The 72,089-nt window shown below is 43.5% G+C and overlaps 1 protein-coding gene across 1 annotated transcript; it reads left to right on the top strand.

Annotated features, from left to right (window-relative positions):
• The first annotated feature begins 12,117 nt into the window (after positions 1-12,117).
• On the top strand, positions 12,118-68,958 carry LOC144595596 (T-cell surface protein tactile). Its single transcript, XM_078403162.1, has 10 exons — positions 12,118-12,184; positions 27,355-27,705; positions 41,471-41,535; positions 43,175-43,262; positions 46,650-46,826; positions 51,211-51,273; positions 55,086-55,148; positions 61,980-62,360; positions 66,590-66,701; positions 68,847-68,958. Exons 1-10 carry the CDS (start codon positions 12,118-12,120, stop codon positions 68,929-68,931), a joined length of 1,452 nt encoding a protein of 483 aa, XP_078259288.1. The 3' UTR covers positions 68,932-68,958.
• Positions 68,959-72,089: the final 3,131 nt, after the last annotated feature.

Below are 72,089 nucleotides of genomic sequence, written 5' to 3'. Positions count from 1 at the left end.
CCCCTAGAGCTCTATCTAACTCTCTCTTAAATCCATCCAGTGAATTGGCCTCCACTGCCCTCTGTGGCAGAGAATTCCACAAATTCACAACTCACTGGGTGAAAATGTTTCTTCTCACCTCAGTTTTAAATGGCCTCCCCTTTATTCTAAGACTAAAGGCCCCTGGTTCTGGACTCGCCCAACATTTCGCACTGTATGTTCTGCTTCTTTATTGATCTTTCTCCGAAACTTCTGTTCACAGCTTGTCCAATGAATATTGATCAGCCACTGTGAGAAGTGACTTGAGGAGAGTTGGAGCAAGGGAGGAGAGTGAGAGTGGAAGCAGAGAGGGGCAGCGTGTGGGGAGAGGGAGTGGGGGCGTGGGGCGAGTGTAAGGGCTGGTGTGTGGAAAGAGTGAGAGTGGGGGGGGGGGTTGGTGTTGTTTCCCAGAGGACACTGATTTTTGGGGCAAGCGGGGCTGCGAGAGTTAATGTAATGCATCAGAGTTAAGTGTGTTGGGTTGGGGGGAGAGGAAGTTATGTGTTCGCCTGCTGCTTTATTCCCTGGAGCAAACTGGACATGGGTGATCTTATGGAGGTATATAAAATAATGAAGGGCATATATAAGGTAATGAGTCTAAAGCCAAGGTTGAGAAATCAAAAATTGGAGGGCAAGGTGACAGGAAAATAAATTTAAAGGGGATATGAGGGGCAAATTTTCACACAGAATGTGGTGTGTCTGTGGGGAGTGTGAATGATTGCGAGTGTATGTCTGTGTGAGTTAAACTGAATTTGGTGATAGTTATGGAGTCACAGAGCTGTACAGCATGGACCCAGTCCCTTCAGCCCACCTAGTCCACGCTGACCAGGCCACCACATTGAGCAAGTCATGTTTATGTGCTTTTGACCCATCGACCCTCAGAACGTTTCCGGTCCATAGATCTGTCCAAATGCTTTGAAAATTGAAATGTCTTTGGAAATTAGTAACTGATTTGTGGTGCGTAGCCTAACAAATGAGCACTCAAAAACGATTACAGATGGGACCTATCCATGTTCTCCGGAGATGCTGCCTGACCCGCTGAATTACTCCAGCACTTTGTCTTTTTTCACTCGTCAATCGCCTTCCTCATCTCTTCAAAAATTTCGTTCATGTACGAAAGACTCAATTTACCGCGTACAAAACCATGCTGGTTGTCCCCAATTAACCCATTCTCTCCCAAATGGCAGTAAATCCTATCCTGAAGTATCCTCTCCAACACCTTCCTTCCACTGACATGATTCTCACCAGTTTATAATTCCCAGGCTTCTTCCTAGTTCCCTTCTTAAACCAAGGAACAACATTAGCTGCTCTCTGCTCCTCTGGCACCTCACCTCTGACATCCTTCCTAAATCAAGGTGACCAAAACTGAGTACAATTCACTAAATGTGGCCTCACCAATGTCTTGTACAACTGCAACATGACCTCCCAACTTTTATACTCAATGACCGATGAGGACCAATATGTTGAGAGCCTTCTTAACCACCCGATCTATCTGTGAAACCACTTTCAAGGAACTATGCACCTGCACTCCTAGATCCCTCTGTTCCACAACACTCCCCTGAGCCCTACCATTCCCTGTGTAGGCCCTGCCCATGTTACACTTCCCAAAATGCAACACCTCACATTTTTTCTGTGTTAAATTCCATGAACCATTTCTCAGCCCACCTGCCCAACCGATCTAAATCCTGCTGTAATCTTTGACAACTATCTTCACTATCTGCAATACCACCCACTTTGTGTCATCTGCAAACTTGCTGATCAAGCCATGTATGTTCTCATCCTAATCATTGATATAGATGACAAACAGCAATGGGTCCAGCACCAAACCCTGAGGCACACCACTCGTCACAGACCTCCAGTCTGAGAAACCAAAAGACATGATCTCCCATATACAAAACCATGCTATTTGGTATCAGATAGACACAAAATGCTGGAGTAACTCAGCGGGACAGGCAGCATCTCCGGAGAGGAGGAATGGGTGATGTTTCAGCTCGAGACCCATCTTCAGAAAGTCTGAAGAAGGGTTTGGACCCGAATCGTCACCCATTCCTATTCCTCAGAGATGCTGCCTGTCCCGCTGAGTTACTCCAGCATTTTTTTGTCTATCTTTGGTTTAAACTAGCATCTGCACTTACATCCTACACCATTTGATATCAGCCTGCATCTATCGAAATGCATATATATCTCATCCCTCCGAACACTCTCCAATAACTTGCCTACCACATATGTTAGGCTCACTGGTGTATTGTTCCCAGGCTTCCCTTTGAATAGCGAGATAACATTAACGCTGCCCTCCAGTAGTAGGCACCTCACCCATGCCTAAAGATGATTCGTATATCTCAGCCAGGGTGCCTGCAATTTCCTCTCCAGCTTCTCACCAGAAGGACCTCGACACAAAAAGTTGCCCTTTCCTTCTCTCCTGAGATGCTGCCTGTCCCGCTGAGTTACTCCAGCTTTTTGTGTCTATCTTGGATGCATCTGATCAGGCCCGGGAGATTTGTCTACCTTCATGTGCCTTGGGACATTCAGCACCTCCTCGATTGTAATAAGGACTGTCCTCAAGACATCTCCAATAACTGTCCCAAGTTCCCCAGTTTTCATGAGAAATACTCATTGAGGACCAGTCCATCACCTACAGCTCCACACGTCCGCTTTGGTTTCAATAGACAATAGTCAATAGGTGCAGGAGTAGGCCATTCAGCCCATCGAGCCAGCACCGCCATTCAATGCAATCATGGCTGATCACTCTCAATCAGCGTTCCTGCCTTCTCCCCATACCCCCTCACTCCGCTATCCTTAAGAGCTCTATCCAGCTCTCTCTTGAAAGCATCCAACGAACTGGCCTCCACTGCCTTCTGAGGCAGAGAATTCCACACCTTCACCACTCTCTGACTGAAAAAGTTCTTCCTCATCTCCGTTCTAAATGGCCTACCCCTTATTCTTAAACTGTGGCCCCTTGTTCTGGACTCCCCCAACATTGGGAACATGTTTCCTGCCTCTAATGTGTCCAATCCCCTAATTATCTTATATGTTTCAATAAGATCCCCCCTCATCCTTCTAAATTCCAGTGTATACAAGCCTAATTGCTCCTCAAATTTGGAGACCAAAACCGCACACAGTACTCCAGGTGTGGTCTCACCAGGGCCCGGTACAACTGTAGAAGGACCTCTTTGCTCCTATACTCAACTCCTCTTGTTATGAAGGCCAACATTCCATTGGCTTTCTTCACTGCCTGCTGTACCTGCATGCTTCCTTTCAGTGACTGATGCACTAGGACACCCAGATCTCGTTGAACATCCCCTCTTCCTAACTTGACACCATTCAGATAATAATCTGCCTTTCTATTCTTACTTCCAAAGTGAATAACCTCACACTTATCTACATTAAACTGCATCTGCCATGTATCCGCCCACTCACACAACCTGTCCAAGTCACCCTGCAGCCTTATTGCATCTTCCACACAATTCCCACTACCCCCCAGCTTAGTATCATCTGCAAATTTGCTAATGGTACTTTTAATCCCTTCATCTAAGTCATTAATGTATATCGTAAATAGCTGGGGTTCCAGCACCGAACCTTGCGGTACCCCACTGGTCACTGCCTGCCATTCCGAAAGGGACCCATTTATCCCCACTCTTTGCTTTCTGTCTGTCAACCAATTTTCTATCCATGTCAGTACCCTACCCCAATACCATGTGCTCTAATTTTGCCCACTAATCTCCTATGTGGGACCTTGTCGAAGGCTTTCTGAAAGTCGAGGTACACCACATCCACTGACTCTCCCCTGTCAATTTTCCTAGTTACATCCTCAAAAAATTCCAGTAGATTTGTCAAGCATGATTTTCCCTTCGTAAATCCATGCTGACTCGGAATGATCCTGTTACTGCTATCCAAATGCTCAGCAATTTCGTCTTTTATAATTGACTCCAGCATCTTCCCCACCACTGATGTCAGACTAACTGGTCTATAATTACCCGTTTTCTCTCTCCCTCCTTTCTTAAAAAGTGGGATAACATTTGCTATCCTCCAATCCACAGGAACTGATCCTGAATCTATAGAACATTGAAAAATGATCTCCAATGCTTCCACTATTTCTAGAGCCACCTCCTTAAGTACCCTGGGATGCAGACCATCAGGCCCTGGGGATTTATCAGCCTTCAGTCCCATCAGTCTACCCAAAACCTAATGTGGTTTCTGAGTGGCCTTATTATCTACCGCGTTACCATCTTTTCTCAATCCAATCTCTTTGGATTTTCCTTAATATTTTCTGCCAGAGCAATCTCCTTCCCTCTTGATGCCCTCCTGATTTCCTTCTCATGTGTGCTCCTCAATTTCTGAAACTCCTCCAGAGGTACTTGATCGCAGCTGCCTACACCTGTCCCATGCCTCATTCTTTTCCTGAGCAGAGCCTCAATTTCTCTCTTCACCAAGCTTCCTTACTCCCACCTGCCTTGCCCTTCACTCCAACAGGAACATGCATGCTCTGGACTTTTGTCATCGCCCATTTAAAAGCATCCCACTTTCTTGACAGTCCTTTGCATGCAAACAGCCTGCAGCAATCAACTTCGGCAAGTTCAATAACATCAAAGTTGGCCTTGCCCCAACTCAGAATTTTAACTCGTGCCTTGCCCTGTGTTTATCCTTAACTATTTTATAGCAAATAGAACAATGGCCTTAAGAACAGCTTCGTCCCAACTGTTATCAACACTTAACTCCATCTCGTTTGGTTATCCTGCTATTGTACATTAATATTTGTTGTACTATCTCACACTGCACCACAGTCTTGCACCATTCTATTCTTTTGCACTTGTCATTGTATTTATTGTTGTATTTATCAAAACTGTTTGTATACTGTTTTCTCGTTGAGCTTCATGTTGCAGAGATAGAGTCACACAGCATGGAAGCAAGCCCTTTGACTCAACTCATCCATGCCAACTCGGATGCCCCATCTAAGATGGTACCATTTGTAGGCGTTTGACTCAGACTCGGCTAAACCTTTCCTATACATGTACCTGTCCTAATGTTTTTTGGATTGGCACAACAGTAGAGTTGCTGCCTTGCAGCATCAAAGACCTGGGTTCGATCCCAACTATGGTTGCCATCTGTATGGAATTTGTACGTTTTCCCTGTGACCACATGGGTTTTCTCTGGGTGCTCCAGTTTCCTCCCATATTCCAACGGTGTGCAGGTTTGTAAGTTAATTGGCTTCCGTGAATTATCTCCAGTGTGTAGCATAGATATGGGTAATCGCTGGCCGGCAAGGAATCGGTGGGCTGAAGGGCCTGTTTCCACCTGTATCTCTAAACTCTAACCTCTAAATGATACTTTACCTGTCTCACCTATTTCCTCTGGCAGATCATTCCATCTACCCACCACCCTTTGTATGAAAAGGTTGCCCCACTAGTTATCCTCTCATCTTAAACCTATGCCCTCTAGTCCTTGATCTGCTACCCTGGGAAAAAGACACTGTGCATTCACCCTACCTGGTCCCATCGTGATGGGCACAGTGGAAGAGCTGGTAGAGATGCAGCCTCATATTGCCTGTTGGTTTCTGCAGGGCGTTCCAGTATCCTCCCACATCCCAAAGGTATACAGGTTTGTAGATTAATTGACCTCTGTAAATTGCTCCTCGTGTGCAGGGAGTGGATGCAAAAAGGGATGACATGGAACTCGCGTGATCAAGTGATCGATGGTCAGCGTGGACTCAATGGGCCAAAGTTTCCATTCTGTGTCCCAAGACAAACCTAAACCTTCTCCAGCAGCATGTTCCATATACCCATCATGCACTGAGTGAAAAAGTTGCCCCTCAAGTCCCTATAAAATATTGCTCTTTTCACCTTAAATCTTCATTTATGATTCTATTACCCTGCGTAAAAGACTCTGTGCATTCACCCTATCTATACCCCTCGTGATTTTATATATGTTTAGTTTAGTTTAGTTTCGATACAGTGCAGAAACAGGCCCTTCGGCCCACCGAGTCCGCACCGACCAGCGATTCCCACACATTAACACTATCCACACGAGGGCCAATTTACATTTATACCAAGCCAATTAACCGACAAAACTACATCTTAGGAGTGTGCGAGGAAACCGACGATCTCAGAGAAAGCCCACGCAGGTCACGGGGAGAACATACAAACTCTGTACAGACAGCACCCGTAGTCAGGATCGAACCTGGGCCTCTGGTGCTGTAAGCGCTGTAATGCCACAACTGTACTGCTGTGCCACCGTGCTGCCCTTATGTCTGTTACTCATGTTTATCATGACCATTACCGCCCTCACACCCTGATATCTATAAGGTCAGCCTTGTGCATTCCAGTTTGATTGATGGATCTCATAGATACACTTTGTTATGTATCTTCAAAATCCTCAATAATTGGTTAGGCAGGTTCTCTGCCTAACAAAGCCGTGCTCTGATTAATCTCTGCCTCTCCAATTGTATATTAATCCTATCACCTGTTATTCCTATAAATATTTCCCCAGTAATTTCCCTACCAATGGCAAAGTCCTGTAATTTTGGGTGTATGACTGCTACTCTAAAGGTACAACATTTACAGCCTTCCATGGATCTGGCACCTCACCAGTGGCCAGTAAAGATTGAAAAATTATTGTCAGCTTCCCAGCAATTTCCTCTCTTGTCTGTCATATCAAGCTGGTATCTCAATTGATCCTGTGGATTTAAGCACCTTTAATCCCATTGAAACATCCTTACACCTTACTAGAGACAACTTGTTCTAGAATTTCACTCTGCCTCTCATCGAAGTCGTCAACTACATTGTATATTATAAATACATACACTGTATTGCCTCCCGTTAATACAGTTGAGAATATTCATTTACGATTTACAAAGACTGGAGCGGCTAGGCTTGTATACACTGGAATTTAGAAGGATGAGAGGGGATCTTATCGAAACATATAAGATTATTAAGGGGTTGGACACGTTAGAGGCAGGAAACATGTTCCCAATGTTGGGGGAGTCCAGAACCAGGGGCCACAGTTTAAGAATAAGGGGTAGGCCATTTAGAACTGAGATGAAGAAAAACCTTTTCAGTCTGAGAGTTGTAAATCTGTGGAATTCACTGCCTCAGAAGGCAGTGGAGGCCAAGTCTCTGAATGCATTCAAGAGAGAGCTAGATAGAGCTCTTAAGGATAGCGTAGTCAGGGGGTATGGGGAGAAGGCAGAAACGGGGTACTGATTGAGAATGATCAGCCATGATCACCTTGAATGGTGATGCTGGCTCGAAGGGCCGAATGGCCTACTCCTGCACCTATTGTCTATTGTCTATTGTCTATCTTATTAATATCCCCTGTCTTCTTGCACAAATTGCCGTTTTGATCCCAAACACGCCTTTCCCTGGTTACTATCTTGCCCTTAATATAATTCCAAAATAATTTGGGATTTATTTTCATCTTGTGCACCATGTCCCCACTTTGCCCTGGTAATTTATTTTTTAAAGTACTCCCTAAACTTTCTTCAGGAAGGAACTGCAGATGCTGGTTTACACCAAAGGTTGACACAAAATGCTGGAGTAACTCAGTGGGACGGGCAGCATCTCTGGAGAGAAAGAACGGGTGAGGGTTTGGGTCAAGACCCTTCTTCAGACTGAGACTGAGGCGGGTGGGGGAGTGAGAGAGGGGTAGGTGGGAGGGGGAGCGAGGTGAAGGGCAGAAAAGAGGGAACTGGAAAGTGGGAGAATGTTAGGCAAGAGAGAGGCCAGAAGTGAGAAAGGGAGTTGAGGAGAAGGGGAGGAAGGAGGTGAGTGTAGGAAGTTGGGCGAGGGTGGAGAGTGAGGTGGGAGTTCAGAGTAATTGGATTTGTTTTCTAATTGTCCTCTTAAATCCCTTTTACATTGAGCCAATACAGTGAATCCTTTACTCTGGAAAAAAGACTGTGACTGTTCATCTTATCCATCCTATAAATGATCTTGTGCACCTTAACAACATGTACACCTAAACTTCCTACACTCCAAAGAAAAAAGTCCCAGCCGATCCAACCTCTTACTAGTCCAGGTAACATTTCAACTTTAGATAGTTCCTCTGTCCCTCTCTTCCCCTCCTCCTCCCCAGATCTCCCTCTACCTTCCTGTCTCCACCTATATCCTTCCTTTGTCCCGCCCCCCTGACATCAGTCTCAAGAAGGGTCTCGACCCGAAACGTCACCCATTCCTTCTCTCCTGAGATGTTGCCTGACCTGCTGAGTTACTCCAGCATTTTGTGAATAAATACCTTCGATTTGTACCAGCATCTGCAGTTATTTTCTTATATAACATCCTGATAAATCTCTTCTGCACCCCTTCTATCTTGATGATATCCTTCTTGTAGCTGGGAGAGCAGAACGGCACTCTGTACTCCAAGTGTGGACTCACCGAAGGCGTGTACAGCTGCAGTATGATGGCACCAATGTTTGTACTCAATACCCTTCCCAATGAAGGCAAGTGTGCTCAATGCACTCACCACTCTGTACACATGCCTCACCTCTCTCAGGGAACCATACACTCCCAGATCTCTCTGTTGCTATTGAGGGCGTGCAGCGTAGGTTTACTAGGTTAATTCCCGGAATGGCGGGACTATCATATGTTGAAAGACTGGAGCGACTAGGCTTGTATACACTGGAATTTAGAAGGATGAGAGGGGATCTTATCGAAACGTATAAGATTATTAAGGGGTTGGACATGTTAGAGGCAGGAAACATGTTCCCAATGTTGGGGGAGTCCAGAACGAGGGGCCACAGTTCAAGAATAAGGGTAGGCCATTTAGAACTGAGATGAGGAAAAACTTTTTCAGTCAGAGAGTTGTGAATCTGTGGAATTCTCTGCCTCAGAAGGCAGTGGAGGCCAATTCTCTGAATGCATTCAAGAGAGAGCTAGATAGAGCTCTTAAGGATAGCAGAGTCAGGGGGTATGGGGAGAAGGCAGGAATGGGGTACTGATTGGGAATGATCAGCCATGATCACATTGAATGGCGGTGCTGGCTCGAAGGGCCGAATGGCCTCCTCCTGCACCTATTGTCTATTGTTGTACAACACTTTCCAGGGTCCCACCATTTACTCTGAAAGTCCTAGTTTCAAAAGTCCCACATATTAAAGTGAAATACCTCCTGCTTTTCTGAGTTAAATTTCATTTGCTTTTCCTTGGCCCGCTTTCCCAAATGATCCAGATCCTGATTCTTATACCCAGGACACAAGGGAACATGGAATAAAGAAGAGTACAGCGCAGGAGCTGCACAGTGGCACAGCGGTAGAGTTGCTGCCTTACAGCGAATGCAGTGCCAGGAGACCCTGGTTCGATCCCAACTACGGGTGCTGTACTGTGCGGAGTTTGTACGTTCTCCCCGTGACCTGCGTGGGTTTTCTCCGAGATCGTCAGTTTCCTCCCACACTCCAAAAACGTACTGGTGTGTAGGGTAATTGGCTGGGCAAATGTAAAAATTGTCCCTAGTGGGTGTAGGATAGTGTTAGTGTGCGGGGATCGCTGGTCGGAGCGGACCTGGTGGGCCGAAGGGCCTGTTTCTGTGCTGTATCTCTAAATTGAACTAAAGGAGCAGGTTCTTCAGCCTACAACGTCTGTGCTGAACAAGATGGCTTGGAAAACTACTTTCATCTGCCTGCACAGGATCCATATCCTTATACACCCTGCACATCCATGTACCGATATGAAAGTTTCTTAAACACGACTATCGTATCTGCCTTCCCCATTACTCCTGACAGCGTGTTCCAGGCACCCACCATCTTCGTGTAAAATACTTGCACGCACATCTCCTTTAAACTTTGCTGGTCTTACTTTGAAGCTTTGCTCTCTAATATTTGACATTTCCATCCTGGGAAGTAGCTTCAGTCAATGCCTCTGCTAATTGTCTTATGTACTTCCATCAAGTCTTCCCGCAACCTCCAGTGCTCCAGTCAAAACAATCCAATTCTGTCCGAGCTCTCCTTGTAGCTAATGCCCCCTAATCCAGGCATCCCTCTGGTAAACCTCCTCTGCACCCTTCGAAAGGTTCCACATCCTTCCTGCAATGGGGCGACCAAAACTGCAGACAAAGCACCAATATTCAGGAAGTATCCCAACTAGGAAAACCAACATATGCCTTCTTTACCACTCTATCTACCTGCGTTGCTATTTTTAGGGATTTATGGACTTGGACCTCAAGATCACCCTGTTACTCAATGCTGTTAAGGGTCATACCATTAATCATGTATTTCCCACTTTCATTTGACCTTCAAAGTGCAACTCTTCAAATCTCTCTCGGATTAAACTCCATCTCCCATTTCTTCACCCATTTCTGTAGCTGGTCGATTTCCAGCAGTACATCATGACAGCCTTTCTCACAGTCCGCTGCTCCAGCTGTCTTGGTGTCATCGGCAAACTACTAGCCAAACCGTCTATGTTACGTCCAAGTCATTCACATATATCACAAACAGCAGAGGTCCCACCACAGATCCCTGTGGAACTCCACTAGTCGAAAATTGTCCTTCCACCACAACCCTCTATCTTCCATTAAATTGATTGGAAATGCTTTCCCAATTTACACGTTTTTGTTTTTGTTTTTGGATTTGTTAATATTTTATTTCGAACGTGTAAAACAAAAAAAGACAAAAACAAAACAAAATAACAATAAAATGAAATGAATGATAAACCTCTATATAACTCAATGAATAAATTCTCATAAACAACACAAATTAAATCTTACATGTTCGTAAAGGAATAGGAGGAAGTATACACTTATTTATTCCTACCCCTTTACTACTTATCTCTTAATTCACAAACTTTATCTTATCTACATATATACACACACATACACAAACATATACATACATACATACATATATCCATAAATATGCTACATACATACATTCAGAAATACACATATATGCACACACGCAAACATACATATGTGCAGTTTTTTAACAATTATCCAAATTCTATGTACAACGTGAATATCACACTGGGTCAATTAACTGAAACTTAATCGTCATCACAACCCATCCTCGTTCTTCTACTTCCGGAAAAAAAAATTTTTGTACAACTTCTTGAACTGAGTAATGTTTGTGGTTTGCTTGAGTTCCACATCCACATCATTCCACAATTTCACATACTCTTCATAGTTATACGAACATAAAGTTTCTTTAAATAAACTTTCCTCTCAAATTATAAGCACCCTCCCTGTCAAAGAACATTTTTTTGTATATTGCCTGATAGTAAATTATTTCTTGCTTTATACATTATTTGTGCTGTGTTAAATTCTACTAGATCCATAAACTTCAAGGCATTTGAGTTGGTGTGTTTGCAAAATCCTACATTATTAACTATCCTTATGGGCCTTTCTTGAAGTGTGATAATGGATGTAGGGTGGTTTTGTAAGTGTCACCCCAAACCTCCACACAGTGATTTAAATCTGGCAATGCAAGTGAACAATAAACAATGTACAGCGCTTTGTGATTAAGAATTGCAGTTCTTTCCAGGACTGCAATGCCCCTTGCCAGTTTTGCTCACATGTTTTATATGAGGTTTCCAGCAGATTTTGTGGTTTAATATCACACCTAGAAAATTATTTTCATATACTCTTTCTATATCAACACCATCTATCCTCACTTGTACCTGAGTGTTTATTTTACAATTTCTAAACAACATAATCTTTGTTTTGTTCAAATTTAATGATAACGTTCATAAGATATTGGAGCAGAATTAGACCATTCGGCCCATCAAATCTACTCCGCCATTCAATCATGGCTGATTATCTCTCCCTCTCAACCCCATCCTCCCCATAAGCCTTCTCCCCATAAGCCCTGACACCCGTACTGATCAAGAATCTGCCAATCTCCGCCTTAACAATATCCATTGACTTGGCCTCCACAGCCTTCTGTGGCAATGAATTCCACAAGTCTTTACTTAGGACCATGTTTTCATGGAAAGTTACTCCTTCATAAATTAAGGGGATCTGGATACTTGCTGAATAATTCCGTTGAACAGCTGTGACTGCACAATGAAACAAAACAAAACTAAAGCTCGTGTTAACCACATGGTTCATTTCCTGTATTGTTTCCTGTGCTGTTCTGTCAGTCTAGAGTAATGAGCTAAAGTTGAGAATCTCAGTTGAGAGACTATGGCTAAACTGACAAAACGGAATCATCCACCATTCTGTTTTTTTGCCTTCATAAACCTTGTCCAAGGTAGGTGCTTTTTCTCAATTAAAAACCTCTCTGCCACTAAAGGAGGCTTGAGGATCTTTTGTGTATATATTCTCTTAATCTTGTTGATGCTAAAGTTACATCGGACTTTGAAAAGTTATATCCACATTAACAAGAGAACATTTTCAGGACAAATATTCTGTACCTGGTATGCTTTATACTTCCTAGTTGGAAGCTACAATTCCTGCTTTGTCGTGCAGCGCTGTCAAATCTATTTTATGAAATACCATAGATGGCATGAGGAGGGATGACAGAATTAAGCAGAGGCATGATTCACGACACGATACGATAAAACTATATTTATCCCAGGAGGGAAATTGGTCGTCTTCATCTTAGGGAAATTCATCTTAATTCTTTGACAATTATATTGAATCCAATCACGAATTTTGTGTCAAATAAGCAGTTTCAAGGTATGACTAAGAAAAGTGTAGGAAGGAACTGCAGATACTAGTTTACACCGAAGGTAGACACAAAATGCTGGAGTAACTCAACGGGACAGGCAGCATCTCTGGATAGAAGGAATGGGTGACGTTTCGGGTTGAGACCCTTCTTCTAAACTCCAGCATTTTGTATCTATCTTTTAATGATTAAGAAAATGTCTTTACTTGTGTGTATAATTACCATTACCTATTATGTTTATTTGTGCAATGTGAATTAATTAAAGCAAAAAAATAATTTCTATTAGTGTTGGCAGCACACTCTCAGTACGTTATTCTGGAATCTTTGCGTGTATGATACTGTAATACCCAAGTACATGAAGACTTATGGGCATGCATAGTGACCATGGAAAACATCTGATCTTTTCATCATTTGTACAAATTTGTCCTATGTTTGTACAAAGCATCCAAAATGTTGCACAAAACTTTAGAACTCATTGACTTTCAAATTAATCCTTCTTTCAATTTACTATATATTACACAAAATGAGGTCTTTTTTGCATTAGTGAGACCAAGTAACATTGGTTGACTGTTTTGTGAAATGTCTCTGTTCAGTAGATAAGTGAGTTTCTGAGAGTCACACAGCATGGAAACAGGCTTTTCCCCCCAACTCGTCCGTGACAACTAAGATGCCCCATCTAAGCACGTCCCACTTGCCCGCATTTTGCCCGTATTCCTCTAAACGTTTCCTAAACATATACCTGACTAAATGTCTTTTAACTACCTTCCCTGGCAGCTCGTTCAACACGTCCACCACCCTCCCTCCGTGTGATAAGGTTGTCCCTCAGTTTCCTAATGAAAATCTTTCCGCTCTCACCTCAAAACTTAAGGTGCCCTCGAATTCTTGATTCCCTGACCCTGGGAAAAAAAGTGCATCTGTTCTATTTATTCCGCTCATGATTTTGTACACCTCTCTAAGATCTCCCCTCAGCATCCGATAACAAGGAATATAGTCCGAACCTGCCTTCCCTGTAGCTCATGCCCTCGATTCCTGGCAATATCCTCAAAATCTCTGCACTCTTTCTAGCTTAATGGCTTCTTTTCTTCAGCAGAGTGATATTGTGCCTTTCTGTTTATTCCTCCACCCCATCCCAAGATGACATGAAGATGATCCTCAGATGATCCCATCCATCCTCAATTTCCCTCAGTTTTCCAATGACTCAAATAAGTTCAATCTGGAACCTCTCCCATGCCAGGCGAGAGCCATTGAATGGGAGATTATTGATTGACCAATGCTTGTTTTTCCACCTCTGCAGTTGTTCTATGAAACACATGGCCAAAGGTATTATGTGCAATAAAATTAAGGTCCAATAAACAATAATATATTATCATAATCCTATCTCGACAACAGAATAATACAGACCACGTCTTGCACAAGCATTTGTTTATTTTAATTATGTTTTGTACTAATGGCTTATTTTTCAGTCTACTTTCATTTTACTGTCTTGCAGAACTTAACATATAATTATGTTTTTGTGTTTTTGTCTTTGATTATGTGCCTGTGATGCTGTTGCAAACAAGATTTTCATTGTACCTATTCTTCGCAGGACAATAAATTTTACTTGACATTCCTGTGGGTTTAATGTGAAGAGAATTTATGAGTGATGAGCTTTAGTTTGAACTGTTATTGTAGGGAGAAACCCAACGTGGGGGGCACGGCACGGTGGCGCAGCGGTAGCGTTGCTGCCTCACAGCGCCAGAGACCCCGGTTCCATCCTGACTACCGGTGCTCTCTGTGCAGAGTTTGTACGTTCTCCCCGTGACCTGCGTGGGTTTTCCCCGGGTGCTCCAGTTTCCTCCCACACTCCAAAAATGTATAGGTTTATAGGTTAATTGGCTTTGGTGAAATATTGTAAATTATTCCTGGTGTGTGTAGGGTAGCGTTAGTATATGGGGACTGCAGGTCGGTGCGGACTTGGTGGACCGAAGGGCCTGTTTGCATGCTGTATCTCTAAACTAAACTAAACTAAACTAAACTGTTGGAATTCCAGGCCAACAGTTTGTGGGATAGGTTGCAGGACGTTGCAGGCCAAGTCAGTTTGATGGAGGCTCTGATCGGCTGCTGAGTGGGATTGGATTGTGTTCAGGTGGTGAGAATCAATATCATGGTCAGTTTGGAATACAGGAGAAATCAATTGAAAAGCAAGATAGACACAAAATGCTGGAGTAACTCAGCGGGACAGGTAGCATCTCTGGAGAGAAAGAATTGGTGACGTTTTGGGTCGAGACTCTTCTTCAGATATGAGGTCTCGACCCGAAACGTCACCCATTCCTTCTCTCCAGAGATGCTGCCTGTCCCATTGAGTTACTCCAGCATTTTGTTTCTTTCAACCAGCATCTGCAGTTCCTTCCTACTCAATTGAAAAGGATATATTTTTTCAATCTTAAAATTCACGTTTGCTTCCGAGTGTTTGCTTCCAAGTGCCAGACTCTATGAGTTGGGCTTTACTGTTTATTTGGATCTCCTCAGGAAAGGATGCAGAGAAGATTTACGAGGATGTTGCCAGGACTCGGGGGCCTGAGATATAGGGATATGGCTTGGACAAGAGGATGAGGGATGATCTTATAGAGGTGTACAAAATCATGAGAGGTATAGATCGGGTAGGTGCACAGAGTATCTTGCCCAGAATAGAGGAATCGAGAACCAGAAGACATAGGTTTAAGGGGGGGAAAATTTAATCGGAAAGTGAGGGGTAACTTTTTCCCACAAAGGCTGTAGGTGAATGGAACGAGCTGCCAGAGGAGGTAGTTGAGGCAGGTACTATGCTAGCTTTTATTCCAAGAGGGCTAGAATACAGAAAGAGGGATGGTGAGGCTCAATAAGGTGCTGGTCAGGCCGCATTTAGAGTATTGTGAGCAATTATGGGCACCGCATCTGAGGAAGGAGGTTTACAAGAATGATCCCAGGAATGAGTGGGTTAACGTACCATGAGCATTTGACGTCACTGGGCCTGTACTTGGTGGAGTTTAGAAGGATGAGGGGGGATCTCATTGAAACTGAATAGTGAAAGGCTTGAATAGAGTGGATGTGGGGAGGATGTTTCCACTAGTGGGAGAGTCGAGGACTACTCATAGCCTCAGAATTAAAGGACGTTCCTTTAGGATGTAGATGAGGAGGAATTTCTTTAGTCAGAGGGGGGTGAATCTGTGGAGTTTTTTCCCCTAAAAATATCCATTGACTTGGCCTCCACAGTCTCTGTGGCAGAGATAGATTCTTGATAAATAATTGTTTTACTCTTCATCTGCCTAATCTGCTTCATATTTCTCACATTTATAATTATTATTTTAGATTTTCAATAGTCAGGGCGTCAGGGGTTATGGAGAGAAGGCAGGAGAGTGGGTTATGAGGGAGCGATAGATCAGCCATGATTGAATGGTGGAGTAGACTTGATGGGCCGAATGGCCTAATTCTGCTCCTATCACTTACGACCTTAATATTATCGCAACGTTTAAGAAACATCTAGACCGGTACATGGATAGGGCAGGTTTAGAGGGATATGGGCAAAATGTAGGCAGGTGGGACTAATGTAGATGGGACTAATGTAGATGGGACATGTTGGCCAGTGTGGGCAGGTTGAGTCGAAGGGCCTGTTTCCATGCTGTATGTTTCCATGATTCTATGGCTCTATGACCCCTTCACCACAGAACTCATACTCTTAGGAAAAACCTGCTGCTCTTTGAAAGAATGTCCATTGGCCATCCATGCGTGCTCAAAATTTCTGAAAATAACTCCAAACTTGAATAGCATGCATGTTCATGCTTTGGTGTACAATGCATATGATCAATTAGGAAGCCATTTTGAAACCTTTGGTTTATGTAGTATGTGTTTAATGATGAGATTGGTAATAAAATACATTTCAATACAAGTGTCCTTTTATTGGACACTTTTCTGCCTTAATAGAGACCAAATTAAAATTAGCACTTTCAGATCATAATCGTTACATGTATTTTTGTGAGAGACATTGTGGTATTCTCATTTACAATTCCTCCAGACATCATTTTTTATTGGTACTATTACTATAATCAAGCTCGTGTCCACATTGTTTTTCCTATTTCTCAACCAAACTTTGCCTTTTTCTTCCCATTTTTCTTTTTCCTTTACATGCTGCAACTCTTAGCTATTCATCTTCTGATGTATCATTGATCAGAGGTGTTAAAATTGTTTTACTCTTCATCTGCCTAATCTGCTTCATATTTCTCGCATTTATAGTTATTATTTTAGATTTTCAATCGACAATGGACAATAGGTGCAGGAGTAGGCCATTCGGCCCTTCGAGCCAGCACCACCATTCACTGTGATCATTCTGACGATGCCAGCTGGCTTGTAGCATTTCCTAATCTATGTATCTCCCTCTCCCCTAACATCAGTCTGAAGAAGAGTCTCGAGAACCAGGGGACACAGTCTAAGAATAAAGGGGAGGCCATTTAAAACAGAGGTGAGAAGAAACAGAGATGAGAATAAAGAGAGTTATGAATTTGTGGAATTCTCTGCCACAGAAGGCAGTGGAGGCCAATTCACTGGATGAATTTAAAAGAAAGTTAGATAGAGCTCTAGGGGCTAGTGGAATCAAGGGATATGGGTTGAAGGCAGGCACAGGTTACTAATTGTGGATGATCAGCCATGATCACAATGAATGGTGGTGCTGGCTCGAAGGGCCAAATGGCCTCCTCCTGCACCTATTTTCTATGTTTCTATGTTTCTATGAGAAATTTCCATTTTTATTTCAGATTTCCAGTATTTATAGGGTTTTTTGTTTTGTTTTTAGGATAGTCATAGAATTCATTTATTCTAATCTTAACTGGGATCCAGTCATAGTAAGAAGTATAAAGAGCACAGAATTCTGAAACTGTATTCAATAAAACGTTTTTTTTACTTTGTATACTAGCCAAGCAAACACAGGAGTATCTGAAATGCCAGAGCATTCTTTGGTTGGAGGATGTTGAAACTGTGGAATTCATTACTGCAGACAGCTCTGGAGGCCAAGTCAATGAATATTTTTAAGGCATCTATATATATATATATCCATCTCTCCCTCTCTCTCTCTCTCTCTCTCTCTCTCTCTCTCTCTCTCTCTCTCTCTCTCTCTCTCTCTCTCTCTCTCTCTCGCTCTCTTTTTTAATTTTTTTAAATTTTTTATTCTCTCTCTCTCTCTCTCTCTCTCTCTCTCTCTCTCTCTCTCTCTCTCTCTCTCTCTCTCTCTCTCTCTCTCTCTCTCTCTCTCTCTCTCTCTATATATATATATATATATATAAGCCAAAACATTATGACCACTGACAGGTGAAGTGAATAACATTGGTTATCTTGTTACAATGGCACCTGTCGAGGGATGGGATATATTAGGCAGAATGTGAACAGTCAGTTCTTGAAGTTGATGTGTTGTGAAGTTATGAATTTATGAACACATTGAACACATGCTGTTCCGCTGATTGTCACTGCCGCACCAACATTACATAATAGATGAACAAACACAATGCATACTAACTTAAATGAAGGAGAATTGCAGTATTAATGAAAAGTGGTTCTGTTTGGCTTCACAAGAGTTGTTTAAAATCTAAATTTAGTTGTAGGAAATACAGTTGGGCAGCTGGGGGTGCACACATTTGTGTTAGTAATCATTATTCAGTTAAGCTTAGCTTAGTTATGGAAAAGATCAAAAATGAAATTGGTTGTGTATTGCTGCAAAGGCAATCCTGCTAAACGGAGCCGACACAAAAAGCTGGAGTAACTCAGCGAGTCAGGCAGCATCTCTGGAAAAAAGGAATAGGTGACGTTTCGGGACGAGACCCTTCTTCAGATTGAGAGTCAGAGGAAAGGGAAATGAGAGATATAGACGATGATATAGAGTGATATAAACCTGTGCCAGAGTCCAGAACAAGGGGCCACAGTTTAAGAATAAGGGGTAGGCCATTTAGAACTGAGACGAGGAAAAACTTTTTCAGTCAGAGAGTGGTGAATCTGTGGAATTCTCTGCCTCAGAAGGCAGTGGAGGCCAATTCTCTGAATGCATTCAAGAGAGAGCTGGATAGAGCTCTTAAGGATAGCGGAGTCAGGGGTATGGGGAGAAGGCAGGAACGGGGTACAGATTGAGAATGATCAGCCATGATCACATCGAATGGCGGTGCTGGCTCGAAGGGCCGAATGGCCTCCTCCTGCACCTATTGTCTATTGTCTATTGTGCCCTCTGGTTCTTGATTCCCCTACTTTGGGCAAGAGACTCTTTGTGTTTACCGATCTATTCTTTCAGGGAGGTGGTCTTGGAGGGGAGGAAGCTCCTCAAACTATGGAGCATCTTGGACAATACGCCTCACCCCCTCCATGATATACTGGGCAACCTGAAGAGTACCTTCAGCAACAGACTGGTTCCAATAAGATGTAGTACAGAACGCCAAAGGAGATCCTTTTTCCCATGTGGCCATCATATATATACAGCCGGAAACAGGCCCTTTCGGCCCACCAAGTCCGTGCTGCCCAGCGATCCCCGTACATTAACACTATCCTACACCCACTAGGGACAATTTTTTTTTTTACATTTACCCAGCCAATTAACCTACATACCTGTACGTCTTTGGAGTACATCAAACTGTACAACTCCTCCCCCTTCTGTCGTGGGGTAGACTGAGACTGACTCCCCACCCCAATCTTTGCACATCCCCAATCCTTTCTACTCGTCACTTTAATTTCATATATCTTGTTGTGTTTTATGACTGTTGGCAGACCAATTTCCCTCCTGGGATAAATAAACAAATGAATGAAAGATGAGCAAAAAAGTAGCGATGATCAAAGAAACGGTGTATTGTTGGCTGTTGGCTCGGCGATAATGAGTTATACAGGCAATGAAACTCCCCAGGACGACAGTGAAACTAGTACAACAACTAGAGTGGGGGTGGGACAGAGAGGAGGGAATGCAAGGGCTACTTGAAGTTAGAGAAACCAATATTCATAGCGCTGATCTAGACAGGAGTGAATGTGAACTGGAAACAGTGATGTGAAGAAAATCAAACTGGGCTATGCAAGACATTGAAGAAGGAGATTCAAGGGTCTTAAGATAATTGTGTTCTCACTGAGAGCAAGCATGGGACTAACAGATCTCGAGTCTTCTCGATGACACCATGCATAGACTGTCAGATAAGGCAAAAAGTCTGGCATCAAGCGTTTAAGCCGACAGAGAGCTAGGAACATAAGAAGTCATAGAAACATAGCAACATAGAAAATAGGCGCAGGAGGAGGCCATTTAGCCCTTCGAGCCAGCACCACCATTCATTGTGATCATGGCTGATCGTCCACAATCAGTAACCCATGCCTGCCTGCTCCCCATATCCCTTGATTCCGCTCGCCCCTACAGCTCCATCTAACTCTCTTTTAAATTCATCCAGTGAATTGGCCTCTAATGTATTCTTGGCAGAGAATTCCACTGAGTCACAACTCTCTGGGTGAAAAAGTATTTTTCTCACCTCAGTTTCAAATGGCCTCCCCTGTATTCTTAGACTGTGGCCCCTGGTTCTGGACTCCCCCAACATTGGGAACAATTTTCCTGCATCTAGCTTGTCCAGTCCTTTTATAATTTTATACCTTTCTATAAGTCCTTTTAATCCTTTGGGAGCCCAACTCTCTCCTCCTTTTGTTTGTATTTTAATACATTGCATTACGATTTCTCTTAATTATTTAATTATGTATGTCTATAAGTTAATAATTTAATTATTTCTATTTAATTATTTCTTCACCCAGAGAGTTGTGAATCTGTGGAATTCTCTACCACAGAAGGCAGTGGAGGCCAATTCACTGGATGTATTCAAGAGGGAGTTAGATATAGCTCTTAGGGCAAACAGAATCACGGGATATGGGGAGAAAGCAGGAACTGATTCTGGATGATCAGCCATGATCACATTGAATGGCGGAACTGACTTGAAGGGCCGAATGGCCTACTCCTGCACCTATTTTGTATGTTTCTATGTTTCTGCTGTTCATTCTGAACTGTAAAATTGATACTAAATTATCACAGCAAATATTCAATGGTGTGTTTCCCTTTTCCCTGACTTGTCTGAAGAAGGGTCTCGACCCGAAACGTCACCCATTCCTTCCCTCCAGAGATGCTGCCTGTCCCACTGAGTTACTCCAGCATTTTGTGTCCATCTTCACTGCTGTAAACCAGGAACTCCTCAAACAAAGACAAGCTGTGTAAAATATTATATTATGTTGTTTCACTAACAACTAAGCATGTTGAATTTACATGTTAACCTGTTCCTGAGCATTGGATGCATTACATGCGTCACAGACCATCTCATTTTTGCCAATTAACTGCTGCACTCATACTGTGATCACTATCTGATCCAGGATGTGGTAAAAAATGTTGATGCCCTGAAAATTTGCATTAGCCACTTGAAATGTTTAACAGGAAACAGCGGTCTCCAGTTCAATAAGTTTAAGCTGCCAAAAAGGTCAATTGTGTCTTTTACAATTTAGATCGTTTTGCAATTTAGATCTGCAATTCTATGTCTGTAAATTATTCAGCGTGTGCTTTGAGTTAAAAAACAGATAATTAAAGTAAAGAATTCCACGCATATACTTGCAGATATTTCTGCATTATTCACACAAAAACTTTAAATGCAGAGAATGTTTTTTTTCTTATCATCTAGTTTGGTTCACCTAGTTTAGTTTATTGTCACGTGAAAAACTTTTGTTGCATGCTAACCAGTCAGCAGAAAGGCAACACATGATTACAATCGAGCCATTTGGTATAACATTTGGTGATATGGTAATCATTTGGTATAACAACAATATAATCCTACTTTTTTGGTCCTTGTGTTAACGATTGCAACACGCAAACTCAGAAATGGCAATCCATCACCTTGTGTTGAAGCAGCTAGAACCTGCCATCTGTATGTAGCATGCTCATTTTGACCCAATTTGTACTAGTGTACACCAGTCTTAAGCATTTTACCTACTAACATTTCAGTTTATCCATAACTGCCAATTAACTGATATGCATGAAGTTAATTTCAAGAATTTTTGGTATGCTCGCTATCTGATTTCAGCTGGTCAGCCTTCTGAAATGGCTAAGCAATCCGCTCCTTACTAGCAAGTTGATTTCACAGTTCACAGCATATCATGCATAAAACCCTTCAAATTCTCTACACGTTTCCTGTTCCGAATTTATTGATATTTAGAGATACCACATGAAATCAGGTCCTTCGGCCCACCAAGTCCACACTGTCCACACTCATGAGTTTCATGTTATCCCACTTTCTCATCCACTGCCTGAACATCAGGGGCAACTTTACAGCAGCCAATTAAACTACAACCCCACACTTTTTTTGTGGTGTGGGAGGAAACAGTAGCATGTGGAGGAGAACATGCAAACTCCGTACAGACAGCACCCGAGGTCAGGTTCGAACCCAGGTCTCTGGTGCTGTGACACCACTCCTGAGAATTCCTGACTTAAGTTCCTTGATCAATCTCTTTTTCATATTTTGTAAACCAACTGTGCTAAATTGTGTTTGACAACATTCCCGCATTATCAAAATCCCTTGGGATTTCTTACTATTGAAATATACTATTTAAATGTCCAATTGTATTCTTGCCTCGTGAATAAAATAGTCCAGAGTGTAAATCTACACTTCTTGATGAACCAATTCTTCCATGTACACCAATACATAGCTTCCTATTTGAGAAAGACACAAGATGCTGGAGTAACTCAGCGGGTCAGGCAGCATCTCTGGAGAGAAGGAATGGGTGACGTTTCTGGTCGATACTCTTCTTCAGACTGATGCCAGGGGAGAGGAAGGCACATTGATAAGGAAGTGTAAGGTGTGCAAACAGGAAAAAAGGGAATGGAGATCAAAGAAAATGTAGAATACATCATTGTTAGCTGGGAGACGGCAACAACAAAGCAAACAGAGATAAAATGTAGTCGGAAACAGTAAGACTGGCCAGAGAACTTGGCAATCGGGAGGGGATGGAGAGAGAGGGAAAGCAAGGGTTACTTGAAATTAGAGAAATCAATGTTCATACTGCTGGTGTGTAAGCTGCCCAAACGAAATATGAGGTGCTGTTCCTCCAATTTGCGCAGGGCCTCACTCTGACAATGGAGGAGGCCCAGGACAGAAAGGTCACTGTGGGAATGGGAGGGGGAAGTTAAAGTTTTTAGCAACCGGTTTGAGAATATTGAGAATATTCATATTTGAGAATATTGTACAGCCGAAACACAGACATAGAAAATAGGTGCAGGAGTAGGCCATTTGAACCTTCGAGCCAACACCGTCATTCAAAATGATCATGGCTAATTATCTTAAATCAGTACCCCGTTCCTGCTTTCTCCCCATGTCCCTGGATTCCATTAGCCCTGAGAGTCAAATCTAACTCTCTCTTGAAAACCTCCAGTGAATTGGCCTCCACTACCTTCTGTGGCAGAGAATTCCACAGATTCCACAGAACTATCTGGGTGAAAATGTTTTTCCTCATCTCAGTACTACCCTTTATTCTTAAACTGTGACCCCTGGCTCTGGACTTCCCCAACACTGAGAACATTTTTGCTGCATCTAACCTGTCCAATCCCTTAACAATTTTATATGTTTCTACAAGATCCCCTCTCATCCTTCTAAAGAGACAACCTGGATCCTGGTATCAGAGAGACAACACACCATCCTGCAATCCTTTTTGCACCACGGTCTGTTTTTCTTACTGTAGACTCTGGGGCTTGCCTGCCTTCACTCTGCCCTGCTGTGCTTCAGAGCCAGACCTGGTACCACAGTAGGTGCACAAAGTTGCTGGAATAACTCAAAAGGTCAGGCAGCATCTCTGGAGGACATGCATAGGTGAGGTTTTGGGTTAAGACCCTTCTTTGGACTGACTGCTGGGGGTGGGGGAGAAGAAAGCTGGAAAAAGGGAGAGGCTGGAAAAGTGTGCCAGCTAATAGATCGACCCAGGTGAAGGGGACTTTTTGACCTGCAGATGGTTGGAATAAAGCTAGAGATGAGAACAATTGGTGTGACACAGGTCTGAAGAGTTCCTGATTGTGAAGCCGGGGAGAGGTAATGTAACACGGTGGAGGAGGGAGGGGTAGGAGAGGAGAAATAGATGGGAGTCTGTTTATACCATCCTACACACACTGCCGACAATGTAAACTTATACCAAGCCAATTAACCTACAAACCTGTTCGTCTTTGGAGTGTGGGAGGATACCCAAGATCTGGGAGAAAACCCGCGTGGTCATCGGGAGAACGTACAAACTATGTACAGACAGCACCCGTAGCCAGGATCGAACCCGGTTTCTGGCGCTGTAAGCGTGGTAGGGCAGCAACTCTACCACTGTGCCACCTCGAGGCTTCCTTGTCGAAGCCTCTCAAGTCAAATCCTCAACACATCCTCAAAACAAAACACTCACACCTCCAAACAAAGCCTCCCCCAAAATGGCCGCTCCCAACAGGCCTCTCCTTCACAATGATAGTCATAGAGCCATACAGCATGGAGCCAGGCCATTTGGCCTAGCTCAGGCATGCTAGCTATGATGTCCCATCCATCTATTCCAATTTGCCCACGTTTGGCCCATATCCCTTGAAAAGTCTCCTATCCATGCATGTGACCATGTGCCTTTTGCATGCTGTTATCGCATAGCCTCAACTACCTCCTCTGGTAGCTTGTTCCATACACCTACCACCTTCGTTGTAGGAAGCAGCGGGTGGTGGTGAAAGATTGTTTTCCAGACTGGGTGTCGAAGACTAATGATGTGCCTCAGGAATCAGTGCAGGCCCCATTGCTGTTTGACATCTATATCTATATAGTCCATCTATTCAATGATTAGTAAGCCATGATTAGTACATTTACAGATTTGATTAAAATAGGTAGTTATCACGAATTATTGTGGAATATTGGTCAGTTGGGCAAGTGGACTGAGGAATGGCAATGGAATCTATTTTGGATAAGTGTAAGTATGAACTGTTGCATTTTGGCATGTCAAACCAGGGCAGGACCTTTCCAGAGAACAATAGGACACTGAGAGTGTTGTACAACAGAGGGATCCAGCAATATAAGGACATTGTTTCCTGAAAGTGGCAGTGCAAGTTGATAGTGTGGTGAAGAAGGCTTTGGGCACATTTGCCTTCATCAGTCGGGGTATTGAGTATAGACGTTGGTATGTTAATGTTAATGTTCAAAAGTCTCGGCCGCGGGACTTTTCATCGCTGGTGCGGCTTGGCCGCTGGACTTAACATCGCCCGGTGCAGCTTGGCCGCGGGGCCTTCCATCGCCCGATGCGGCTCGGCCGCTGGGCTTAACAGTGCCCGGTGCGGCTTGGCCGCGGGGCCTTCCATCGCCCGGTGCGGCTCGGCCGCGGGACCTAACATCGCCCGGCGCGGCTCGGCCGCGGGGACTCCCATCCCCTTGCGGGGACTGTGCGGGTCGGTCGGGGACGAGCTGTCTGTCCGTGGGCGTGGGGAAGAGAGTGGAAGTTTTGTTGCCTCCATCACAGTGAGGGGGTGTTTGGAGTCACTGTGATGGACGTTTGTGTTGGGGTCATGTGTCTTGTGTTCTTTTTTTTGTGTGACTGCTATGTAGTTTCGTTCGGTACCTTGGTACCAAATGACAAATAAAGCTCTGTTGAACTGTTGAAGTTGCTGCATTTGGCCAATTGTGTTCAGCTTTGACCAACCTGTTATAGGAAAGATGCCAATAGCCTGGAAACATTGCAAACATTTATGAGGATGTTAAATGGACTCAAGGACCTGAGCTATAGGACAGGATTGGATGTTATGCCTTGGAGTGCAGGAAGCTGCTGATCTTATGGTGATGTGTAAAGGGGGAACAGATAGGGTGAATGCCGAGATTATTTTTCCCAGGGTTGGAGAATCAATAACTAGGGGGCGCCACACAATGGCTGCCTCACCAACGGTCTGTCTTCGTCTTTTTCCTTCTTTGTGTTTTTAGTTTGTTGTAAAGTGTATGTTTCAGCTTATCTTTAGTTTTTGTATTTGTGGAGGGTGGGGGAAACTTTTTAAATCTCTTTCCTCAACGGAGTTGCGACTTTTTCCGTGTCGTATCTCCGTCCGCACTGCGGCCTTACATCGTGGAGTTGGCGGTCCCTTGTTTGGGACTTCGAGAGCTCCAAACCGTGGAGCCTGCAGACTTTAACATCTCGGAGCGGGCGATCCCTTTGCCAGGGGTCGGCCTATGTTGCTCCAATCTGCGGGAGCTGCGGACTTTAACATCGTGGAGCTCACGGCCTCTGGTTAGGGACTGATTTCGGGGACTCCAAGGAGCAGGAGTTTCGACCGTTCCGATGTGGGAGCTTAGACCGCCCCGACGTGGGAGATCGATCGCCAACTGCGGATGGTTCGATTCCCCCGACCGTGGGAGGAAAGGAGGAAAGAAGATAAGACTTTATTGCCTTCCATCACAGTGGGGAGTGTAGAGGAGCCGCTGTGGTGGATGTTTATGTCAATTTTTTATGATTATGATTATGATTATGATTAAAGGCCTTAGGTTTAATGTGAGAGGGTAAGGCTTAACAGGAACCTGAGTTGAGTTGATTTTAGTTTATTGTTACATGTATCGAGGTACAGTGAAAAGCTTTTGTTGTGTGCTAACCAATGGGCAGAAAGACAACACATGATTACAATTGAGCCATTCACAGTGTACAGATACGTGATACAGGGAATAACATGAATAACATTTAGTGCAGGATAAAGCCAGTAAAGTCCGATCATAGATAGTCCGAGGGTCTTCAATGAGGTAGATAGTACTTCAGAACTGCTCTCTAGTTGCAGTAGGATGGTTCAGTTGCCTGATAACAGCTGGGCAGAAATTGTCCCTGAATCTGGAGGTGTGCGTTTTGACACTGAGGGACAAGTTTTACATACTGAGGGTGAGAGTAAATGCAATGAGCTGCCAGAGGACATAGTTGAGCCAGGTACAATAACAATATTTAAAAGACATTTGGACAGGTATATGAATAGGAAAGGTTTGGTGGGTTGTGGCCAAATGAGGACAAATGGGATAAGATTAGATGGGGCATCTTGGTCAGCATAGACGTGTTGGGCCAAAGGGCCTGTTTCCATGTTGTGTGATTTTATGAATATAAAACAAAATGTAGGCAAGTCAAAAAATCATTCCTGCCTGTTTTGTTTCTCACAAACTACATTAGTCAACATTTGTTTTAATGTACAGCTCCACCAAAACACTGTTGCTGATTTTTTTTTCTTCTCAATTTAGAGGAATGATTTTTTGAGACAAATGGTAGATAGCTAAAATGTGTAGCAAGGAACTGCAGGTGCTGGTTTAAACCGAAAAAAGACACAAAATGCTGGAGTAACTCAGAGGGACAAGCAGCATCTCTAGACAGAAGGGATGGGTGACGTCTTCGCTAGATAGTTAAAGACATATTCTATGTTTCCAAAGAGTATGTCAAATTTCAAACACTGCAGTTAAATTTCTGCCATTTACTCAAAAAGTGATTGCAAACTGGGTTATTAAGCAACCTTTTTAAGATATACCATTTCAGAAGAAAAGCTCTCTTGTGTCTGAAGAAGGGTCTCGACCCGAAACGTCACGCATTCCTTCTCTCCAAAGATGCTGCCCGTCCCGCTGAGTTACTCCAGCATTTTGGTGTCTATCTTTGATTTAAACCAGCATCTGGCAGTTCTTTCCTGCACACACCATTGTAATTATTTTGGTTATTCCTTCCATAATTCTGTACCTCTAATATCATTTCCTTTTTTTCCGCAGCTTTGCATGGACTCAGAATAGAGTACGATGCAAATGTGGCTGCATCTCCCGGTGAGAATGTCACATTAAAATGCATTCTATCAGGACATGCGAATACTTCAGTTGTGCAGATCCAATGGGCAAAAGAAACTAATACTGGCTCACAAATAATGTTAATTGCAAATAAACATTTCGGCATCCATCGCTATCTGGACTCCCTTGACTTTGAATCCCGCTCACCAACCGATGGAACGGCAAATATTTCTGTCGTGAACGTACAAGTGTCTGCCTCTGGAACGTACACTTGCTCAGTAGTCACCTTTCCAGATGGAAGCTTCAAGGCATCAATCGTTCTCACTGTCGCCAAAAAAGGTAAGGTAGCAAATTGCTTTTCTCCGAAAAGATTCCAGCAAATGATTGTTAAATACGAATAGTTCAGTTCAATTCAGTTTCAGTCTAGTTTATTGTCACCTGTACAGTGAAAAGTTTTTGTTGCCTGCTATCCAGTCAGCAGAAAGACAGACAATCCATGATTACAATCGAGCCATTTACAGTGTACAATTACATGATGAGGGAATAACGTTTCGTGCATGGCAAGGCCAGTAAAGTCAGGTCAAGGATAGTCCGAGGATCACCAATGAGGTAGATAATAGTTCAGCACTGCTCTCTGGTTGTGCTGGATGGTTCAGTTGCCTGATAACAGCTGGGAAGAAACAGTCCCTGTATCTGGAGGTGTGCGTTTTCACACTTCTATACCTTTTGTCTGATGGGAGAGGGGAGAAGAGGCTTAGTCCATTAAACTTTCTCCCTTTCATCTTATAGCTATGCTCTCTAGTGTTGAACATTTCCACCCTTGGAAAAAACCCTATTTGTGCCTCTCATAATGTTATATACTTCTATCAAGCCTCCCGTCAACCTCTGACATTCTGGAGAAAACAACCCAAGTCCAGCCAACAATCAATTGCTATAATAGATCAGGATAGTGCACTAAAAAAAAAACCTCATACAGCAGTGGCTCACATTGTGAAGCTGTGTGAGGAAATCCAAAGTGCTCCCTGACTCAAAATACATACAGCATTTTATAATATTTGCATTAAATTCGTTACGTGGATTTACGTCTTTGCAATGAGTCACCAGTAACCCATATTTAATTGCAATCTTAGATCTTTGTTTCATCTCTATTGTTCAGACTGCTGGAACTTTTCTTCCTGTGCTCAGAAAGCCATTCTCCCATTTGTCCTCTAAATGAGCGTTGCAATGTGATTCCTCATATGTTATGATCAACTTTATTGCCCTCAGCCTTGTTTATTTTTGCTCCAGCTAAGTATGCTTATAATTAAACATTAATCTGATTCTCCCCTCTTTTACCATGAGCCATAACTTACCTGTATTACAAGCAGATTACAAAGATGGTCCCGCCACACTAGTCCCACCTGGCCATGCTGGGCCCATGCCCCATAAACCTAAACTTGCGTACCTGTCCAAATGTCTTTTAAATGCTGTTATATTACTTGCCTCAACTACCTCCTCTGGCAGCTCATTACATACACCCTCCGCACTCTGTGTGTAAAAACTTGCCCTCTGGGTTCCTGTTAAATCTTTCCCCTCTCATCGTGAACCTCTCTGGTTCTTAATTTCCCAACTCTGGCTAAAAGATTCTGTGCATTCACCCTATCTATTCCCTTGGTGATCTTGTACGCCTCCATAAAATCTCCTCTCACCCTCCTGAGCCCCAAGGAATAAAGCCCTAGCTTGCCCAACCAACCTCTCCCCATGGCACATGTCCTCAGGTCCTGGCAACATCCTCATAAATCATTCTTATAATGAAATCCAGAAATTTCTACAAAAATCCTTCCTGATGGCTCTTAGCCACACACAAATAAACCATATTAAATAACACCATCAACTATCCTGCTGATAGTGGTTGCTGCCTGTCTAACTCATCTACTACCTGCTTGACAGATTTTCAATGTCTCACATTTCTTTCCATTTTGCCAAAATTAAAAAAAAATCAAACCAATTACAGTCAATAACTGTGCAAATTCTAATGTGTTCAATATTATCCTAATCTATTTCCAGGGCCTTTCCCACCAAGTATATTTTTTCAAAATATCACCTGCCTTTGTGCCAAAGATACTAGAGGAGCAAGATAGACCGCTCGACCCTAAAAACCGTGGTTATGTCATGATGCCATTTTAGTAGGTGGAAACTTGCAGAAATGTTTAAAAAGAAAAATAACAAAAACCTGTGAATTGATAGATGAGAAATATTCTGCATTTTAATGGTATCATCACACGTACTGTTCCCCAAAACACTGATTACACTGCGAGAGGCATAACGAAGGGTGGGTTTTGCCTACTAAAATGGCTCCTTTGCGTACTACACTTCAGTATAGGCGATTTCAACAGAGTGGTCCATCTTGTTCCTCTAGTATCTTTGCTTTGTGCTATGCTTCTGAATAGTCTTGCAGCTCTTTGACTAATCGTGAACCACCAATGCACCCTTCTTCACCAGTGCCATTCAGTGAGCATTGTGGCGTGGTAGTGGTGGAAGCTTGGTCACAATAAATCTCAATGTCTCACATGCTCACATTTCACAAAGGGCAGCATGGTGGCGCAGCGGTAGAGTTGCTGCCTTACAGCGCTTGCAGCGCCGGAGGCCCTGGTTTGACCCTGACTACGGGTGCTGCCTCTATTAAGATTGCACATTCTTCCCATGACTGCGTGGGTTTTTCTCCGAGATCTTCGGTTTCCTCCTAACTTCGAAGACGTACAGGTTTGTAGGTTAATTGGCTTGGTGTATGAGTAAATTGTCCCTAGTGTGTGTAGGATAGTGTTAAAGTGCAGGGATCGCTGGTCGGTGTGAAGGATGAGAGGAGATCTTATCGAAACGTATAAGATTATTAAGGGGTTGGACACGTTAGAGGCAGGAAACATGTTCCCAATGTTGGGGGAGTCCGGAACCAGGGTGCCACAGTTTAAGAATAAGGGGTAGGCCATTTAGAACTGAGATGAGGAAAAACTTTTTCAGTCAGAGAGTTGTGAATCTGTGGAATTCTCTACCTCAGAAGGCAGTGGAGGCCAATTCTCTGAATGCATTCAAGAGAGAGATAGATAGAGCTCTTAAGGATAGCGGAGTCAGGGGGTATGGGGAGAAGGCAGGAACGGGGTACTGATTGAGAATGATCAGCCATGATCACATTGAATGGCGGTGCTGGCTCGAAGGGCCGAATGGCCTCCTCCTGCACCTATTGTCTATTGTCTATTGTGGACTCGATGGGCCGAAGGGCCTGTTTCCGCGCTGTATCTCAAAAGTAAACTGTAGGAATTCCAGGCTAACAGTTTGATTCCAGTGCCATGTGCTAGTGAGGGTAGAAACGGGAAGGTAGTGGGGATGAATGTGTGGCTGAAGAGTTGGTGCAGGGGGCAAGGATTCAGATTTCTAAACCATTGGGATCTCATCTAAGGCAGAGGCGAACTGTACAGGAGTGGTGGTTTGCACCTGAATTGGCAGGTAGGCTTGCTAGTGTTACATGGTTGGGTTTAAACTAGATTGTCAGGGGGGTGATATCCAATGTAGGACCCGGGCAAGTGAGAGGCTGGAAGTTGGTTTGGAGGGTGCTGGGAGAATGTTTAGCGGATAAAATAGACAGGAGAAAGACAGGGAGCGAGGGGGGACATTTGGTTGATCCTTAAGTATAAGAAAATAACTGCAGATGCTGGTACAAATCGATTTATTCACAAAATGCTGGAGTAACTCAGCAGGTCAGGCAGCATCTCGGGAGAGAAGGAATGGGTGACGTTTCGGGTCAAGACCCTTCTTCAGATCCTTAACTGGTTGATCCTTAGCTGGTTGATCCTTAACCTGGATTCCACACGGCTAGTGTGGAATACAGGACTCTCTTTGAGATCAATTCTAAAGGAAAGAAATCGAAAAAGAAATCAAACTTAAACCACAAATAAGGCAAAACAAACTACATGCTTCAAATTCTGTTCCTTCAGAACCTTTGCAGATAACTGAAAAACTGAAATAAAAAGTTAATTTTCACTGAGAAAACTTCTAACATATAGTCCAAAGGATAAAATATAACTGCCTCTTCAGACACAAGAGATATTGCAAATGTATTCATTTATTGCATTTATTTAAATGTTTTTTCAATACAGATTTAACAAATAAATAACAGCCTTTTCCCCATCAATTACTTCAAGCATTTTCTCCTCACACGTAAATCAAAATTAATTCACAATTTGCCACACCTCATGCTGTGTGTGAAAACTCAGAGATCATTCACACATTTCAAATGCAATGTAATTTTCACTCTAAAATCTGAACAAAGAGTAAACCACAATCCCACACGCATCTCGAGGAAATCATCCAAACATTTAAGGCTTTGATACACAAAAATGCTAGAAGCTATCGTTCTTACAAAGATATACAATCAAGCATTCCTACATGAACAAAAACCTAATTCTACATGACCTAATTCTCCTCCTGTGATTTCTGAATTTATGAACTTATGAAAACGGAGTGTTAGGGGCAGGTCTGAGATGCCAATGCCTCTTTCAGTCCATGGACAACGTAGGGCTTGTAACCCACACACACAGTGGCAGAGACTGAGCCACCAGGATCATTCAGAGACTGCCAATGTTGCCTCTTCAAACCCAAAGCTGAGCTGCCAGGATAAACCGGAGACGGCCAGCGTCCCCTTAGATAAGGGTGAACTGCAGGGAAATTGCCACACCTCCTCTTTCGAGACGAGGACTGAGCTGCCGGGACAAGCCCGAGATCGCTAGCGCCACCACACGTGTACCCTGATGATAAGAGACAGCACCCCATGCCACCCTGGACTTTCCTGTCACTGTAAATAAAATATATCACGTGAGTTCCCCCTACTGTGATTGTCTGTGTGGTCACTGCCCAACCTGGCCTTATCCCCGACACCACAGTATACACCACGGTGTTACATTGGGATGCCAAAATACAAACTTCGTGGATGGCATGGTGGTGCAGCGGTAGAGTTGCTGCCTTACAGCGAATGCAGCGCCAGAGACCTGGGTTCGATCCCGACTACAGGTGCTGTCTGTACGGAGTTTGTACGTTCTCCCCGTGACCTGCGTGGGTTTTCTCCGAGATCTTCGGTTTCCTCCCACACTCCAAAAATGTACAGGTTTGTAGGTTAATTGGCTTGGTAAATGTAAAAATTGTCCCTAGTGGGTGTAGGATAGTGTTAATGTGCGGGGATCGCTGGGTGGCGCGGACCTGATGGGCCGAAGGGCCTGTATCTCTAAACTAAACTAAACTAAACTAAAAACCTAGCCACCTTGCCCTTTTTGTTTAAACCAACCTTGCATTGATATGAAATGTCATAAATGAACAACCAAGACCATCGATTGCAGTTTTAACTTTGTTTAATTGACTGAAGAACTTTTCGTGATGGTTTCTAAACTAACAGCTTCTATTTTGTAGTTTATATCTAGAAAGGATATAGGAAAATGTGGGTTGTCAAAAACCACAGAGACTCAGAGAAGTAAGCACTCAGCTAAACGTCAGCAAATGCATGTTTCCTGTCTCTCTGTTCTCACAGCTTATATGATGATACTATTGGGTTCTTCAACGGCAGGCTGGGTTACTAAACTTTGGCTAATTGCTGGATTTATGGACCATTGGTTATCTTCACTTTACAGTGACCTTGTCCTATTATCATTGGTAGAATTAGCCACTCCTTCCTCAATTTCCACATGAGCATTACGCGAGTTAGTTAGGTAGTTAATTCGTTTAGTTTATTATCATGTGTACCGAGGTACAATGAAAAGCTCTTGTGTGCTAACTAGTCAACGGAAAGACAATACATGATTACAATCGAGCCAGACAGTGTACAGATACATAATAAGAGAATAATGTTTATTGCAAGACAAACCCAGTAAAGTTAGTAATTCTAAAGGATATTCTTGCTATGGAGGGCGTGCAGCGTAGGTTCACTAGGTTAATTCCCGGAATGGCGGGACTGTCGTATGTTGAAAGGCTGGAGCGATTGGGCTTGTATACACTGGAATTTAGAAGGATGAGGGGGGATCTTATTGAAACATATAAGATAATTAGGGGATTGGACACATTAGAGGCAGATAACATGTTCCCAATGTTGGGGGAGTCCAGAACAAGGGGCCACAGTTTGAGAATAAGGGGTAGGCCATTTAGAACGGAGATGAGGAAGAACTTTTTCAGTCAGAGGGTGGTGAAGGTGTGGAATTCTCTGCCTCAGAAGGCAGTGGAGGCCAGTTCGTTGGATGCTTTCAAGAGAGAGCTGGATAGAGCTCTTAAGGATAGCGGAGTGAGGGGGTATGGGGAGAAGGCAGGAACGGGGTACTGATTGAGAGTGATCAGCCATGATCGCATTGAATGGCGGTGCTGGCTCGAAGGGCTGAATGGCCTACTCCTGCACCTATTGTCTATTGTCTATTGTCTATAAAGTCAGAATTAAAGGGTGCTCTTTTAGAAAGAAGGTGAGGAGGAACTTCTTCAGTCAGAGGGTAGTTAATCTGTGGAACTCATTGCCACAGAGGGCTGTGGAGGCCAAGTCAGTGGGTATTTTTAAGGCAGAGATGGACAAATTCTTGATTAGAACGATTGTCCAAGGCCAAAAATATCATTAAAGACCCCACCCATCTCCATCATGGACTGTTCACCCTGCTGCTCTCTGGTCAAAGGTACTGCAGCATACGGAACAGAACAGCCAGGTTCTGCAATAGCTTCTTCCCCCGAGCCATCAGACTCTTGAATTCACAATGATCAGCCGCCATTATTTTATGTGCGAGTTACATATTTATTTATTTTTCTTTAATCAATTTTTATTATTTGGTGTTACATTGAAGCCAGTTGCAATGGAATTTCGTTCAAACATGCACTCGTCTGTATAGTTTTGAATGACAATAAAGTTATATTCATTCATTCATTCATTGTCATGGGTTATGGGGAGAATACAGGAAAATGGGATTAGGAGGCAGAGATCAGCCATGATTGAATGGCGGAGTAGACTCGATGGGCCTAATTCTACTCCTATAACTAGTGAACTTGTAAGTCCGACCAATGGTAGTCCAAGGGTCGCCATTGAGGTAAATGGTAGTTCAGGACTAAGTTCAGCAATGCAACTGTCAGAAATGTATTGGAGATCGCAATAGGATTGCTGACGATGAGGTTTTGCTGCCGACAGGGGTTGGACACGTGAGAGGCAGGAAACATGTTCACAATGTTGGGGGAGTCCAGAACCAGGGGCCACAGTTTAAGAGTAAGGGGTAGGCCATTTAGAACAGAGATGAGGAAAAACTGCAGTGTGCAGATACATAATAAGAGAATTATGATTTTTGCAAGATAAACCCAGTAAACCCAGTAAAGTGCAGGCCAATTCTCTGAATGCATTCAAGAGAGAGTTAGATAGAGCTCTTAAGGATAGCAGAGTCAGGGGGTATGGGGAGAAGGCAGGAACGGTGTACTGATTGAGAATGATCAGCCATGATCACATTGAATCGACAAGGTCCCACATAGGAGATTAGTGGGCAAAATTAGGGCACATGGTATTGGGGGTAGGGTACTGACATGGATAGAAAATTGGTTGACAGACAGAAAGCAAAGAGTGGGGATAAATGGGTCCCTTTCGGAATGGCAGGCAGTGACCAGTGGGGTACCGCAAGGTTCGGTGCTGGGACCCCAGCTATTTACGATATACATTAATGACTTAGACAAAGGGATTAAAAGTACCATTAGCAAATTTGCAGATGAAACTAAGCTGGGGGGTAGTGTGAATTGTGAGGAAGATGCAATAAGGCTGCAGGGTGACTTGGACAGGTTGTGTGAGTGGGCGGATACATGGCAGATGCAGTTTAATGTAGATAAGTGTGAGGTTATTCACTTTGGAAGTAAGAATAGAAAGGCAGATTATTATCTGAATGGTGTCAAGTTAGGAGGAGGGGGAGTTCAACGAGATCTGGGTGTCCTAGTGCATCAGTCAATGAAAGGAAGCATGCAGGTACAGCAGGCAGTGAAGAAAGCCAATGGAATGTTGGCCTTCGTAACAAGAGGAGTTGAGTATAGGAGCAAAGAGGTCCTTCTACAGTTGTACCGGGCCCTGGTGAGACCGCACCTGGAGTACTGTGTGCAGTTTTGGTCTCCAAATTTGAGGAAGGATATTCTTGCTATGGAGGGCGTGCAGCGTAGGTTCACTAGGTTAATTCCCGGAATGGCGGGACTGTCGTATGTTGAAAGGCTGGAGCGATTGGGCTTGTATACACTGGAATTTAGAAGGATGAGGGGGGATCTTATTGAAACATATAAGATAATTAGGGGATTGGACACATTAGAGGCAGGAAACATGTTCCCAATGTTGGGGGAGTCCAGAACAAGGGGCCATAGGTTAAGAATAAGGGGTAGGCCATTTAGAACGGAGATGAGGAAGAACTTTTTCAGTCAGAGAGTGGTGAAGGTGTGGAATTCTCTGCCTCGGAAGGCAGTGGAGGCCAGTTCGTTGGATGCTTTCAAGAGAGAGCTGGATAGAGTTCTTAAGGATAGCGGAGTGAGGGGGTATGGGGAGAAAGCAGGAACGGGGTACTGATTGAGAGTGATCAGCCATGATCGCATTGAATGGCGGTGCTGGCTCGAAGGGCTGAATGGCCTATTCCTGTACCTATTGTCTATTGTCTATTGTCTATTGTCTATTGAATGGCGGTGCTGGCTCGAAGGGCCGAATGGCCTCCTCCTGCACCTATTGTCTATTGTCTATTGTCTATTGAGACTTACCTACTTTGGCCTGAACTGCTGCACAATGCATAATTTGTCCATCAAATGAGTGCAGAGAATCACAAGAAATGGAAACAGGAACAGGCCATTTGGTTCGTCAAGCCTCCTTTATCGTTCAAGGTCATAAATACATTTCCACCACAAATATCATTTTCTCCCCCATCCACATGTGCACCAATTTCACTCAATAACTGAATTTTCACAGCCTTCCGGGATAGAAAATTCCAAAGGTTCACTACCTATTGTGAGAAGAAATTTCTCCGCATCTCAATCCTAAATGACCACTAGTTTTGGACCCCTCAGCCAGGGGAAATATCTTGCCTTCATCTAACCTGTTGAACACCACAAAGCCTTTATGGGTTTATTTGGAGTCATCATTTCTCCCAGAAATTAAAGAGTAGAAGCCAAGAATAGTCAGTATTTTGATGAATGAGAGACCTGTGATTTTAAAAAGCAGTATGATGACATTTCACTGTGCTTCCCCTCTCTGGCAATAGGCCCAAACTACCTTTTGTCTTTTCCTAACTGCCTGCTGCACTAGCAACTTCACATAAATTGACTTATGTACAAGTGCAGCCAAGAATCACCTGTCCATATTCCTAACTCCAGCATACACCCCACTCAGGAGGAAAGCTCCAGTCACCATAAAGACTGTTAAGACATGGCCTGAAGGAGCTTCCTCGCAGCTGCAGGATTGCTTCGAAAGGACCAACTGGGATATTTTTGAGGATCAGGACTTGGAGGAGTGCACATCAACTGTACTTTGCTACATCCAAAACTGTGTTGACAATGTCACCGTCGACAAACGCATCCGGTTGTATCCCAATCAGAAACCCTGGATGACAAAGGATGTCAGGTCTCTCCTCAAGGACCGTAACACCGCCTTCAGGTCTAGTGATAGAGCTCTATACAGTGCTGCTAGAACCAACCTGAAGAGAGGCATCAAGGATGCCAAAGCGTCCTACAAGAGGAAGATTGAGGACCACTTTACCAACAATGACCCACGGCGGGTATGGCAAGGCATCCAGCACATCACCAACTACAAGACCAGCAACTGCACGACTGCCGACGGCGACGCCTCGCTGGCAGAGGAACTTACCTGTTTCTTTGCTCGTTTCGAGGTGAAAGCTACAGTGGCAGACATAACACCCTCTCCAGCACCTGACAGCAACACCTTCACTGTGCAGGAGTATGATGTTAAGCGCGTGCTCAGAGCAGTGAATCCCAGGAAAGCTGCAGGCCCCGATGGTGTGACGGGCAGAGTGCTGAGGGAATGTGCAGACCAATTATCTGAGGTCTTCACAAAAATCTTCAACCTGTCCCTTTTAAAATCCACCATCCCTCCCTGCCTGAAGTCCGCCACAATCATCCCACTGCCGAAAAAGTCTGTCATCAGCGGTCTTAACGACTACCGTCCGGTAGCACTCACACCGGTCATCACAAAGTGCTTCGAGAGACTGGTCCTGCAGCACATCAAAGCCAGCCTCCCACCCACCTTCGACCCACACCAGTTTGCCTACAGAGCAAATAGGTCTACAGGGGATGCCATCGACACTGCTCTTCACACTGCACTGACCCACCTTGAACACCAGGGGAGCTATGTGAGGATGCTCTTCCTCGACTTCAGCTCTGCCTTTAACACGGTCATCCCGAGCAGACTGGTCACCAAACTTTCCGACCTTGGATTTTCCCAAACCATCTGCCAATGGATCAAGGACTTCCTGACCAACCGCCCCCAGACCGTCAAAATAGGCCCTCACCTCTCCTCCACCATTACACTGAGCACCGGCTCACCACAGGGCTGTGTGTTGAGCCCCATCCTTTACTCCCTCTACACTCACGACTGCGCCCCCACCCATCCCACCAACACCATCATCAAGTTCGCGGATGACACGACTGTGGTTGGACTCATCTCAGGAGGAGATGAGACAGCCTATAGGGATGAAATCCAAAGGCTGGCAGCATGGTGTTCAGTGAACAATCTGGTCCTGAACTCCTCCAAAACAAAGGAACTTATAATTGACTTTAGAAAAACCAGTGTAGAATACGACCCACTCTACATCAATGGGGTCTGTGTGGAAAGGGTACCCGCTTTCAGGTACCTGGGTACGCACATCGCAGAGGATCTTACCTGGTCTACCAACACCATCACCACAGTAAAGAAGGCACAGCAGAGACTCCACTTCCTGAGGATCCTCAGGAAAACCAACCTGCAGGAGAAGCTCATGTTGTCCTTCTATCGCTGCTCCATCGAGAGTGTGCTGGCATACTGTATAACCACATGGTATGCCAGCTGCTCAGAAAAGGACAGGAAGGCCCTTCAGAGGGTCATCACGATGGCCCAGAAGATCATCGGCTGCTCACTGCCCTCCCTGGAGCACCTGTTCAGCCTACGCTGCCTCAGTAGAGCAGGCAAAATAATAAAAGATCCATCCCACCCCGGCCACCGTCTGTTTGTTCATCTGCCCTCTGGTCGACGTTTCAGGTCGATCAAATCCCGAACAAACAGACTTAAGAACAGTTTTTACCCCAGGGCCATACGAGAACTGAACACTACCTTTGCACTAGGCAACACCGTTAAAAAATCTTGTACTTAATATAATTGTATTTATGTATTTATTTGTTTTTGCATTATTGCATATATGTTTGTACGCACCGTCAGGATTGGCTATTTTTTAATTTTGTTGTACTCGTTGCAATGACAATAAATGAATATTATTATTATTATTATTATAATGAACCTTGAACAGGTTGGGAGAGTGGGTGAAGAAGTGGCAGATGGAATATAACGTAGCAAAGTGTGCGGTCATATACTTTGGTAGTAGGAATGAAGGCGTACACTATTTTCTAAATGGGGAGAGGATTCAGAAATTGGAGGTGCAAAGGGACTTAGGAGTGCTGGTGCAGGATTCTCAAAATGTTAATTTGCAAGTTGAATCGGTAGTAAGGAAGGCAAATGCAATGTTTGCTTTTATTTCGAGAGGAATGGAATATAAAAAACAGGGGTGTAATCCTGAGGCTTTGTAAGGCACTGGTCAGATTGCATTTGGAGTAATCTGAGCAGTTTTGGGCCCCATATCTGAGAAAGGATGTGTTGGCATTAGAGAGGCTCCAGCGAAGGATTATGAGAATGATTCCAGGGGATGATTGCGTTAACATATGATGGGAGTTTAACAGCACCAGGCCTGTACTCGCTGGAGTTTAGAAGGATGAGGGGGGGACCTCATTGAACTTTACCGAATCGTAAGGCCTGCTTAATGAAACATACTGGTCCTGATCTTTAATCAACTAGCCTTTAGATCTTGGTGAGAAGTCAGATCTGCTTTAAAGAGAATAAACTCTCGGAAAATGGGAAGACAGAGTCCCTGAAAGTTCTGAAATAAATTGTCCACCAGGTTTATCGACATCCGCAACCTCTCACTTCAACAGACTACTGCTCAATCTGCTTCAAGGCAACCTCCATCATTCTGGTCCCCAAGAAAAATAAAGTGACCTGTCTTAATGACTATTGCCCAGCCACTGTAACAGCGACCATAGAAAAATGGTTTGAAGGACTGATAATGGCCTATAATTGCACCGGTCTCCCACGCAATCTCGACCATTTGCAGTTTGAAGACAGAAAAAGTAAGTCAGGATGACGGCAATCTCCTAGAATCACATTCATCGCTGGGTCTCCCCGACCAGAACAACGATGTCTGGAGGCTATTTGTTGACTACATCTCTTCCTTCAATAGCATAACATCAAGTAAGCTCATTGCTAAACTTCCAGACCTCGGCTTTGCGTCCTGCATCTGCAACTGGCTTCTGGATTTCTGGACTGGCAGATTTTGGGGAGGTACAGTAGCACAGTGGAAGGGTTGCTCCCTTACAGAGCCGGACACCCGGGTTTGATCTTGACTACAGGTGCTATCTGTATGGAGTTTATATGTTTTCCCCGTGAGCGCGTGAGTTATCGCAGGGCACTCTGGCTTCTTAATTTTTTTTAGTTTTAGTTTTAGTTTTTAGTTTTAGAGATGCAGTGTGGAAACAGGCCCTTTGGCCCACCGAGTCCCTGCTGACCAGTGATCCCCACATATTTAACACTATTTAACACACACTGGAGACAATTTACATTTATTCCAAGCCAATTAAACTCCAAACCTGAAGATCTTTGGAGTGTGGGAGGAAACCGGAGATCTCGGAGAAAATCCACGCAGTCACGTGGAGAACGTACAAACTCCACACAGATAGCACCCGTGGTCAGGATCGAACCCGGGTCTCTGGAGCTGTAAGCACTGTAAGGCAGCAACTTTACCGCTGTGCCACCATGCTGCCCTACTCTTAACTCTGTCTCATTTGGTTATTAAATTAAAGTACATTAATTTTCCACTACTCTGGATTGCACTATTCCACTGTTTTGCACTAGTGGTCATATTTATTTTTGTATTTATCCCTGCTATGTGCATTGTGTTTACACAGTGAACCATGTGAACAAGGAATTCTAGTGCATTCTGGTGTATATGACAATGTAATCTGATCTTCTGAATCTGAGCAACTGAACAAAGCAATCATTTTCAAAATCAGACCCAATTAACCTCGAGTCCTGCTGATTGTGCCTTTTCAAAGAACAAAGAATAGACTAAAAATTGACAAGATTGCTCTTGATGCCAGAAATCAGATACAAAAGCAGATAATGTTTTTGACTCAACAGGTCAGGCAGCAACTGTGGAAAAAGAAAGCGTTAATGTTTGTTGAATACCCTTTGTCAGTGAAGGATCTTCAAACAGAAATGGTTGATGTTTCCTCCCTTTCCAAGTTTGTTCAGGTTTAAGAGCAGACTTAGCACCTCATATTTCGCTTGGCCAGCTTACACCTCAGCGGTATGAATATTGACGTCTCTAACTTCAAGTAACCCTTGCTTTCCCTCTCTCTCCATCCCTCCCCCTTCCCATTTCTCCGACCAGTCTGACGATTACATTTGATCTCGTTCTGCTTTGATGTTACCTACTCCTATATTCCTTCTCCTTTCTTCTATATTTTCCTTGATCTCCACCCCCTTCGATGTCACATTTTCACACCTTACATTTCCTTATGATTCTCCCTTGACCGTCTGAAGAAGTGTCTCGACCCAAAATGTCACCCATGCCTTCTCTCCAGAGATGCTGCCGGTCCCGCTGAGTTACTCCAGCTCTTTGTTTTTTTCTTCGGTTAAAACCAGCATCTGCAGTTCCTTCCTACACTTAGCGTTTGAAATTTGTATATTGCAATGGAAAATGTTATATTTGATCTCTGCAATTCCAGGTCATTTCTATGATCTGCAAAATAGTAACAAATCACTGAAAAATATTAATTTTGGACTTTTATATTTCAGTTCAACCAACAACTCCACAAATTTATAAGGAATTGACATATGTTACTTCAAATAAACTACAACTGGCAAGTATTTCACTTTTTACCCTCAATAAAATAATGCTATTTGACAATTTTATGAGTCTTCTCACAATTTACATTGTTGTATATTTTTCCCTGGTGTGGGACGAATAAAGGAATATATATAATGTAGTGCAATCTCCTACTGTGGACGCTTAAGCCTGGTAGCAAGTGGCCTAGATATTCAATTTTGAAAGTTTTCATAAATTTACATTAAAATAATTTATCAAGTGTGCAGGTCCCTGTGTTCTAAACTCGTGATTCATTTGGGGCCAACATTGCATTGGATTAATTGCCAACAATTGTGAAATTGCTCAATCAAAGTTTGAAACATTTTTCGGGTGGTTGAAACACTTTTGTACACGAAACCCACTCCCCACGGCGGACAGATGACATCCATGCAAACAGGACTAAAGCATGGCTCAAATAGTCTCTAGAAATAATAATCCCTGGGCTACCGAATAATGGTGGAAAAAATGCTGAGCGGCACGGTGGTGCAGCGGTAGAGTTGCTGCCTTTCGGCACTTGCAGCGCCAGAGACCCAAGTTCAATCCTGACTATTGTCTGTACGGAGTTTGTACGTTCTCCCTGTGACCTTGTGGGTTTTCTCCGAGATCTTCAGTTTTCTCCAAAGACATACAGGTTATAGGTTTGTAGGTTAATTGGCTTGGTATAAGTGTAAATTATCCTAGTGTAGGATAATGTTAATGTGCAGGCATCACTGGTTGGTGTGGACTCGGTGGGCCGAAGGGCCTGCTTGCACACTGTACCTCTAAACTAAACTAAACTAAACTAAAAATATGACCTCACAAAATATATTACTTTGATGTTGACATTATGTGGACACACAAGCACAAATACACACACACTCGTGTACACACGCATGCTCACATACGAGCGTGTGTATTCACACACCAATGCACTTACATGCACACACAAATTGTTGAGAAGAGAAAATTCAAATCCGAACTTCAAAACCTTGACATTTGTTCTCATCGTACATTGTTAATTGTACGTTCATTTCATAAATTCTACTACTGAAGTTCAGCTTCATTGGAATAAATGAAAACAACTTTGGAAATTTAGTTTAGTTTGGTTTAGTTTAGAGATACAGCACATAAATCGCCCCTTCAGCCCACCGAGTCCGCGCCGACCAGCGATCTCCATACACTAGCACTATCCTACATACTAGGGACGATTTACAATCGTACCAAAGCCAATTACCTGCAAATCTCTACGTCTTTGGAGTAGGAAAACGGAGAACCCAGAGAAAAGGCATGCAGTCACAGGGAGAACCTACAAATTCTGTACAGACAGCACCCGAAGTCAGGATCGAACCTGGGTCTCTGATGCTGTAAGGCAGTAACTCTACCGCTGCGCCACCGTGCCACACTAGGGATGGAATACACTTCTATTTGCATGCTCATTTGGTGCTAATCCTGATATTTAATACCTCCATTTGAAATTTATTAGACTAATAGTGGAAATAAAACATCACATTAGATTAGTCTGCTAGAATGTTATACAACTCTAACAAGTCTTATAAGTTCAAGAACTGTTCATGTCATAAAACCAGAAAAGCATGTCAGTCAATATTTTGACATTTTCTTAAAGTCATAAATAAAGGATTTTTTTTTTGATTCAGAATTCTACTTGTATCTCACAAAAAGCAAACCAAGAACCACATATCACACTGTACTTGGATGGAAATGCTCTTCAGGAAGAGGAAAATGGTATGGAAACTTTCCAATACTGACTCAGTATACTAATTAGCTCCTGTCTAAATGTCACCATTTTAATGGACAAAGAATAGACAAAGAATATGCTATAATATGCTATAAATCTGAAATCATCATCATTGGTCCAAAAACGCTCACCAAATCCACCCAAAACTTCATCCTCAATATTGATGGTCTCCCAGTATCCACCTCCCCTCACATCCAGAATCTTGGAATCATCTTTGATCAAACCCTCTCCTTCGACAAACACATCAAACACATCACAAAGACAGTCTTCTTCCACCTCAAAAACATTGCCCGTCTCCGTCCATCCCTCTCCTCCACAGCTGCAGAAACCCTCATCCATGCCTTCATCACCTCCCGTCTGGACTACTGCAACAGCCTCCTCTAGTGGAAGTTTTGTTGCCTCCATCACAGTGAGGGGGTGTTTGGAGTCACTGTGATGGACGTTTGTGTTGGGGTTATGTGTCTTGTGTTCTTTTTTGTGTGACTGCTATGTAGTTTCGTTCGGTACCTTGGTACCGAATGACAAATAAAGCTCTGTTGAACTGAACTGTTGAACTATGGCGCACCCTCAAAAATCATCAGTAAACTTCAATACATTCAAAACTCCGCTGCCCGTCTACTCACCCACACCCCGATCCGTGACCATATCACCCCCGTCCTTTACAAACTCCACTGGCTCCCCATCCCCCAGAGAATCCAGTACAAAATCCTCCTCATGACCTACAAAGCCCTCCATAACCTGGCCCCATCCTACCTGACTGACCTCCTCCACAGGCACACTCCCACCAGCACCCTCCGCTCTGCTGCTGCCAATCTCCTATCCCCCCCATCCGGACCAAACTCAGATCCTGGGGGGACAGGGCTTTCTCCATCGCTGCTCCCACCCTCTGGAACTCACTACCCCAAACCGTCAGAGACTCCTCCTCACTCACCACATTCAAAACAGCACTGAAGTCTCACCTGTTCTGTACTGCCTTCAACCACTGAAGGTCACCTCACCCTCTGTCTCCTTTCTCTGTTCGTTTACTTATTTATCTATTTATTCACTTCCCTATGTTCTTTAAATCCCTGTAAAGCGTCTTTGAGTGTATGAAAAGCGCTATATAAATGTAATGCATTATTATTATTATTATAATTTGCAGTAACTTCTCCATGTGTGTATCATGAGTCTGCTTCATCCTCTCCTGAACACCTCCGCTCAGTCCGCCTAAACCTACACGATCTTCCGGTTGCTAAACACTTTAACTCCCCCTCCCATTCCCACACTGACCTTTCTGTCCTGGGCCTCCACCATTGTCAGAGTGAGGCCCAGCGCAAATTGGAGGGACAGCACCTCATATTTCGCTTGGGCAGCTTTGACTTCTCTAACTTCTTGAACATTGACTTCTCTAACTTCGTAACCCTTCCTTATCTATGTACCTCCCTCTCCCCTGACATCAGTCTGAAGAAGGGTCTCGACCCAAAACATCACCCATTCCTTCTCTCCAGAGATGCTGCCTGACCCGCTGAGTTACTCCAGCATTTTGTGTCGACCTTCAATTTACACCGGCATCTGCAGTTCCTTCCTACACATCCTCTCCATTCACATGAATATTAACTTCTCTAGCGTCAAGTACCCTTGCTTTCTCTTTCTCTCCATCCCCTCCCTATCCTAGTTCACCAACTAGTTTCACTGTCCTGCTGATTACATTTTACTGATTGTGTACCTTGTTGTCAGCTTCTCCTCAGCCAACAATATTCCATTCTATATTTTCCTTGATCTATGTCCCCCTTTGATCTCTCATTTTCACACCTTACTCTTCCATATTTCTGTCTCCCTCCCCCCTGACTTTCAGTCTGAAGAATGGTCTTGACCCAAAACGTCACCCATTCCATCTCTCCAGAGATGCTGCCTGCCCTGCTGAGTTACTCCAGCATTTTGCTTCTATCTTCAATGTAACCCAGCATCTGGAGTTCCTGCCTACACACCAAAACAATGGTTATTTGATCATTGCTACTGTAGAACATTAATACACATAAACTGGCTCCCTTCTATTCTGCAGTAAGGTACAAACTAAATTTAAAAACAAGTAAGGCATTAATTGGAAGGTATTTTGTGCGATTCCAAGTTTGTAATGATGGCGCATGAATTCCCGACAGCCATTTGGCTATTAAACAATACAACCTCAAATAAGCACTGAACTACATAAGCTATTATTGTTATTATTGCACTATTATTGTTTGTGTTTTTGTGTGTTGTTTGTGTTTTTGTGTGTTTTTGTGTGTGTTTGTGTGTATGTAAACATAATACAATGTAAACAATATAATAAATGAGAGAAATAAAATAAAATGGGTATATATACACATACTCACAAATACACACACACATTATATATAAAACGTAGCACAAAAAGTAAGGAAATTTGTGTTTGGTAGATTATTTCTTTGTTGTAACAATGCTTCTCGGCAATAAATCTTATACCGTTGGAAAGCCTGTTTATTTCCCTTTTAAATGGTGCGACATTTGTAAGGAACATGCATTTGTGGGATGAGCAGCAGAGCTGAGTATGTGGGTTGCGCCCATGAAAAATTTGCCAAATCTTCTCTGCCAATGCCAAACAGCTTATTCTGCCATTGACTCTTGTTCGGTGTTGTTTGGTGGATTGGATGATTGAAGTCTGAAGAAACAAGACATATTGGCAATTTAACAATTTATTCATTTAATAAACAGGAGCCACAGTAGCGTGTGGAAGAACCATACACAGCCATAACAGCCTGGCACCTCCTCCTCATGCTGGTCACCAGCCTGGTCACACACTGTTGTGGGATGGCATCCCATTCTTGTCAGCACCTGGGGGTACCAGAAGCTCAAAACAAGTCAATAGCAACAGCAGAATAAGCTGTTTGGCATTGGCAGAGATTTGGCAAATTTTTCATGGGCGCAACCCATATACTCAGCTCTGCTGCTCATCCCACAAATGCAAGTTCCTTACAAATGTGGCACCATTTAAAAGGGAAATAAACAGGCTTTCCAACGGTATAAGATTTATTGCCAAGAAGCATTGTTACAACAAAGAAATAATCTACCAAACACAAATTTCCTTACTTTTTGTGCTATGTTTATATATAATGTGTGTGTGTATTTGTGAGTATGTGTATATATACCCATTTTATTTTATTTCTCTCATTTATTATATTGTTTACATTGTACTATGTTTACATAATCTGTTGTGCTGCTGCAAGTAAGAATTTCATTGTTCTATCTGGGACACATGACAATAAAACATTCTTGACTCTCATATTTGGAAGATGGCTTTTTCTCTTCTTTAAGTTGCCTACTATACAGTTTGTTTTGAGTGTGTGGAGATGGTAAAATTGGCTTCAAATGTTTTATAGTTACCATTATCACATCTGAAGTCTCTGTCGACTCAAGTGGCCTGTATGAAGTGAAAAAAATATTTTCCATAGAGATAACAATAGGCCAATGGAAACTCATGTGGTGTGAAGCAGAGTTCTCGCAACCTGGTAATAAGATTACAGTTATGCAATCGAAAAAGATACATCTGAATGATTGTGAGTATTTTGGATATGGTGCAATAGCTACATTTTGAATTCTTCTGCTGTGCATTTCCTATTTTCTTTAGCAATTTACATAGTGTGTTGACCTGTCGCATGTAGTTGAATCTATGCCATATTTTTACGTTGTTTAATAACATATATCTGAGGTATTTATTCACAAAATGCTGGAGTAACTCAGCAGGTCAGGCAGCATCTCCGGAGTGAAGGAATGGGTGACGTTTCGGGTCGAGACTCTTCTTCAGACTGATGTCAGGGGGGCGGGACAAAGGAAGGATATAGGTGGAGACAGGAAGATAGAGGGAGACCTGGGAAGGAGGAGGGGAAGAGAGGAACAGAGGAACTATCTAAAGTTGGAGAAGTCGATGTTCATACCACTGGGCTGCAAACTGCCCAGGCGAAATATGAGGTGCTGTTCCTCCAATTTCCAGTGGGCCTCACTATGGCACTGGAGGAGGCCCATGACAGAAAGGTCAGACTGGGAATGGGAGGGGGAGTTGAAGTGCTTGGCCACCGGGAGATCAGTTTGGCCAACGCGGACCGAGCGCAGGTGTTGAGCGAAGCCTGCCCTTGGTTTCGCCGATGTATATCTGAGGTGGGCTCACGTTTGCTGTTGTTTCCAATAAACATATATATTCACCTGAGATAGACCCAAAATGTTGGAGTAAATCAGCAGAATGGGCAGCATCTCTGGATAGGAATGGATAACGTTTCAGACTAAAGGGTCTCAACCTGAAACGTCACCCACTCCTCTCCAGAGATGCTGCCTGTCCCGTTGAGTTACTCCAGCATTTTGTGTCAATCTTCGGTGTAAACTAGCTTCCGCAGCCCCTTCCGACACACATATTCACCTGAGTTTGTTAAACTCAGCAAAGTAAATAAACTAATCTCCATGTGTCTTTTCAACACAGGAACCTGACTCCTTTTCCCAAGTTGCATACATGAGACTCACCTTCTAAATAATATGGATGATACTTAAATGTCCTCTGGGCAGCTGGAGTTGACAAACGCTGACCATTTTCCAAGTGCAAACAATTAAAGTGAAACCTAAAATCTACTTCAATTAGCAAGCCCTCAGTTGTAAAAGTCAAGTCAGATTTTATTTTATTTTACTCTGGTTCAGATACACAGCATGGAAACAGACCCTTCGGCCTGCTGAGTCCATGTTGGCTATTGATCACCCGTTCACACTAGTTATCCCATTTTCGCACGCACTCTCTACACACTAGGTGCAATTTACAGAGGCCTACAAACCCTCGCTTTTAGGAATGTAAGAGCAAACTGGAGCAATAGACAATAGGCCATTCGGCCCTTCGAGCCAGCACCACCATTCAATGTGATCATGGCTGATCATTCTCAATCAGTACCCCGTTCCCGCCTTCACTGCCTTCTGAGGCAGAGAATTCCACAGATTCACAACTCTCTGACTGAAAATGTTTTTCTTCATCTCCGTTCTAAATGGCCTACCCCTTATTCTTAAACTGTGGCCCCTTGTTCTGGACTCCTCCAACATTGGGAACATGTTTCCTGCCTCTAACGTGTCCAACCCCTTAATAATCCTATACTTTTCGATAAGATCTCCTCTTATCCTTCTAAATTCCAGTGTATACAAGCCTAGCCGCTCCAGTCTTTCACCATATGACAGTCCCGCCATTCCGGGAATTAACCTAGTAAACCTATGCTGCACGTCCTCAATAGCAAGAATATCCTTCCTCAAATTTGGAGACCAAAACTGCACACAGTACTCCAGGTGCGGTCTCACTCGGGCCCTTTACAACTGCAGAAGGAGGAACCCCACAATGTGAAACTCCACATGGACAGCAACTGAGGTCATCAAATCTGGATCTCTAAAATGTCATCCTCATCTTTTTTTATCTTCAGAGTACTGTAGTTGCTCCTCTGGTCATCGGTAATTGTTCATTTCCAACGTTGCACAGGTTGTGATCATTGAAACAAATGCGTGTAAGCAATGCTTTTCTAATTTTCTAACAATAAATGGTGCGGCACAGATTGTACTTACTCATTTTGAACGTGTTCTCCATCAACCCAAATTTCAGAGTCTCTACAATCCATAAGCAGATAGAACACACACTCTAAATAGGTGGTGCATGTGGAAGCCCTCATCATATTTGGTCTCGATCCGAAATGTCACCCACTCCTTCTCTCCAGAGATGCTGTCTGTCCCGCTGAGTTATTCCACCATTTTGTGTCTATTTTACATTTAAAATGTGCTTGGCTAAGTAGAGTCATAGAGTCATACAGCATGGAAACAGACCCTTTGGTCCAACCTACTCATGCCAACCAACATGCCCCATCTACACTAGTCCTACCTGCCAGTGTTTGGTCCATATCCCACTCATCCTATCCTATCCAGCATTGTCTATCTAATAACATACAAATTAATTTATAACCAAACTGCAAATTCTAATTGGAGAAACAAGGAACTGCAGATGCCAGTTTACAAGAAAAACCCAATGAGCTGGTGTAACCCAATGGGTCAGGCAGCATCTCTGGAGGACATGGATAGATGACATCTCGGGGAAGGCCCTCCAGTTCCCTTAAATCTCCATTCCCCATCAGAAGGTCTCCATGATTTTTCCTTGAACAGAGAGGCAATCGATTAGGGGATCGAGAAGCAGAGGACATAGGTTTAAGGTGGGGGGCGAAATATTTAATAGGAACATGAGCGGTACCTTTTTTACACAAAGTGTGGTGGGTATATGGAACGAGCTGCCAGAGGAGATAGTTGAATCAGGCACTATCATAATGTTTAAGGGATATTTGAACATGGATAGGATAGGTTTAGAGGGACATGGGCCAAGCACAGGCAGGTGGGACTCATGTAGATGGGGTATGTTGGTTGGCATGGGCAAGTTGGGCTGTAGGTTCTGTTTCCACACTTTACGACTCTATGACTTTGTGACTCGATCAGTTTCCCTCTACTAATATTCTCCTTCGTCTGTCAGGACTTGTCCTCATCCTCAACAACTTGTCTTTAACATCTCCCACTTTCTTCAAGTTAAACATTTAACCACCGGCACTCGTATGGGCCCCAGCTATGCTTGCTTTTTGTTGGTATCTTCGAACAGTCCTTGTTCCAAATGTTCTATGGCACCTATCCCCAACTCTTTCTCTGCTGCATCAATCTAGTTTAAAATTTCAATCTGCTGTGTTGAAAGATAAAAATAAACTACACTACGTAAAAATAAATATTTTGTCTACAATTAAACACATTTTTATAAATATTTAATCACCTCATGGACAGTGGCATTTAAGAGATTTTTTTATAAGCACATTATCCATGTGTATATATGCACAGAATAGAGAGACATGGATAAAGTGTAGGCAGAGGAAACATAGAAACATAGAAAATAGGTGCAGGAGGAGGCTATTCGGCCCTTCGAGCCAGCACCGCCATTCATTGTGATCATGGCTGATCATCCCCAATTAGTAACCTGTGCCCAACGTCTCCCCATATCTCGATTCCACTAGCCCTCAGAGCTCTATCTAACTCTCTCTTAAATTCATCCAGTGATTTGTCCTCCACTGCCCTCTGTGGCAGAGAATTCCACAAATTCACAACTTTGAGTGAAAAAGTTCCTTCTCACTTCAGTTTTAAATGGCCTCCCCTATATTCTAAGACTGTGGCCCCTGATTCCGGACTCCCCCAACATTGGGAACATTTTTCCTCCATCTAGCTTGTCCAGTCCTTTTATCAATTTAAGTTGGCATCATGTTAGGCACAGACATGATCACATTGAATGGCCTACTCCTGCACCTATTGTCTATTGTCTATTGTCTATTGACATTGTGCGCCAAACGGCCTATTCGTGCTATACTGTGCTGTGCTATATACCAGACTGTCTTATTGATAATGCCTTCTGCTGGTATATTGAAATCCCAGATACCCAGGAAAATGATCACTCTCTACGCCAGGTATTCTGACCCAGCCATGTTTTAGTTCGAGGAATCTGCACTTCTTGAACAGTTTTGCTGCTCCCAAGATGGCGTCCAACCCGGGCAACTATTAGTGAGCTCGCCACAGAAGCAGATCTACAATCACATATTACCATCGCTCCACATTCTTAAATCTCTATCTATGCACTGTAAATGGATCAACTGTAATCATGTTTTGTCTTTCTGCTGTCGGGTTAGCACGCCACAAAAACTGTTGACTGTACCTCGGTACACGTGACAATAAACTAAACTGAGATTAACTGAGATGAAATAAGCATTTTGTAATTGATGTACGAAGTAAAAAAGTAGCTGAACTAAGATCATGAGCTAAGAATAGAATACAATTATAGCAACTATTTTTACTTGGCACCTTTTAATTAATACTGCTTTAATCCACTAATTTAGATTTTTTTGTTTTGATTAGATCTATCCCCAGCATTTACAAAGCTGAACACATTCAATTCTCAGCCCACAACAGTTCGGAAAGGTAGGGGCACATTCTCTGTTGTTATCCTTATGTTTCTTTCCTCGAAAAAGTAAAATATTTCACAGTTCTATGTATTTGCCAAGATAAATGATAATGATTCAGTATTCCCAGTGATGGCTTTCAGAGCATTTCAAGAGAAGAGATGGAAGGGTCTCGACCCGAAACGTCAGGCATTCCTTCTCTCCTGAGATGCTGCCTGGCCCGCTGAGTTACTCCAGCATTTTGTGTCTATCTTCGGTGTCAGCAAACACCTGCAGTTTCTTCCTACGCAGAGATATTAAAATGTCGGGGGAGTTATTTTGTGGTTCCCCTTCCATTTCCAACTGGTAAGCAAGAGAATATGATTTACAATGGGAGTAATAAAAGAAGAAATGAATGGAAGGATTTATGTGGCATCAAAGGGACTCTCTGGTGCCAGGCTTCAGGATGTCTCAGAGTGGCTGCAGAATATTCTCTAGGGGAAAGGGGAGCTGCCAGAAGTCATTGTGCACATTGGCACAAATAACAAAGGTAGGAAAAGGAATGAAGTTCTACAAAGTAAATATAGGGAGCCCCACTAACAGTTAAAAAGTAGGAACTCAAAGGTAGTAAACTCTGGATTACTCCCTGTGCCAAATGCTAGTGATGGTAGGAAAATGAAAATAGGGCAGGTGAACACAGGTTGCTTCACTGACTATCTATGCACTGTGAATGGGTTGATTGTAATCATATATTGTCTCTCTGCTCTCTGGATAGCATGCAACAAAAGCTTTTCACCGTACACATGACAATAAATAAACTGAAACTGATATTGGAGAAGGACTCTCTATCCCCTCTCTATCCCCTCCCCCTTCCCAGTTCTCCTACCAGTCTTCCTGTCTCCGACTATCGTTGTCCCGCCCCCTCCCCTGACATCAGTCTGAAGAAGGGTCTCGACCCGAAAAGTCACCCACTCCTTCTCTCCAGAGGTGCTGCCTGACCCGCTGAGTTACTCCAGCATTTTGTGTCTACTTGATATTGGAGAAAGTCAGTAGTCTGAGATGACATTAATGAAGGGTCATCCAGTAAGTGGAGCTCAGAAGTGAAAAGGGGATGATCATCTTGATGGAATTGTATTCTAGTTTTTCAAATAGTCAACAGAAATTAGATGGACAAATATGCTGGGAGATTGCGGACAGCTGCAAGGCTAATAGGCAAAACGCCAAATGCTGGAGTTACGCAACAGGTCAGGCAGTATCTCTGGAGGACATGGGTAGATGACATCTCAGGTCAGGCCATCCAGTTCCCTTAAATCTCCATTCCCCATCAGAAGTGTCTCCATGATTGTTCCTTGAACAGAAAGGCCATCTGTTAGGGGAATCAAGAAGCAGAACTATGTTTAAGGTGAAGGGGGGAAAGATTTCATGCAGGACACTGTCATTGCACTGAGTAGCTCCTTCAGTGACAGACTCCTTCACCCCAAGTGTGTGAAAGAGAGATATCGGAGGTCCTTCCTTCCCGCTGCTGTGAGACAGCACAACCAGCGCTACTCCCAGCAGACGAGTCAACAGTAACAGTAAAGGAATAACACAGTAAATGATGACAATTTATCCTTATCTTTATTTTTATTTATAATGAATGTCTCTTGCTATCCACGTTACTGCTACAACACTGCAAATTTCCCCGGTGTGGGACAAATAAAGGAATATATATAATAATAATTATTATTATTATTAATAGGAACGTGAGCGGTAACGTTTTTACACAAAGGGTGGTGGGTATATGGAACGAGCTGCCGGAGGAGGTCGGTGAAGCAGGCACTATCATAATGTTTAAGGGATATTTGGACAGAGATATGGATAGGATAGGTTTAGAGGGACATGGGCCAAGCACAGGCAGGTGGGACTCATGTAGATGGGGTTTGTTGGTCGGCATTGGCAGGTTGGGCTGTAGGTTCTGTTTCCACACTTTACGACTCTATGACTTTGTGACTCAATCAGTTTCCCTCTACTAACATTCTCCTTCACCTATCAGGACTTGTCCTCACCCTCAACAACTTGTCTTTAACATCTCCCACTTTCTTCAAGTTAAACCTTTAACCACCGGCACTCGTATGGGCCCCAGCAATACTTGCTTTTTGTTGGTAACTTCGAACAGTCCTTGTTCCAAATGTTCTATGGCACCTGTCCCCAACTCTTTCTCTGCTGCATCAATCTAGTTTTAAATTTCAATCTGCTGTGTTGAAAGATAAAAATAAACTATACTATGTAAAAATAAATATTTTGTCTGCAATTAAACACTTATTTATTAATATTTAATCGCCTTGTGGACAGTGGCCTTTAAGAGGCGTTTTTATGAGCACATTATCCATGTGTATATATGCAGAGAATAGAGGGACATGGATAAAGTGCAGGCTGAGGAGATCAATTTAACTTGGCATCATGTTAGGCACAGACATTGTGGGCCGAACTGCCTATTCCTGTGCTGTGCTGTACTATGTCAATAGACAATAGACAATAGGTGCAAGAGGAGGCCATTCGGCCCTTCGAGCCAGCACTGCCATTCAATGTGATCACGGCTGATCATTCTCAATCAGTACCCCGTTCCTGCCTTCTCCCCATACACCCTGACTCCGCTATCCTTAAGAGCTCTATCTAGCTCTCTCTTGAATGCATTCAGAGAATTGGCCTCCACCACCTTCTGAGGCAGAGAATTCCACAGATTCACAACTCTCTGACTGAAAATGTTTTTCCTCATCTCAGTTCTAAATGGCCTACCCCTTATTCTTAAACTGTGGCCCCTTGTTCTGGACTCCCCCAACATTGGGAACATGTTTCCTGCCTCTAACGTGTCCAACCCCTTAATAATCTTATACATTTCGATAAGATCTCCTCTCATCCTTCTAAATTCCAGTGTATACAATCCTAGTCGCTCCAGTCTTTCAACATATCAGTCCCGCCATTCCCGGAATTAACCTAGTAAACCTACGCTGCAAGCCCTCAATAGCAAGAATATCCTTCCTCAAATTTGGAGACCAAAACTGCACACAGTACTCCAGATGCGGTCTCACTAGGGCCCTGTACAACTGCAGAAGGACCTCTTTGCTCCGATACTCAACTCCTCTTGTTATGAAGGCCAACATTCCATTGGCTTTCTTCACTGCCTGCTGTACCTGCATGCATCCTTTCAGTGACTGATGCACTAGGACACCCAGATCTTGTTGTACGTCCCCTGTTCCTAACTTGACACCATTCAGATAATACTCTGCCTTCCTATTCTTACCACCAAAGTGGATAACCTCACACTTATCCCAGACTGTCTCAGACTGTTTTATTGATAATGCTTTCTTCCAGTACATTGAAATCCCAGATACCTAGTCACATGAAAATGATTACTCTTTACGCCAGGTATTCTGACCCAGCTATGTTTTAGTCCGAGGGAATCTGAACTTCTAAATGGTTTTGCTGCTTCCAAGATGGCGTCCAACCCAGGCATCTATTAATGTGCCCGCCACAGAAGCTGATCTGCAGTCACATATTACCATCGCTCCCCATTCTTAAATCTCTATCTATACACTAAATGGCTCGATTGTAATCATGTTTTGTCTTTCTGCTGTCGGGTTAGCACGCAACAAAAACTGTTGACTGTACCTCGGTACACATGACAATAAACTAAACTGAGATTAACTGAGATTAAATAAGCATTTTGTAATTGATGTATGAAATAAAAATGCAGCTGAACTAAGCTCATGAGCTAAGAATAGAATACAATTATCGCAACTACTTTTACTTGGCACCTTTTAATTAATACTGCTTTAATTCACTAATTTAGATTTTTGTTTTTGTTTTGGTTAGATCTATTCACAGCATTTACAAAGCTGAACACATTCAATTCTCAGCCCACAACAGTTCGGAAAGGTAGGGGCACATTCTCTGTTGTTATCCTTATGTTTCTTTCCTCGAAAAAGTAAAATATTTCACAGTTCTATGTATTTGCCAAGATAAATGATAATGATTCAGTATTCCAGCGGTGCTTTCAGAGCATTTCAAGAGAAGAGATGGAAGGGTCTCGTCCCGAAACATCAGGCATTCCTTCTTTCCAGAGATGCTGCCTGGCCCGCTGAGTTACTCCAGCATTTTGTGTCTATCTTCGGTGTAAGCAAGCACCTGCAGTTCCTTTCTACACAGAGATATTAAAATGTCGGGGGAGTTATTTTGTGGTTCCCCTTCCATTTCCAACTGGTAAGCAAGAGAATATGATTTACAATGGGAGTAATAAAAGAAGAAATGAATGGAAGGATTTCTGTGGCATCAAAGGGACTCTCTGGTGCCAGGCTTCAGGATGTCTCAGAGTGGCTGCAGAATATTCTCTAGGGGAAAGGGGAGCTGCCAGAAGTCATTGTGCCCATTGGCACAAGTAACAAAGGTAGGAAAAGGAATGAAGTTCTACAAAGTAAATATAGGGACTAAAGTAACTAAAGGTTAAAAAGTAGAAACTCAAAGGTAGTAAACTTTGGATTACTCCCTGTGCCAAATGCTAGTAATGGTAGGAAAATGAAGATAGGACAGGTGAATACAGGTTGCTTCACTGATTAATGAGAAAGGCAGTAGTCTGAGATGACATTACTGAAGAATCATCCAGTGAGTCTTGCAGAAATTAAAATCCTAAGCAAGACACAAAGTTCTGGAGTAGCTCAGAGGTTCAGCAGCATATCTTATAGACATGGATAGGTTAGGACCCTTCCTCTCCATGTCCTCCAGAGATGCTGCCTGACTTGTTGAGTTACTCCAGCTATCTAAATGGAGCCGAGAAGTATAAAAGGGGATGATCATCTTGTTGGAATTATATTTGTGGTCCCCAAAAGGTCGACAGGAATTAGATGAACAAATATGTTGGGAGATTGCAGACTCCTGCAAGACTAATAGGCACATTACTCTAAGTTTGCGGATGACACGAAGCTGGGTGGCAGTGTTAGCTGCGAGGAGGATGCTAGGAGGCTGCAGAGTGACTTGGATAGATTAGGCGAGTGGGCAAATGCATGGCAGGTGCAATATAATGTGGATAAATGTGAGGTTATCCACTTTGGCGGCAAGAACAGGAAAGCAGAGTATTACCTGAATGGTGACCGATTGGGAGAAGGGGAGATGCAACGTGACCTGGGTGTCATGGTGCACCAGTCATTGAAAGCAAGCATGCAGGTGCAGCAGGCAGTGAAGAAAGCGAATGGTATGTTGGCATTCATAGCAAGAGGATTTGAGTTTAGGAGCAGGGAGGTTCTGCTGCAGTTGTACAGGGCCTTGGTGAGACCGCACCTGGAGTACCGTGTGCAGTTTTGGTCTCCTAACCTGAGGAAAGACGTTCTTGCCTTAGAGGGAGTACAGAGAAGGTTCACCAGATTGATCCCTGGGATGGCGGGACTTACATATGAGGAAAGACTAGATAGACTGGGCTTGTACTCGCTGGAATTTAGAAGACTGAGGGGGGATCTTATAGAAACATATAAAATTCTTAAGGGGTTGGAGAGGCTAGATGCGGGAAGATTGTTCCCGATGTTGGGGGAGTCCAGAACCAGGGGTCACAGCTTAAGGATAAGGGGGAAGTCTTTTAGGACCGAGATGAGAAAACATTTCTTCACACAGAGAGTGGTGAGTCTGTGGAATTCTCTGCCACAGAAGGTAGTTGAGGCCAGTTCATTGGCTATATTTAAGAGGGAGTTAGATGTGGCCCTTTTTGCTAAAGGGATCAGGGGGTATGGAGAGAAGGCAGGTACAGGCTACTGAGCTGAATGATCAGCCATGATCATATTGAATGGCGGTGCAGGCTCGAAGGGCCGAATGGCCTACTCCTGCACCTATTTTCTATGTTTCTATGTTTCTATGTTTCTAAAATGCCAAATGCTGGAGTTACTCAACAGGTCAGGCAACATCTCTGGAGGACATGGAGAAAGAGGGTCACAACTTGAAACGTTGCCCGTCCATATGTTATCCATGTCTTGACCCACTGTTACTACAGCACTTTGTGTTTTGCTTCGGATTCCAGAAGTTGCGGTTTTTAATTTCTGCAACATTCAGAGGTTTTTTATGGTCAAAGTTTTAACGTTGCAAAGAGAGACGGGGACTGCCATAATTCCAAGGGCTTAGATGGGGTTGAATTTGTCGAGTATGTTCAGGAATGTCTCCTCAGGCGATATATAGAGATCAATGCTTGATTTACTCTTAAGGAATTTGTGAAACCAGTGATGGAAATGTCAGTGGGTGAGAGTTTTGTGATCAGTGACTCCAGTTCTCTTCGATTTTAAATGGTTATGGATAAGGATAGGCCTGATCCACAAGTTAAAGTTCTCTATTGGAGGAAGGCCAACAATGATGGTATTAAACAAGAGCTTGCAAAAGTTTTTTAGAGTAGGTTGTTTGTCAGCAAAGAGATATTCAGAAAGGGGAATGCTTTTAATGGCGCGTTAGTGAAAGTTCAAGGTACGTGTGTTCCTGTTAGAGTGAAGGGCAAGGCAGGTAGCATGACGGAACCCCAAAAGGCACGAGAAATTGAGGCTCTGGTCAGGAAACTTAAGGACGTATTAAGACCTTTGTTAAGGTTTTCTTTTAGAGATACGGCGCGCAAACAGGCCCTTCTGCCCACTGAGTCCATGCTGACCAGCGATCCCCGCACACTAACACTATCCTACACCCACGAGGGACAATTTACATTTATACCAAGCCAATTAACCTACAAACCTGTACGTCTTTGAAGTGTGGGAGGAAACCGAAGATCTCGGAGAAAACCCACACAGGTCACTGGAGAACGTACAAACTCCGTACAGAGAAGCACCCATAGTCAGGTTCAAACCCGAGTCTCAGGTGCTGCAAGGCAGCAACTTTACCACTGCCCCACCATGTCGCCCTAGGTTCTGCATGGTAGGCTGATTTCAAAGATTTGGTCATCTGGGATCTTGGGAGAGCTAGCTAACTAGATAGAAAACTGGTTTCATGGTAGGAAGCAGAAGGTAGCAGTTGCTTTTCGGACTGGAGGCCTGTGACTAGTGGTATCCCCAGGGATTGTTGCTAGGCTCTTTGCTGTTGGTCATCTAGATCTGTAAATTTGGATCAGAATGCACAAATTATGATTAATGTTTGCAAATGACACTAAAATAAGTGGTATCTTGACAGTAAGGATGGTTATCAAGAATTGCAGCAAGATCTTGATCAGCTGCACAAGTGGGGTGGGAAATGGCTAGTGGAGTTTAATTCCAGTAAATGTTACATTTTAGGAAGTTAAACAAGGTCAGAACTTTAACTGTGAATGGTAGGGCCTTGGTGATTATTGTAGAGCAGAAGGATTTAGGTCGCAGGTAGATTGTTGGTGAAAATGGCTTTTAGCCCAGACCTCTCTCACCTTAAACCAATGTCCTCTGGTTGTTGATTCCCCTACCCTGGGTAAAAGACTGTGCATTAACTCTACCTAATCCCCTCATGATATTATACACCTCCATACACCCCTCATCCTCCTGCGCTCCAAGGAATAAAGTCCTCCCCTGCCTCTACTCTCCTTCTCCCTCTAGCTCAAGTCCTGGCAATATTCTCGTGAATCTTATCTACACTCTTTTCATCTTAACAACACTCTTCTTATAGCAGGATGACTAAAACTATTACAATACTCCAAATACATCCTCAGCAACGTCTCGTACAACTGTAACATAACAGACCGATTTCACTACTCAATACCCTGATTGACGAAGACCAATGTACCAAAGGTCTTCTTGACCGCCTTAGCCACCTGTGATGTCACTTTCAAAGAACTATGTACCAGCACTCTTAGATCCCTCTGCTCTGTAACACTACCCATGGCCCTACCATTCAGTGAAGGTCCTGTCTTGGTTTGACTTTCCAAAATGCAGGCTTCCTGTCTGAAAAAGAACCCTCCATTCTCACCCTCTACTTCCTTCCATGAAGCCAATGCACTAACCAGTCGACTTGCTCTTGAATCCCAGGTCATCCAACCCAGTGCTTCTTAAACTGGTGAATGGTTCACCCAAGGGTGAATGATGTTAATTTGGGGTGAATGAAACTAGATGGGTGAATGAAGGGTGAATGACACTGAAATAGTTTAAGAAGCACCGCTCTAACCTTCCAGAGCAGCCAATGATGTGGAACCATGCCAAATGACTTGCTGAGGCCCATGTAGACAATATCTATGGCTTTGCCCATATCAACCTTTATGGTTACCTCTGCAAAAAACTCAATCAGATCCGTAAGACACAACTCCCACGTACAAAACCATCCCTAATTACCTCCTGTCTTCCAAATGCCTAAACAATTTATCTCTTAGAACACTCTTCAAGTAACTTGCCTACCACAGCTGTTAGGCTGACTGGTCTATAGTTCCTAAGCTTTTTATGTCTAATGATAATTCATATATCTCAGCAGGCCCCCCTGCAATATCTTCTCTAGCTTCAACAGTGTCCTTGGATGTATCAAATCAGACCTGAGAAGATTTATCTACCTTCATACACGTTAAGGTAGATACAAAACACTGGAGTAACTCAGCGGGTCAGGCAGGATCTCGGGAGAGAAGGAATGGGTGACGTTTCGGGTCGAGACCTTTCTTCTTGACCCGAAATGTCACCTGTTCCTTCTCTCCCAAGATGCTGCCTGACCCGCTGAGTTCCTCCAGAATTTTGTATCTATCTTCGATTTAAACCAGCATCTGCACTTTTTTTCATACACGTTAAGATGCTCAGCACTTCATCAACTGTAATACAGACTGTCCTCAAGACGTTTCCATTAACTGTCCCAAGTTCCCCAGTCTTCATGTCTTTTTCCACAGTAAAAACAGACGAAAAATACACATTGAAATCATTGTCCATCTTCTGTGGCTGAACACAGAGATGACTGCTTTGGTTTCCTATTGTCTCTCCAGTTACCTTAATATTATCTACTAGAGCTATCTCCTGCTCCCTTTTTGCTCTCCCCATTTCCTTCTTCAGAATGCTCGTCAACCTTTGAAACTCCCCCAGGAATACACGACCCCAGTTAAATATACCTGCCCCATGCCTCCTTTATCCTAACCAGAGCCTTAATTGTTCCCATCATCCAAGCTTCCTTATTCCCACCTGCCTTGTCCTTCACTCCAAAAGAAGGGCGGCACGGTGGCGCAGCGGTAGAGTTGCTGCCTTACAGCGAATGCAGCGCCGGAGACTCAGGTTCGATCCTGACTACGGGCGCCGTCTGTACGGAGTTTGTACGTTCTCCCCGTGACCTGCGTGGGTTTTCTCCGAGATCTTCGGTTTCCTCCCACACTCCAAAGACGTATAGGTATGTCTGTTAATTGGCTGTGCAAATGTAAAAATTGTCCCTAGTGGGTGTAGGAGAGTGTTAGTTTGCAGGGATCGCTGGGCGGCACGGCCCGGTGGGCTGAAGGGCCTGTTTCTGCGCTGTATCTTTTTTAAAAAACATGTAAGCCCTAAACTCTTCTGATCACACTTTTGAAACCATCCCATTTCTGGTTGCTTCTTTGCCCACATCCCAGCTACTCCAATCAATTTAAGCATGTTCCCAACACAACCTACGTACTTTTGTCAAGTTCTTTGGCTTTCTCCTGCACCCCAGGGATATACTTAGTTTAGTCTAGTTCAGAGATACAGCGCAGAAACAGGCGCTCTGGCCCACCGAGTCCGCACCGACCAGAGATCCCCACGCATCAACACTATCCTACACACACTAGGGAATATTTTACATTTCCACATTTATACCAAGCCAATTAACCTACAAATCGTGTACGTTTTTGGAATGTGGGAGGAAAGCTAAGATCTCGGAGAAAATCCATGCAGGTCACGGGGAGAACACACAAACTCTATACAGACAGCACCCATAGTCAGGATCGAACCCAGGTCTCTGGCACTGTAAGGCAGTAGCTCTATCACTGGGCCACCATGTCACCCTTACTGATGCATTCAAGGGAGAGTTAAATATTGCTTTTAAGGCTAACTGCGGAATTCTCTGCCTCAGAAGGCAGTGGAGGTCAATTTTCTGAATGCATTCAAGAGAGAGCTAGATAGAGCTCTTAAGGATGGCGGAGTCAGGGGGTATGAGGAGAAGGCAGAAACGGGGTACTGATTGAGAATGATCGAAGGGCCGAATGGCTCGAAGGGCCGAATGGCCTCCTCCTGCACCTATTGTCTATTGTCTTTTGTCTATTGTTTAACGGAATCAAAGGATATGGGGAGAAGGCAGGAACAGGGTACTGATTTTGGACGATCAGCCATGATCATATTGAACGGCGGTACTGGCTCGATGGGCTGAATGGCACCTATTTTCTATGTTTCTATGTTTCTATGTTTAGTGAATTGACATTGCAAATGTAAAAACAGTTGGGAGTTGATGGGCATTTGAGAAAGGATAAGTTGCAGGGCCACAGGTAAATTGTAAGAAAGGCAATGTGGTTGAAGGGAATTCTCTGCCTGGAGCCGCCTTGCGTCTGATGTCCAGAACGATCCCCTTCTGTATTGTTGTAAGGAGTTACTTGCCCATGGAGTTACTGCAGGCACTCAGCATGTACCATTCATTTGGTATTACCCTCCATCCCTGTCCCATTGATGCTGCAGGTTGCCTTTCCACCTTCAAACCCTTATTCGGTGCTTCACTTTCTTTACTTTTTTGAATCAATTAACATCTCACAATGTTTTCTTGATTTATTATGCGTTAATCAAATGCTAATAGCTTGCTTATTAATATTAATAAGCAATTTCTTTCTAGGCACTGAGTCTAATTCAAGTACAGAATTGACGACAAGTACTGGGCTACCATTAGCTACTGGTTCATCCACTCTGACAACAGAGTCGACAAGCTTTATATCATTCACCAGTGCTGGATTGAATGCCACCCCTCAAGTGTCTCAGTCTTCCACTACCTCTGGCCCTTCTGTCAACATTGCATCGTCAAGCATTCCTGAAACATCATTTACCAACGAACCTTTGACCATGGAGGGGCAGACGATCACTCTTCGGCCATTTATTAGCTTTGGATCGTCTCAAGTCTCTGTGAAAAGTACTGAAATGCCAATGAATGTAACCACGTTAGTCACAACGATGAGCTGGAACAGAACAATTACTATTGAAATAACCAGAGATGCTAAAGGTAAATATTCCTTTATAATTTCGTGATTTTAACTTCATATGACTTTGCTCGACAACACTCAGTAAAATTGGGATTTTTGATTTTTTAGTGCAATGTGGAGTTTTTGTTTCACCTGTAAAAGACACACCTCACGTGGATTTGCTTACAAGATTTGCTCACATGATTCTCTGCACCACTTTTCCTGTTTCAATAGACAATAGACAATAGACAATAGGTGCAGGAGGAGGCCATTCGGCCCTTCGAGCCAGCACCGCCATTCAATATGATCATGGCTGATCATCCAAAATCAGTACCCCGTTCCGTCTTTCCCCCAAATCCCTTGATTCCCTTAGCCCTAAGAGCTAAATCTAACTCTCTCTTGAAAACATCCAGTGAATTGGCCTCCACTGCCTTCTATGGCAGAGAATTCCACAGATTCACCAATCTCTGGGTGAAAATGTTTTTCTCATCTCAGTTCTAAATGGCCTACCCCTTATTCTTAACCTGTGACCCCTGGTTCTGGACTCCCCCAACATCAGGAACATTTTTCCTGCATCTACCTTGCCCAATCCCTTAAGAATTTTACATGTTTTTATAAGATTCACTCTCATCCTTCTAAATTCCAGCGAATACAAGTCCAGTCAACCCATTTTTATATCATATGACAGTCCCGCCATCCCGGGAATTAACCTGGTGAACCTACGCTGTACTCCCTCAATAGAAATATTGTCCTTCCTCAAGTTAGGAGACCAAAAATGCGCACAATACTCCAGGACAGGACCTTGCAGTAGGACCTTGTTTCAAAACTCAGATCTTCTCGCAATGAAGGCCAACATGCCATTAGCTTTCTTCACTGCCTGCAGTATCTGCATGCTTACTTTCAGTGACTGATGTATAAGCACACCCAGGTCTCATTGCACCTCCCTTTCTCGTAATCTGACACAATTCAGATAATAATCTGCCTTCCTGTTCTTACCATCAAAGTGGATAACCTCACATTTATCCACATTATACTGCATCTGCCATGCTTCTGCCCACCCACCCAACCTATCCAAGTCACCCTGCAGCCTCATAGCATCCTCCTCACAGCTCACACTGCCATCCAGCTTTGTGTCATCTGCAAATTTAGAGATGTTACATTTAATTCCCTCTTCTAAATTGTTAATATATATTGTAAATAACTGGGGTCCCAGCACCGAGCCTTGCGGCACCCCACTAGTCACTGGCTGCCATTCTGAAAAGGACCCGTTAATTCCTACTCTTTGTTTCCTGTCCGCCAACCAGTGCTCTATCCCTGTCAATACCCTACCCCCAATACCATGTGCTCTAATTTTGCCCACTAATCTCTTGCGTGGGACCTTGTCAAAGGCTTTTTGAAAGTCCAGATACACCACATCCACTGGGTCTCCCTTATCCATTCTACTTGTTACATCCTCAAAAAATTCCAAAAGATTAGTCAAGCATGATTTCCCCTTCATAAATCCATGCTGACTTTCACCGATCCTGTCACTGCTTTCGAAATACGCTGCTATAAAATCTTTAATAAACGACTCCAGCATCTTCCCCACTACCGATGTAAGGCTAACTGGACTCTAATTCCCTGTTTTCTCTCTCCCTCGTTTCTTAAGAGGTGGAGCTACAGTGGCTACCCTCCAGTCCACAGGAACTGATCCAGAGTCAAGAGAACATTGCAAAATGATCACCAATGCATCCATGATTTCTAGGGCCACTTCCTTGATGCAGACTATCAGGCCCTTCGAATTTATCTGTCTTCAGTCCCACCAGTTTACCTAACACCATTTCCTGACTAATGTGGATCCTCTTCAGTTCCTCCCTCCCACTAGATCTTCGGTCCCCTAGTATTGTTAAGCTGGAAAGAGTGCAGGGATTTATGAGGATGTTGACAGGACCAGAAGGTTAGGCTATAGGGAGAGGTTAGGCAGGCTAGCCTTTCCCTGACTCTCTGTCTGAAGAAGGGTCTCGACCTGAAAAGTCACCTATTCCTTTTCTCCGGAGATGCTGTGTGACCCACTGAGTTACTCCAGCTTTTTGTGTCTATCCTCCAGAAGATGGTTTGTTACACTGCATAGCCACATTTGCAGACTGAAATGCATTTACAGACTGATTTTCTTCACTATAAAAATTCAATGAAAATTTCAACAAAATGAAAAAAATGTTGCCCATTCTCTATGATCTGTTTCTCCCAAAAGCAAATGTCATCTTTCCTATCAAGGCACTCAACTGGGCGTGACTTCATTTCTCTTTCGGTTTGATATAAAAATGATATTATCGGTGAAAAAATATTAAACTGTTTTTAAAAATATATTAATGAGCACAAATGGTGGCATAGTTTCACAGCAATTAGTACTGATGCCATACAAGGACTTGGATCCTCACCTTGGGAATTTATCTCACGGATCCCAGAGCAGCACGGTGGTGCAGCGGTAGAGTTGCTGCCTTACAGCAAATCCAACGCCGGAGACCCGGGTTCGATCCCGACTACGGGTGCTGTCTGTGTGGAGTTTATACGTTCTCCCCATGACCTGCGTGGGTTTCTTCCGAGATCTTTGGTTTCCTCCCACACTCCAAAGACGTACAGGTTTGTAGGTTAATTGGCTTGGTAAATGTAAAAGAAATTGTTCCCAGTGGGGATAGCGTTAATGTGAAGGAATCGCTGGTAGGCGTGGAGCAGAAAGGGCCTGTTTCCGCGCTGTATCTCTAAACTAAACTAAACTAAGCTAAAATGTGTTTTCTGAATGTAGCCCATGGAATCTGAAGAAGGGTCTTGACCCAAAACGTCACCTATTTCTTTTCTCCAGAGATGCTGCCAGTCCCGCTGAGTTACTCCAGCTTTTTGTGTCTATCTTACGGTGAAACGTGTGGGACTCAATCCTGCACAAATGCAAAGAATTTGTTGCCAAGGTAGGGGAATTAAGAATGAGAGGGCATAGAACATAGAATATAGAACATAGAAAAGTACAGCACAGGAAAAGGCCCTTCAGCCCACAATGTCTGTGATGAACATAAGGCCAAGAAAAATTATTCTCTTTTGCCCGCACATGATCCAGATTCCACCATTCCTTGCATATTCATGTGAAAATGTCTAACAGGCTTTTAAACTGCACTATTGTACCTGCCTTCACCACTACCCCTGGCTGCGTGTTCCAGACACCCATTTCTTATTTACTAGAAATACACATTTCCATAAGACACATCTTTTTTTTCACAGGTGCAGGGCCTTCAGCTACTGAGTCCGCACCGACCTGCGATCCCCACACACTAACACACCTCCACCTAACACCTACACACACCGGGGACAATTTTACATTTACGTACACCAAGCCAATTAACCTACAAACCTGTGCGTGCTTGGAGTGTGGAAGGAAACTGGAGAAATCCCACGCGGGTCACGGGGAGAACGTACAAACTCCGTACAGACAGCACCCAGAGTCAGGATCGAACCTGGGTCTCTGGCGCTGTAAGGTAGAAACATAGAAACATAGAAAATAGGTGCAGGAGTAGGCCATTCGGCCCTTCGAGCCTGCACCGCCATTCAATATGATCATGGCTGATCATCCAACTCAGTATCCCGTATCTGCCTTCTCTCCATACCCCCTGATCCCTTTAGCCACAAGGGCCACATCTAACTCCCTCTTAAATATATCCAATGAACTGGCCTCAACTCCCCTCTGTGGCAGAGAATTCCACAGATTCGCCACTCTCTGTGTGAAAAAAGACTTTCTCATCTCGGTCCTAAAAGACTTTCCCCTTATCCTTAAACTGTGACCCCTTGTTCTGGACTTCCCCAACATCGGGAACAATCTTCCTGCATCTAGCCTGTCCAACCCCTTAAATTTTTTGTACGTTTCTATAAGATCCCCCCTCAATCTTCTAAATTCCAGCGAGTACCAGCCGAGTCTATCCAATCTTTCTTCATATGATAGTCCTGCCATCCCAGGAATCAATCTGGTGAACCTCTGTACTCCCTCTATGGCAAGAATGTCTTTCCTCAGATTAGGAGACCAAATCCTAATCTAAAGGTAGTAGCTCTACCGCTACGCCACCTGATTTTCCACTTTTGTAACCTGAAGTTTGATTTGATATTAAAGCATAATTTTCAAATGTGAACAGAGCTTGCAACAATTTTCAACCTATGCTAATGATGATGAACATTTATTTAGGATTGTGCACTGTAAAAACTAACGCATGCCTGGAACCTTATTTATCATTTTGCTTCTGTGGATTTGCAGGTGCTGAAGATTCTGTTTCATTAGCAACCGTTGTATCTGTGATCCTAATCTTGGTGTTCTGTACTGCTGTATTATCTTGCCTCATCAGGTGCTGGCAGGTCAGGAAGAAACTGTAAGTATTATTTTGTCAGTCTCACTTATATTCTATTTAACATTTAGTCAGTGTTTACAAACCGGTGGCAGAGGATTCAAATACTGATGTTCTAAATCTGAAATAAATGCAAAAGAATACTAAAATATTCTACTTGCCAGTTGAGTAGAACCAAAAGAAGGAGGAAATGTTGTGCCTAATTTGAAAATGGCAAATAAAGAGCAGAAAATAAAAGTGAAGATGCTGTTTTATCTGTTTGGCTACCAAGGCAAGGAATTCATGGGAAATTTTGCAATGCTGCAAAATAATGGGAGGAGAATGGTGTTAGAAGGGAGAGATCGATCAGCCATGCGTAGGAAGGAAATGCTGCTGGTTTAAACCGAAGATAGACACAAAAAGCTGGAGGCAGCATTTCTGGAGAGAAAGGATGGGTCTCGACCCGAAACATCACCCATTCCTTCTTTCCAGAGATGCTGCCTGTCCCGTTGAGTTACTCCAAGCTTTTTGTGTCTATCTTCGATAGATCAGCCATGATTGAATGGTCGAGCAGACCTTATGGGCTGAAAGACCTAATTCTGCTCCCGTCACTTATGTCCTTATGACCTTACGATGATTGTAGGTCATTTCAATTTCCTTTAAACTGGAACTGCCGCAGTGCTAAGCGATTACATGGCCTAATTATGCTCCTGGAACCTATGAATGTAGGAATGTATGAATGTTGTGTGCAGTTCTGATTGCCATACTATTGCTAGGAGGTGGTAAGCTAGGGAATGTAGCTCCCTCCAAATGCAACCACCAGGACAGAGACCTGAACAGGGACATGGGAATATGTTACTAGAAGCAACAGTGAGGCAAACACAAGTAACACAGGTGAGAGAGACTAAGGGGCCCTTTTCTTTGCTAACCTCGGTGAGCAGTCTGTTTTACTCACTGACCAAATTGAAGAATTCTTGTTAGAGACGAGGGGGTATAGAACTCCCTTCTGTAGCAGGCTATTTATCATCTTCGCCACATCACCAGCAAACAATTGTAGAATTCATTCCTGCAGCATGATAGTATTAGACCACACCGACCATCCCGAGCAGCATCAAATAGGAGGGAGGGTGACCCCTAGTGGATGGTCGGGTAGGTGATCAGGGCCATTGAATTTTAATAAGACACTAGACCAAGTGGACCCGTTGGGCCCAAACCTCTCCTGCATTGGTGCAGCACCCTCTCCTCTCCCTCCTCCAACTCCCCCCTCCCCCCTCCACCTCCCTCCTCCACCTCCCCCTCCTCCTCCCCCTCCCCCTCCATCCTCCACCTCCCCCTTCCCCCTCCCCCTCCCCCCTCCCACTCCCCTCTTCCCTCCTCCCCCCTTCCTCCTCACCTCCACCACCACCTCCCTCCTCCCCCTCCCCTCCCCCTCCCCCTCCCCTCCACCTCCTTCCTCCCCCTCCCCTCTTCCCTCCTCCCCCCTTCCTCCTTCCCTCCACCTCCTGAAGCTTAACATATCAGAGTGATGACAAGAGCAAAGTATGGAGGAGAGAAGGAATTGCCCGATCCAAAGCATACCACCTCATCTGTGAAACACGGTGGTGGGGGTGTTATAGCCTGGGCATGTATGGCTGCTGAAGGTACTGGCTCACTTATCTTCATTGATGATCCAACTGCTGATGGTAGTAACATAATGAATTCTGAAGTGTATAGACACATCCTATCTGCTCGTTCAAACAAATGCCTCAAAACTTATTGGGCGGCGGTTCATTCTACAGCAAGAAAATAACCCCAAACATACTGCTAAAGCAACAAAGGAGTTTTTCAAAGCTAAAAAATGGTCAATTCTTGAGTGGCCAAGTCAATCACCCGATCTGAACCCAATTGAGCATGCCTTTTATATGATGAAGAAAAAACTGAAGGGGACTAGCCCCCAAAACAAGCATAAATTGGTTGGATAACATTGGAAAAACAGCTTGGATAGGTACACCAGGGACATGATGACCAAAGAACTGGTTTCAATGCTGTGGCTCTATACGTTCTCATGACTAGATGTGGCAGAACTGTGGAGATTTGATCAGTTCTACTGGTTAAATGATAATATTGCTTTGTCCATTGCATCAGTACGCACGACAGAATGATGTGATTAAACTAATGTAAATAACCTATTTAACTATCTTTTCATCACAGAAATGCGCCTCCACCTTTTAAACCACCTCCTCCACCAATAAAATACACAGCAATTCAGGTGGAACCACAGAATGAAGTCAACTGAAGAGGATGTGAAGTTGTACAAATAGAGGAAGTACAGAACTTCAGAAGGAGACTATTTAGCCTATCGAATCTATGCTGTCCAATTGTCTCAGGATATTTCCCAGCTCTTTTTCCACTGCTAATTATTGTACATCATGCCTATACACATTTGAATGTCCTTAATAATGCTATTTAATGCTTAATAATGCTATTCCCTAGAAGAGTTTAGGGGACTCAGGAGCTTACTGAAGAGGGAAATCAGGAGGGCAAATAGGGGGCATAAGATAGCTCTGGCAGATAAGGTTAAGATGAATCCAAAGAGAATTTATGTATCTTAAGGGTGGAAGGGTAACTAGAGAGAGAATAGGGCCCCTGAGAAACCAAATTGGTCATCTATGTGTGGATCCAACATGCAGACAATGGAGATGTCCCAAGAAGGATGAAGGTAAATTCCTGGCCTGATCAGATACGTATATCCAAGGGAACTGTGGAAAGCCAGAGAAGGAATAGCAGGAGCCCTGGCTGAATATTTGAATCATCATTAGACACAGGAGAGCTACCAGAAGACTGGAGTCCCACTCTAATGCTGTCCCTCTATGCAAGAAAGGCTGAAAAGTAAAACCTGGGAACAAGGACCAGTAAGCCTAATATCTGTGATAGGGAAGTCACTGAAAATGATCTGTCAGATAAGATATGTAGGAAAATAACTGCAGATGCTGGTACAAGTCGAAGGTATCACAAAATGCTGGGAGTATCTCAGCGAGTCAGGCAGCATCTCTGGAGAGAAGGAATAGGTGACGTTTCGGGTCGAGACCCTTCTTCAGACTGATGTCAGGGGGGCGGGACAAAGAAAGGATATAGGTGGAGACAGGAAGACAGTGGGAGAACTGGGAAGGGGAGGGGAAGAGAGGGACAGAGGAGCTATCTAAAGTTAGAGAAGTCAATGTTCATGCCACTGGGGTGTAAGCTGCCCAAGCGAATTATGAGGTGCTGTTCCTCCAATTTGCGGTGGGCCTCACTATGACACTGGAGGAGGCCCATGACAGAAAGGTCAGACTGCATTTGGAATGGTCAACATGGTTTTGTGTGTAGAGACTGTATCTCACAAATTTTAATTTTTTGAAGCAACCAAGAAGTTTGACAACGGCAGGGACATCAAATGTAGTCTATTTGTACACGAGCCAGACCTTTGGGAAGGTTCCATATGGTAGGCAGCTTTGGAAAGTTAGATTGCATGGGATCCAGGGAGAGCTAGCCAACTGGATACAGAATTGGTTACATGACATGAAGCAGAGGGTGATGGTAGAAGGTTTTCTTTCAAACTGGAGACCTGTAACCAGTGTTGTGCTTCATCAAGTCAGGCACTTGGAACAGACTTGGTTTCAGGTCAATAACCCTTCTGACGAAACCTATAATCTGACAAAGCAATCATTGACCTGAAATGTTAACATGTTTTTTCTCGTTATAGATGCATCAATAAGCTGTTGGGTAAACTTACTACTAAACTTAAAGCTAAACTACTAATCTACTAAAGCTGCTTACCATATGGAACCTTCTCAAACGTCTTTATCGTGTCGAAATAAACTACATTTTATGTTGTCTGAAGCTTTTCTTTCAGATTTCTAGCATCTGTAATTCATTTGCTTTGCAACTTTCTTGTATGAATTTTCATTCTACTCATTACCTCCACTATCTCCCCTTCCACTGAGATGATGGCAACATCTTGTTTATGACAAATGTAAAGTGTTCAGTCAACTCTGTATTCTGCTGCGATGCTTGCATTATACTCTCTGTCCCCAATTGGTGCCACCCATTTCTTTGTGACATTACATGGGCGGCACGGTGGCGCAGCAGTAGAGATGCTGCCTTACTGCGCTTACAGCGCCAGGGACCCAGGTTCAATCCTGGCTACGGGTGCTTGTCTGGGCGGAGCTTGTACATTCTCCCTGTGACCTGCGTGAGTTTTCTCTGAGAACTTCAGGTTACTCCCACACTCCAAAGACGTACAGGTGTGTAAGTTAATTGGCTTGGTACGAAGGCAAAAATTGTCCCGAGTGCAGGATAGTGTTCATTTGCGGGGATCGCTGGTCGGTACGGACTCGGTGGGCTGAAGGGCCTGATTCCGCACCATAACTCTAAACTAAGCTAAACTTGCCAAAATAAATCTTTTAGATTATCTTTTATGTTGGGAGTTCTCTACTGATGGTCTTTTTTTGCACATTATATCTACCTTTAAACTTTCTTTCTCAGCTTGCCATATTCGGACAGGTTTCTATTGGAGTTATTTAGTTGACAAACATAACATACTTTCTAGGTAGACACAAAATGCTGGAGCATCTCAACGGGTCAGGCAGCATCTCGGGGGAGAAGGAATGGGTCAAGACCCTTTCGGGTCGAGACCCTTCTTCAGACTTGTTTTGCCGCTTAACATACCTTCCAGTTCTCTTTCATTATTTTCTCTCTCTACTTTATTAATTCAGAATGTTCATTCTTTTACCTGATCCATTATTGCTTAAAAAAAATCTTGCCCTTTAAAGATTATACATTTTTACCACTGGAGTATCACCTACCAAGATTTTTCCTAGTTTATTCCTCCCAGGTCATTTCTTATTCCATTGAATTTGACACTTCTCTGAATACAAATATCCAGTTTTCCACCTGCAGATTTTCCCTTGGATTTATACATTTTTAATTCAAATCATTTTAAACCTTTTAAAAACAGCAAATAAATATACTGCAATTTAAAGGAAGTTTTCAAACACTTCAAGTTAGTATGTAGTTTATTGCAATGAGTTAACATGCAGTTTAAATATTTTGTGTTCAATAGTAACATAATGTCTTAACCAAAATTTTGATCTGTATCGAGAAAGTATTAAAGCACAATTGGAATATATTTTTTGTGTTTCTTTAAATGTTTTCACAATCCCAAAGTCCTCCAATTGCAGAAAATTAGGGAAAAGATTTATTATGATTATTCGAGGATCGAGGGACTTAGTTATTTGGGTAGACTGGAGAATATGGATTGTTCTTGGAACCAAGAAGGTTGCAGAGAGTTCTGAGGAGATCGGGGAGATCTCTGGTAATTGGTCAGGAACTAAGTGATGTAAAATGAAATTGTGTGGCAAAAGCAACAAGGGAATCAAGAGGAACATTTCCCTGTGCAGTATGTGGTTTGGTGTC

This window comes from Rhinoraja longicauda, chromosome 7 (assembly GCF_053455715.1).
Source record: "Rhinoraja longicauda isolate Sanriku21f chromosome 7, sRhiLon1.1, whole genome shotgun sequence".
Lineage (NCBI taxonomy): Eukaryota > Metazoa > Chordata > Chondrichthyes > Rajiformes > Arhynchobatidae > Rhinoraja > Rhinoraja longicauda.
The sequence above is the reverse complement of the archived record's forward strand: the minus strand, read 5'-3'. Positions and strand labels throughout refer to the sequence as shown.

Coding starts and splice junctions, on each gene's coding strand:
- LOC144595596 (XM_078403162.1), top strand. CDS start 12,118: ATGGCTAAACTGACAAAACGGAATCATCCACCATTCTGTTTTTTTGCC. Junction 51,274..55,085: donor GCCCACAACAGTTCGGAAAG/GTAGGGGCACAT, acceptor TGTTTTGGTTAG/ATCTATTCACAGCATTTACA. Junction 62,361..66,589: donor AATAACCAGAGATGCTAAAG/GTAAATATTCCT, acceptor GTGGATTTGCAG/GTGCTGAAGATTCTGTTTCA.